At 44.6% G+C, this 72,089-nt stretch overlaps 1 non-coding gene across 1 annotated transcript; it reads right to left on the reverse strand.

Annotated features, from left to right (window-relative positions):
- Nucleotides 1-28,934: 28,934 nt before the first annotated feature.
- On the reverse strand, nucleotides 28,935-29,125 carry LOC116983217. Its single transcript, XR_004414648.1, has one exon. It is a non-coding gene; the product is annotated as a U2 spliceosomal RNA (small nuclear RNA).
- Between the last annotated feature and the right edge of the window lie 42,964 nt (nucleotides 29,126-72,089).

The raw sequence follows: 72,089 nt of genomic DNA on the forward strand, positions 1-72,089 counted from the left end.
ATTTTTTTATAGCAGAAAAAAAATCCAATCGTATGTTATGTGCCCCTTTAAAATTATGCATTACTGATTTATTCAACTCAGCTGAGTTCTGCTTTGCAATATCACTGAAGTGAGATTAGGAGGCAGAGATCAGCTCCGATTCATTCACTCGCTTGTGTGTCAGACGACGTATAGCTCGCTGTTGGCTTCTGTCGTCATCAGATGACGACAGCCATGATTGGATGACGACAGCTATGATTGAATGGTGGAGTAGACTCGATGGGCCGAATGGCCTAATTCTACTCCATGAACTTGTGAAGTCGATAAACAGCATGTGGAAAAAGTGAATTTGGAATAATACACAGCTGCTTATTTACATTCCAAATACATTCACCAGTCAAAATTCTGAAACATTTCAATCACAAGTACTCTGAAGAAATCAATACTAGACAAGCAAGACGAGAGAAAAATCGGTAATTGTTCAATTAGAAGATAATATTCTGGTTCAGCGTGGTCAGGATACCAACTTAGCATGCAGCAACACCTGCTTAGAATAGAAACATAGAAAATAGATGCAGGAGTAGGCCATTTGGCCCTTTGAGCCAGCACTGCCATTCAATATGATCATCACTGATCATCCAAAATCAGTACCCTGTTCCTGCTTTCTCCCAATATCCGTTGATTAATTAGCCCTAAGAGCTATATCTAACTCTCTCTTGAATATATCAAGGCCATGTTTGAAAAACACTGGTGCATATTAGGGAGAGTCAATAGACAGGGCATGTATTTAAGACAAAATAAAATGTCATGTACGTTCTTGCTTTTCCATTCTCGGGCAATACTATGCAAATGGTCAGCAAACTGAATCTCATTTATCTGTAAGAAATTCTTTTAGTCTTAATTTTGAAAGATGTTTAATTTGATGAAAGGTTCTATTTTGTTTCTGGATACCATTAGCTTTGAAAATGAGGATGTTTGTTCTTTTAAAAGAAAGTTCTTAGTTTACGAAGGTAAAATATTGTTCCATAGAATCTGTCAGGAGCACACACTGATCATTTTTGAAATCCGAATCATTAGTGTTAAATACTAATTGGCTCATACTAAGCCCATTTTAAAGGCCTGGGTGAGACAGCTGCTTCTACATTGAATACAGCAGGCAGCATTTAGGGCTTATTCTACATCAGAAATATATTATATACAAGCAGGGACGTGATTATTAATATTGATAGAGCAACATTAATAACCCTTAGTTCCAAGAATCATATGAACAGGTTTGGCCTGAAAACTATGTTTTAGAGCATTCATATTTTATAATATTATCCATTAAAAATGTACAAATGTTTATGGCACTTTCATGACTTGAAGCAACTATTACTATTTTCAAAGTTATTATTTTCAGGTGAACAGTTTTTCAAATAATTGAATTACTTTAGGTCCTTAGTATGAATCTGCATTCAAGGTTTCAAGGTTTCAAGGTTTGAAGGTCAGTTTATTGTCACTGTGTACCATTTAAGGTACAGTGAAATTTGAGTTACCATAATCTTGACGAGTTCCCTCCATAGATGCTGCCAGACCTGCCAAATGTTTTCTGTTTTTTATTCATATTTTGCTTTTAATATTTGCTTTAGATTAGAGGTACAGTATGAAGCTCCTAACTAAACATTTGCAGACTGATGATTTTAAGATGCATTAAACGTTGTTAATGTTATTAAAGCTTTGTCCTTAAGAAACATTGCAAGTGACCTCTGGAGCCTTCATAATTCTTGCTTTAGTAGATAAATATATGCAAGACCTTCCAGCATTTTCAAAACTGACTAGGGAGATTTATTTATATGACTTATTTATTCAGTTCAGCTAACTTATGTTTGCAATATCACTGAAGTCAACAAACAGCAATAACCTATGAAGAGCGTTTGATGGCACTGGGCCTGTTCGCTGGAGTTTAGAAGAATGAGGGGGGGCCTCATTGAAATGCACCAAATAGTGAAAGGCTTGGATTGAGTGGATATGGAGAGGATATTTTCACTAGTGGGAGAGTCTAGGACTAGAGGTTATAGCCTAAGAATGAAAGGATCTTCCTTTAGGAAGGAGATGAGAAGGAATGTCTTTAGTGAGAGGGTGGTGAATCTGTGGAATTCTTTGCCACAGAAGGCTGTGGAGACCAAGTCAATGGATAATTTTAAGGCAGAGAGAGATAGATTCTTAACTAATGCAAGTGGTTATGGGGAGCAGGGAGGAGAAAGGGGTTAGGAGGGAGAGATAGATAGGCCATGATTGAATGGCAGGAGTAGACTTGATGGGCTGAATGGCCTAATTCTGCACCTATTACTTATGCCCTTAAGTCCACTCCGGCATTCAATCATGCCTGATCTATCCTTCTCTCTCAACCCCATTCGCCTGCCTTTTCCCCCATAACTCCTGACGTGTTCTTCCATGGCTACCTTTTGGGTGTGTAAAGTCAGGCAATTCTTGTTTTAATACCAAGATTTATGATTTATGATTGGATAGTGACCTGGTGCGAGGAATTTCTCTTAGACCCTGGCCATACACCCACAGAACAAATTCCACCAATCGGAAAACATATTTGAAAGATTTCTCATGCAGACTTTTTTACCAGAACACTTCATTGCCCATGGCTACAACTGGAAAACCAGCCCAGAATGGAAAAGCACCATTGTTATAAACATTCTGGTTATATTCTACTATGTCTCTGCTCTGGATAGTGTTCCAGTAGTTAGAGACATCAATCAAAACATTGACACAATATAATGTCATACAGTCAGAGAATGGTACAGTGTGGATACAGGCCCTTCGGCCCAACCTTCCCACACCAGCCAACATGTCCCAGCTACACTAGTCCCACCTGCTACACTAGTCCCTCTAAACCTGACCTATCCATGAACCTGTCTAACTGTTTCTTAAATATTGGGATAGTCCCAGCCTCAGCTACCTCCTTTGGCAGCTAGTTCCATACACCCACCACCCTTTGTGTGAAAAAGTTACCCTTCAGATTCCTATTAAATCCTTCCCCTTCACCTTAAACCTATGTCCTCTGGTCCTCGATTCACCTACTCTGGGCAAGAGACTGTGCATCTACCCAATCTATTCCTCTCATGATTTAATACACCTCTATAAGATCGCCCCTCATCCTCCTGCGCTCCTAGGAATAGAGCCCCAGCCTACTCAACCTCTCCCTATAGCTCAGCCACTCAAGTCCTGGCTACATCCTCGTAAATTATCTCTGTACCCTTTCCAGCTTGACAACATCTTTCCTATAGCATGGTGCCTAACTGAACACAACACTCTAAATGTGGCCTCACCAACGTCTTATACAACTGCAACATGACATCCCAACTTCTATAATCATCAAAATAACTACTCATCGATGTGATCATCAAATGTAACATGAAGCTGTAGGCATGCAAATATTATTTTACAAAATCATTCCATACTTATAGAAACACCCAATAAGCAGCATATTTCTGCATATTGCTGAATAAACAGCATGTTTTGTTAAAGAACAATTGAATTGAACCCATCCCTTGTTCTTTCCGTACCTTACCTATTCAAATGTACTATGGATTCTGTTTCCATCATTGTTCCGGGGTATGTGACATCCCAACTTATTTTGAAAAACAATCTCTGAGTTACTCCTTTTGTTCTTTTGCAAACAATTTATTTCCTCGTTGCAAATTGGTAGACCGGGGGAAGATTTTTCCCTATGAACCTTTGCAAATCTTACTGATGCTGCTCTGAACCCTTTTGGTTCCAATGAAAGGACAAGTTCATTCTATAACCAACATAGCTAGGGCTTTTAATGTTTGCTTTCAGTTCAATGTTTTCTACACGGTTGCCTTGGCTCTGGCATCCTCTGCAAGGGAGAAAGCAAAAATGTGCTGGAATATTTTTCTACTCATCCAGGAAATAGTGGATTCTATTCTCGTTCTCTCAACAATGCCATGATGCATTGTTGCAATAACAATAACATTCTCGTTACCCCAACAGAGTTGCTGCCTTGCAGCGCCAGAGACCCACGTTCGATCCTGACTATGGGTGTTGTCTGTATGGAGTTTGAACTTTCACCCTGTGACTATCTAGGTTTTCTCTGAGAGCTCCGGTTTCCTCCCCCGCTCCTAAGACGTACAGTTTTGTAGGCTAATTGGCTTGGTAAAATAGTGTGTGTAGGATAGTGTTAGTGTGCAGGGATCGCTGGTCGGGGCGAACTCAGTGGCCCAAAGGGCCTGTTTCACGATGTACCTCTAAACTAAACTAAACAAACTGAAGGTGTTGTGAGACTGGTTCATCTGAGAAGATAGACACAAACTGCTGGAGTAAAGCCCCATTTTCCCGAGTTACTCACGAATTCCCCCGAGATTTCCCCTTGATTCAAACTCAGAGAATGTCCGTAGCGAGTCTGTAGGAGGCCGTAGGAGCCCGTAGATATTTCGTAGCAGCTCGTAATGCAGCGATAGGCACTCGGGGCATCAGGTAAGTCGGGACGTTTTTTCAGCATGTTGAAAAATGTCCACGAGTAAAATAAATAGCCCCGAGTACCTACGGATGGCTATTACCGTAATTCTCTGAGTTTGAATCAAGGGGAGAACTGGGGAGAATTCGTGAGTAACTCAGGAAAGTGGGACAGGGGCTTTACTCAGAAGGAATGGGGGATGTTTCGGGTTGAGACAGCTTCGTCAGACCCTCATCTGGGAGGATGTCTGATCAGTCTGAAGAAGGGTCTCGACCAAAAAACATCACCCATTCCTTCACTCCGGAGATACTGCCTGTCCCGCTGCGTTACTCCAACATTTTGTGCCTATCTTCAGAGAAAAGATGAACACCTATTGCCCCCACCGATTCTCTCGTTGCAAGGATGGCTGTTTTCTGAGGATTTAGAAACATTTTTCAATGAAAGCTTTAGCAGGGACCAGGCCCTCAGGATATGAACATTTGTATCTTTAAATAGAAAGAATGTTAGTAGAAAGTGAATGCATCCCTCATTGACTGAATATTTGGCTTTTCAATCAGTACTTATTGTTCCCATGTTCAACATTTTTATAACTGAGCAAAGAATATTTAAAATTTATAATCCAGTCCTATTGTCTCTTCAATTCTCTTCTGAGTTGCTACACACTGTATTCTTGAGTTTATTTTCTCATATATCTTGGAAGGATGACAACATTTTTATTTATTCAAAGGAACAGAAAGACCCAACAGTTGTGTTCCCATAAAACACAATTATTTTAATCCCAGAGGTCAAGGAAAACATCCTTTAATTACTTGTCAGATGTTGATCCTTTATCTCATTGCAACACGCATTCTCTTTCACACTGTTCCTTAATTATATCTACCGACCTCCAGGGTAAGATCCTGTCAAACATCTGCATGGTTTACTGGAACGGTGCAGAAAGCTATTAGGAACTTGCTTGAGCTACAGAGAGATCAGCGAAACTTGCTGAAGCATCAAAATTCAAACAAATTTGCTGATTTCATTTTCAAGTCAGATTTACTTCGTCATATGTTTGGTATTTTGGGCCTCTCCCCATAAGCACCTTCTTGCTGCCTAATACCTCTGAGAATGTTATAATCCCTCTGCTGCTCAGATGATTGAGTGTGATGTTCTTGAATTTATGTTGTAAGAATCCATGTAGATGCTGATAATGTATAAAATCCATTTTCCTACATCTTATTGTTCGGCATCCTCTATGGCAGCTATGACATAGCACCATCTCACCACTTCTTTAAGTTTAAAAATAGAGTGTTGATTTTTTTTTGCTGAACTCTTTTTTATTGTCCAATGAAACTGACCTCCTCCAACTTCGGCTTATTTTAATGCCTCATGTGAGTTCCATCCTTTGTGTTAATTTGAAGAATAAAACTGGGTTGTTAGTATATTAATTGATCGTGAACTAAACATTCATTAATCAAAATAACCAGTCTGAAGAAGGGTACCGACCTGAAATGTCGCCTACCCAAGTCCTCCAGAGATGCTTCCATCGGGTGGCGCCACCATAGTGGCAGCCTCACCAACAGCTGTTAGTCCTTTCACCCTTTTTGTTATTTTTAGTGTGTCAAAAAGTATGTTCTAAAGGATTCTTTGTCATTTTATGTGGGGGGTGGTGGAGGGGATTAGGGGGAAACCGTTTTTCAGTCACTTACCTGGACGGAGATAGAAACATAGAAACATAGAAAATAGGTGCAGGAGTAGGCCATTCGGCCCTTCGAGCCTGCACCGCCATTCGATATGATCATGGCTGATCATCCAACTCAGTATCCCATCCCTGCCTTCTCTCCATACCCCCTGATCCCTTTAGCCACAAGGGCCACATCTAACTCCCACTTAAATATAGCCAATGAACTGGCCTCAACTACCTTCTGTGGCAGAGAATTCTGTGGCAGATGCATCTCATCTCTGTGTCGCAATCTTCGCCCCCACCCCCCCCCCCCCTCACGCCCTACCAATTGGATTGGCGCAGCCTTTCCTACTGGAGACTGGCCAGAACTTCAGCAGCGGGCGCAGTGCTGAATTCCATCGTGGAGCGGGTTGATCCCTTGCCGGTGATCGCCAGTTGGAGCTCCGGAGTGTTGGACCTGCTGACTTTTACACCGTGGAGCTGTGGTTTGCAGAGCTTCTAGCCGTGGGCGGCGCTGACTTTAATATTGCGGTGGCCTGGGATCTTTTGCCGGGGGTCGCCAGTGTTGGACCTCCGCCCAGCTCAGCCTGTGGACTTCAGAAGCCGCGGTCTCCGGTAAGAAGCGGCTGATTCTGAAACTTCAAGCCGCTGACTGTGTTCTTCCGTTCAGACGTCAGAGCTCTGATCATCCCAGCGAGAGGGCATGTACATTGGGCCGTCCGGGGCGGCGACTGCGGAGGGCTCAAAGGCCCCGACCACCGGTGAACAAAGAGGAAGATGACTGAGCTTTATTGCCTTCCCTCACAGTGGGAAACGTTGATTCCGCTGTAGGGGATGTTCATGTTAAATTCTATCGTGTATGGTGTTCTTTTTATTCGTATGGCTGTATAGTAACTGAAATCTCACTGTACCAATTGGTGCATGTGACAATAAATGTAACTTGAACATGAACTTGAACTGGACCCGCTGAGTTACTCCAGCTCTTTGTGTCCTGCACAAAATTCAGCATCCGCTGCTCCACCTGCCGTTCCTTGAGTCTACAAACTAGAACTTGATTTTCTTCCACAAATGTATTCATCTAGATAAAATGTCCAGCAAAGTTGTTGCAGCGACTCTGTGAACTTTTCAAGAGGATCAGAGATCAGGAGTATAAGGTGTAAAGAGGCTGTCGCACTGCGGCAAGTTCAATTGGGGAATTTAGAAGAGTTTAGGAGAGTTTGAAAAAATGTCATGTATAAGACCTCCTTCAATTATGTAGAAGACCAGCTTTGACTAGCTACGACTAGCGGCGACTAGCTTCGGGAAAATTGGACACCGAATAGTGGAGAGTGAAGACGACCTCCTTCAATCTCCTTCGACCTCCCTTCGACTATGTTGAAGACTACCTTCGACTACCTTCGATTACACTTGACTACCCTCGATTACCTACGAATAACATTCCAGCCTACTACAACCTACTACAACCTACTACAACCTACTACAACCTACTACAACCTACTTCGACTAAACCTACGAGTAAAAAAAGTATCGATTTTTTCCATGGCGACCTTATTTTCCTCGCGGGCATTTTTCAGCATGTTGAAAAATATGCCGCGACCTAGCTTAGGCCTCGAGTACACGGGGACTACTCTTGAGCATGAAGGAGAATTACAAAGACCTCCAAGGACCTCGTGTCGACCATGCTGCGAGTATGAGTTGAGGCAAACTCGCCAGAACCCGCAGTGGGACAGCCATTTAAGGAAGCAGTTTAAAGAGGATTTTAGGGGAATGATTTTAACACAAAGAGCGTTTGTATCTGAAATGCCCTGCTTGAAAAGCTGGGGTATCAGATTCAGCCACTACTTTTAAATGATGCTTAGACAGACATTTTAATCGGTCGGGCATTGAAGTATATAGACTTAATTCAAGCAAATATGATTAGTCACAGAGTCATACAGCACGGAAACAGGCCATTTGGCCCAACAGGCCTGTAGTGCAGGAGTTAAACAGACAATTTCAGCTAAAATTGCGTTATCAGCCAAATTAGCAGCACTGCATTCCATATCGTTCACAAACAAGATTCAAACGCTCTGTCTCCCAGAGATGACCTTGCAGCTGTGGACGATGCCTGGGAGGGGAGCTTTTCTCACACAAGTCTATGGGAAAGAGTAGCACTGGTGAGCAAAACACAACAGCAATAGTTGGAAGACCACCTGCACTAGCAGTGCAGATATGTTGCAGACAAGGGGGGCTTATGATTGGCTTGGGGAGGGGGAAGTGGCATGGTCTGCACAGATAAGAAATGCCATAAAGGATGGTGTTGTGGGCATCCTTTCAGACGAGAGAGCCCTAGCCTTGGACCATGTCGCGATCGGTGCCAGGTGAGTAAGAACAGAAACATCCTGCGGCATGCTCTGCTGTGTATTCGGGGTTTGCAAGTGCTCAGGGGGAAATACGGGGATACGAGAGTGTATGTCCCTAATTTAGTAATATAATAAAATAAATAGTGAATCAATTGACAATAGACAATAGACAATAGACAATAGGTGCAGGAGTAGGCCATATGACCCTTCAAGCCAGCACCGCCATTCAATGTGATTATGGCTGATCATCCACAATCAGTACCCCGTTTCTGCCTTCTCCCCATATCTCTTGACTCCGCTATATTCAAGAGCCCTATCTAGCTCTCTCTTGAAAGTTTCCAGAGAACCGGCCTCCACCGCCCTCTGAGGCAGAGAATTCCACAGACTCACAACTCTGTGTGAAAAAGTGTTTCCTCATCTCCATTCTAAATGGTTTTCCCCATTATTCTTAAACTGTGGCCCCTGGTTCTGGACTCTCCCAACATCGGGAACATGTATTCTGCCTCTAGTGTGTCCAAACCCTTAATAATCTTATATGTTTCAATAAGATATCCTCTCATCCTTCTAAATTCCAGAGTATACAAGCCCAGCTGCCCCATTCTCTCAACATATGACAGTCCCGCCATCCCGGGAATTAACCTTGTGAACCTAAGCTGCACACAATACTCCTAACATAGAAACATAGAAACAAAGAAAATAGGTGCAGGAGTAGGCCATTCGGCCCTTCGAGCCTGCACCGCCATTCAATATGATCATCCAACTCAGTATCCTGTACCTGCCTTCTCTCCATACCCCCTGATCCCTTTAGCCACAAGGGCCACATCTAACTCCCTCTTAAATATAGCCAATGAACTGGCCTCAACTACCTTCTGTGGCAGAGAATTCAAGAAAATCACCACTCTCTGTGTGAAAAATGTTTTTCTCATCCCGGTCCTAAAAGATTTCCCCCTATCCTTAAACTGTGACCCCTTGTTCTGGACTTCCCCAACATCGGGAACAATCTTCCTGTATCTAGCCTGTCCAACCCCTTAAGAATTTTGTAAATTAACCTAGCAAGAATGTCCTTCCTCAAATTTGGAGACCAAAACTGCACAGAATACTCCACGTGTGGTCTCACTAGAGCCCTGTACAACTGCAGAAGGACCTCTTTACTCCTATACTCAACTCCTCTTGTTATGGCCAACATGCCATTCGCTTTCTGCACTGCCTGCTGTACCTGCATGCTTACTTTCATTGACTGATGAACAAGGACCCCCCAGATCCCTTTCCCAACTTGACACCATTTAGATAATAATCTTCCTTATTTTTGTTACCAAAGTGGATAACCTCACATTTATCCACATTAAACTGCATCTGCCCAGTCACTCAACCTGTGCAAGTCACCCTGCATTCTCATAGTATCCTCCTCATAGTTCACACTGCCACCCAGCTTTGTGTCATCTCCAAATTTGCAAATGTTACTTGTAATCCCTTCATCTAAATCATTAATATATATTGTAAATAGCTGCAGTCCCAGCACATGCCTGTCATTCTGAAAGGGACCCTTTAGTCCCTACTCTTTGCTTCCTGTCTGCCAACCAATTTTCTATCCATGTCAGCACTCTACCGCCAATACCATGTGCCCTTATTTTACACACTAATCTCCTATTTGCGACCTTATCAAATGCTTTCTGAAAGTCAAGGTACACTACGTCCACTGGCTCTCCCTTGTCCATTTTCCTAGTTACATCCCCAAAAAATCCCAGAAGATCAAGCATGATTTCCCCAGCGTAAATCCATGGTGATTCGGACCGATCCTGTTACTGCTATCCAAATGTGCTGCTATTTCATCTTTTATGATTGACTCCAGCATCTTCCCCACCACCGATGTCAGGCCAACTGGTCTATAATTCTCTGTTTTCTCTCTCCTGCCTTTCTTATAAAGTGGGATAACATTAGCCACCCTCCAATCCACAGGAACTGATCCTGAATCTGTAGAACATTGGAAAAGATCACCAATGCGTCCACGATTTCTAGAGCCACCTCCTTAAGTACCATGGGATGCAGACCATCAGGCCTGGGGATTTATCAGCCTTCAGTCCCATCAGTCTACCCATCACCATTTCCTGCCTAATGTTGATTTACTTCAGTTCGTCCGTCACCCCAGATCCTCTGGCTAGTACATCAGGAAGATTGTTTGTGTTCTCCTTAGTGAAGATAGATCCAAGTACCTGTTCAACTCATCTGCCACTTCCTTGTTCCCATAATAAATTCACCCTTTTCAGTCTACAAGGGTCCAACTTTGGTCTTAACTATTTTTTTCCTCTTCACATACCTACAGAAGCTTTTACTATCCTCCTTTATATTTTTGGCTAGCTTACCTTTGCATCTTTTCTCCCCGTATTGTCTTTTTAGTTATCTTCTGATGCTCTTTAAACATTACCCAATCCTCTGGCTTCCCACTCATGTTGTATCTTGCTGTGTTGTACTTCTTCTCTTTTATTTTTATACTGTCCCTGACTTCCCTTGTCAGTCACAGTCATCCCTTACTCCCCTTGGAATATTTTTTCCTCTTTGGAATGAACTGATCCTGCACCTTCTGTATTATACCCAGAAATACCTGCAATTGTTGTTCCACTGTCATCCCTGCTAGGGTATCTTTCCAGTCAACGTTGGCCAGCTCCTCCCTCATGGCTCCATAGTCCCCTTTGTTCAATTGTAACACTGACACCTCTGATTTACCCTGCTCCCCCTCAAATTGTATCATATTATCATATATAATCAAACTCTGTTGTGTTAATCCGGTGATTTATCAAACATAACATGTCGATCGAGATGCTCCGTCTACATTTGGCCCACCTGCCTGTGTTTGGCCGATATCCTTCTAAACCTTTCCTATCCATTACTTGTCCAAATGTCTTTTAAAGTGTAGATGAATCAAAGGTCAGCTTGGATTTGGTGGCTTATAGGGCCTGTTTATGTGCTGTACAATTCCTTGACCGTACTGAATGTTTTCATTTTTTAAGTAAGTATTAGAGTCTGAGAGTCATAGAGTGATACAATGTGGAAATGGGCCCTTCGTGAAAACCATGCAGTCGAATAGGAGAACCTTCTGAGAGCAATAAAAGTACGAAAGGCTGCAAATACTCAGCATGTCAGGCAATTTCCTGGGAAAAAGTTGAACAATAGTTTGTCGGAGGATTGCACGAATTGTACAATTTAAAAAAAATCAAGGGAAATATAGTGACTTTGAAACATAAAATGTGTTAAATAACTTGGAAAGAAAAATGGGTGGCTGGGCAAACTTAGATTTTTTTTTGTCTCGAACACTGTAGGAGAAGTGATACCCGATAGAAGCATCTCAAATTATGATTGGCATAGACATTAGGAACCATTCTCCCAGGGTGCAAATGTCAAAGACTTGAGGGCATTTTTTTTTGATGAGCGGGTCAAAGTTCAACGGAGATGTACAGGGGACGTTTTTTTTTTGCACAGAAGGCTGTGCGTGGCTGGAATGCACTACCAGGAGTGGTGATGAATACAATAGTGGCATGTGAATCTTTTAGATAGGCATGTAGATATGCAGGGAATGGAAAGTTAATGAATCATGTGCAGGTAAATGAGATTAGTTTATATTGGCATTATGTACAGCACATAATGCCAATATAAATGTGGGCCAAAGGGCTTGTTCCTGTGCTTTACTTTGTTATGTTCCGAGTGTTATGATTCCAGGATTAGGTTCACTATGAAGTGGACAACTTAGATCAGGACCATATCTTCAGGGGAATAAATATTGTATGTTGAAGGTAGACAAAAAATGCTGGAGTAACTCAATGGGTCAGATAGCATCTCTGGAGGAAAAGGATGGGTGATGTTTCGGGTCAGACCTTTCTTCAGATATATTGGAGGCTTTTTTTAAAGTAATCTGTTCAGAATTTTTGCACTTTGAGTGATGGACTTATGAATAGCAAGAGTCAAATGTGACTTGGTAATTTTTGGATCAATAAAAGCATTCACTACATCTAGGCAGACAGCTTTATACAAGTATCCATCATCCACATGAACGGTGATAGATAGGCAATGAACAAAGGATCCAAGACCCAGTTGCACCTCAACAGCATTCTCCCGACAAGGTTAAGAAGCTGAAGGTTCAGCATAAGTTTCTGCATTGTTATATTCTGGCTCCAGTAGGAAGGTATGGGTAAAAAAACATGCATGTTTTAGGGAGGACTCTCTTAATCATAACTATTTTGCCGTTTACAAACTGATTTATTGCACTGCGGAGGATGGGTTGGCATGGATTTGTTCATACCAACCCAGTAAATTGTATCAAGATTGAGATATGATAGGCATGGCAGAACCAAAAGCCCAGAGATGAAAGGCAAAAAAAAGGATTAGCTGACTCAAAATGCAATAACAGGAACAATAATAGATCCAACGCCTAATGCCAGTCAGTATGACAGTCAATGTATAAAACACTACGGAAACAGAGGCAAGAAGTTGGGAAAGTACAAAAAGCAATTGATTTAAAGAGCTTTGACTTTATTGTCCACTCAGCACTCTGTAGACAATTGCTACCAAATTAATATCATTGCAGTATATTAAATATGTATCTGCGGAATTCTCTGCCACAGAAGGTAGTTGAGGCCAATTCATTGGCTATATTTAAGAGGGAGTTAGATGCGGCCCTTGTGGCTAAAGGGATCAGGGGGTATGGAGAGAAGGCAGGGATGGGATACTGAGTTGGATGATCGGCCATGATCATATTGAATGGCGGTGCAGGCTCGAAGGGCCGAATGGCCTACTCCTGCACCTATTTTCTATGTTTCTATGTTTCTATGTGAATGTTAGTGTCTGCCGTTCCAGGTGAAAACCTAATAGGCTGTGGGTTTAAAGTTAGTTGTCATTTACAATTGTTGAATCATTACAATTTGAATGTGCTGGGGAACACAGTTGCTTCGTACATTTAAAAAAATATTTTTGGGGATGTTAAAAGTTTTGCGAGGTTAATGCAGGACAGTGATGATGAGGCCGACCACCACTGACATTTTCCAAAGCTGCCAATTGTGAGATTTGTTACCATGCACTTGTGCCAATGACAGCACAGTGGCACTGGTAGAGCTGCTGCCTCATAGCGCCAGAGACCCAGGTTCGATCCTGACCTTGCATGCTGTATGCGTGGAGTTTGAGTGGAGTTTCCCTGAGACCACATGGGTTTATTTCGGCTGCTCTGGTTTCCTTCCACATACCAAAGACTCGTGGGTTTGTAGATTAATTGACCACTGTAAAAATTGTCCCTGGTGTGTCGGGAGTGAATGTGAAAGTGGGATTACATGGTATTGGTGTGAGCGGGTGATCAGTGTGGGCTGACTGGCCTGTTTCCATGCTCTGATTAAACTATAAAGTACCTCTGCCATTCAAAAGTTTTCAATAGCTATGTAGCAAAATAATTAATAATTAGTAAATGAATATATAAAAACTTATTTGAAGGTGATTATAATTAAAATGAATGTTTGCATCCAAAGTCTTTGCTATAAAATTACCATTGAACTCAATGGGATTTCACACTCTGCATAAGGCTCTGGGCGAACTGACAAATTCAGCCCTCAAATCTGGAGTTCTTATAATACATGTGTGAAAGTCTGGGACTTGCTACAGTTTCAATCGCTGAATGTCAGCAGTTCCAATTTAAACCACTGGCAAAGTCGAGTACAATCCTGTCCGCATCTTTGCCTTTGGGGCTGAAAAGTTGAATAGTTGTTTTCCACTATTAGAGAGAGAGAAAGAGATTTTGACAGAGACCGGGTCTCATTATCGTGGTTGCAATGTGGATACGTGTGTCTTCTTGGCTGCTTCACCAGCACTGTTTACACCTTCCTTTATATGGCCATAAAAGGATGCTGTGAATGTTGACTCAAGATGGAGTGAGGAAAGTTGATGTGCTTGCACACAGTGTAAAAGCAGCAGGTGGATGCACAGTTGTGCTGCTATTTTAGGAACATAGGAACAGATGGAGGCCATCTTATAGATATAACCAAAAGGCTCAAGCAGCAAAATAACTGAGTAGAGGCACTTTAAAGAACACATGCAAGGATAAAACCCTTTGATCAGTAGTAGACTGAACTACAAAGCTAATGTAAGCAAAAATCCAATGCTAAATGCTCGCATTTACAGTATTTCAAGAGGGCTATATTACAAAAACAGGGATGTAATGCTGAGGCTGTTTAAGGCGCTGGTCATGCCGCATTTGGAGTATTGTGAGCAATTTTGGGCATCGTATCAGAGGAAGGATGTGTTGGCTTTGGAGAGGGTTCAGAGGTGTTTAAAAGAATGATCACAGGAATGAGTGGGTTAACATACGATGAATGTTTGATTGCACTGAGCCTGTACTCGCTGGAGGGGGACTAAGATGGCCAAAAATCACAGCCGTAAGTGGTAGCGTTTTATCTAAAATCAATATACAGTGCAAACAGGAAGTTGTCCAGTTACCACCATCAGGTGCAGAGGATTCTTCCCATCAATTAAAAATAAAAGTGTTATTAGTGTTTTAAAAAATGTTGAGAATCTCTCTCCTGGCAATCATGCCATGAAGGCCATGCCCCTTCCGTTGGGAAGATGGGAGGGATTATAAAACCCAGAGGTGTGGGTGTGGCTCAGTCTCTGCAAGACAGGGGATGGAGAGGTCACGACTCTGTCTGAGCTGTGAATCAACTGAACACACTGAATGTCTACTGAACTGTGAGTGTGGTTTTATAGTGGTTTCACCCTGCTTGAAATGGTATGAAACTGCATTTGACTATGGTGGCCTTGCACCCTGCTTGAAGTGGTGGGAAACTGCACCTGAATTTGGTGGCCTTGCAGCCTGCTTAAAGTGGTAAGAAAATGCAATTGAATTTGGTGGCCTTGCACCCTGCTTGAAGTGGTAAGAAACTGCACTTGAATTTGTTGGCCTTGCACCCTGCTTGAAATGGAATTTCAAGGAATAGCCGTGAGTCAACTGCTCGTCCACCAGCCGTGAGTGAGCTGCCAGCACATCAGGCTTGAGTGACTGAGCTGTCATCCCAAGAATCCATTTGGCCCACAATGTCCATACTAGCCCTCTGGAAACCAGTCCCTTCAACCCACAATACCCATACTAGCGCTCCAGAAAGCCAGAGATGGAATACTGCGTTGGGGGACCAGCCCTCCCGCGTGAACATGGGACCCAACGGGTCCCACTTAGTCTAGTATTAGTCTAGTATTAATATATAAATATCGATTAATACAGACAGACCCACAAAAGTCTTCCGATGAATTCCCTGAAGGAAAACTCATGTCTCACAATATCCTCTGGCAAATTGTCCTCTGAGTTGCTCCTTTTCCACAACCTGACTAAGGTACACATGTGCAAGATTACTACCATTAGTTAACTTCATCAGTGCTTGCTCCATAAGTTGCATTCTCCGTTGAAAACTAAAAATAAAACAAAAGTAAACCATTCATTAGATAATAAATTTCTTCAAAGGACGGTACTTTAATATAATATAGAGTTTTTAATTTATGAGGATGTTATAGTCATCAATTCATACACTGATACAGAGTGGAAACAGGCCCTTCGACCCAACTTGCCCACAATGGCCACCAATGTCCCAGCTACACTAGTCCCACCTGCCTGCGCTTGGTCCATATCCCTCCAAACTCGTCCTATCCATGTACCCGTCTAACTGTTTTATTTAAACGATGGGATAGCCCCAGCCTCAACTACCTCTTCTGGCAGCTTGTTCCATACACCCACCACCCTTTGTGTGAAAGGTTATCCCTCAGATTCCTGTTAAATCTTTTCCCCTTCACCTTGAACCTACTGCATGTCATGTTTGGTCCTTGATTCCCCTATTGTGGGCAAGACACGTTGCCTATTTCCTCCGCTCCATAGATGCTGCTGCACCCGCTGAGTTTCTCCAGCATTTTTGTGTACTTTCGATTTTCCAGCATCTGCAGTTCTTTCTTAAACACAAAAGACACTGTTCATCTCCCCAATCTATTCCTCCAAGGATTTTGTACACCTCGATAAGATTCCCTCTCATCCTCCTGCACTCCACGGAATAGAGACCCAGCCTACTCAACCTCTCCCTGTAGTTCACACCCTCTGGTCCTGGCAACATCCTCGTAAATCTTTTCTGAGCCCTTTCAAGCTCCATACCAACTTGTAGCCTCTCATGTGCCTCTGTCCTGTACGAGATCCCACCTCCCCGCCAATCTAGTTTAAACCCTCCCGTGTAGCATTAGCAAACCTTCCCGCTAGGATGTTGGTCCCCTCCTGTTAAGGTGCAACCCGTCCCATTTGTACAGGTCACCCTTGCCCCAGAAGAGATCCCAATGATTTAGACATGTAAATCCTTGCCCCTTGCACCAACTCCTCAGCCACACATTCATTTCCCCTACTTTCCGATTCTTATCTTCACTAGCACCAAAGATCTTAGAGCAGAGCAAGATAGGCTACTCCTGCTAAATGCAATGGGCTGACGTGTAGTACGCTACGGAGGGGATCCTGGGCATTTTTCCCTGCCCATTTTAGTAACCGGAGCCTACCTGACCCGACCCGACTCGCAGTGTAATCAAAGTTGCGGGGCAACAGTTTGTGTGTGTGATATAGGGTTAGATTCATAATTCTGTCAGTTCATACTTCTTGTCAAGAATAAAATTTGACTGGTAATTGTCTTTTTTAATGTTATTTTAAATCATTTCTTTTTCAATAGCTCACAAGCAGTGTTTGAGTTGATTTTGTAGTAATCGGAACCGACCCGACTCGCAGGGTAATTGACATTGCGGGGAAAGTTTTTGTGTGTGATATAGGGTTAGATTCATAATTCTGTTAGTTCATAATTCTGTTAATTCTTGTTAAAGAATAAAATGTTTATAAACACACATACATGAATGTGATATAAATGTATATAATCATATAACACACACAATTATATTTCGTCTGATCCAATGATGAACTTTATTTCAGACTAGACAAGGGACATTAAATAAGAAACATTGTAAACCTCCCCGCAACTTCACACACACTAGGCCTTATCCCCCCCCCTCACTCCCTCGCCTGCCCCCTCACTACAATGTCTCCCCCCCTCCTATGCCCCTCTCCCCGGGCCGCACACCCCCTCTCCCACTGCCCCGGGCCGCACACTCCCTCTCCCCTGGCCCCACACTCCCTCTCCCTCTCCCCTGGCCCCACACTCCCTCTCCCCGCTGCCCCGGGCCGCGCACTCCCTCTCCCTCTCCCCGGGCCCCACACTCCCTCTCCCGCTGCCCCGGGCCCCACACTCCTTCTCCCCGCTGCGGAAACAAAGATCCGATCTTTGGCCGGAAGCAAGATGGCGGAGCAAGATGGCGGAACAAGATGGCGGGGGCTGGTTGCTAAAATGGGTCATATAATCGCCCATGAATCCGCCCATGAGCGTACTACACGTTTGCGTGAGAGTAACCCATCTTGCTCCGCTATAAGATCTTTGACTAGCACGAGGTACTGGAAGCAATCCTGAGATCACTACCATGCAGTTCATGCTTTTCATTCTTATTCCCAATTACGCAAATTCTTGTTGCAGAACCTCCATCCTCTTCCGACCTATATCACTTGTGCCACCATGCACAACAACCTCCAGCTGCTCCCCCTCTTGAGGATGCCGTGTAGCCGCTCCGAGACGTCCTGGACCCTGGCACCAGGGAGGCAACACACCATCCTGGAGTCTCGTCTGCTGCCGCAGAATCTCCTGTCCTTACTTCTGACTATCGCACCACCACCACTGCGGTTCTACCCAACGTCACTCTTCCCCATTGAGCCTCAGCTCCAGGGTTGGAGCCACAGCTCTAGCTTCCACTCAAACTTGTTGTGTCATCCACTCCAACAGCTCCCAAGAGGGTGTACAGAGTTGGGAAACAACAACTCTGACAATCCAATTGAAATAAATATTTTTTTTTACCCAAATTAGAAAAAACAAAAACTTAACGTTAATAATTGTTCAAAGATTCAATGGTTTTTGTTTTTTCTAATTTGGGTAAAACATTTTTTTAATTTCAATTGGATTGTCAGAGTTGTTGTTTCCAACAATAGTCATGGTCTTAAATATTTACCAAGTGCTTTTGTCTCTTTAATAACATACCAAATAAACTTACATCAGTGATTGCTTTCAGACATTGTGAAAGATTACTGGGGTGGGGGAGGGATGGAGAGAGAAGGGTAGCAAAGTTACTTGAAGTTAGAGAGATCAATATTCATATCGCTGTGTTATAGGATGCCCAAGCAAGATATGACTATAACCTGTCTACACATACATCCAAGTCGTTTTTCTATATACTTTAAAAACTCTGTGTGTTTGTGTGTTTGTTTGTGGGTGTCAGATTTGGCCTTTGATTCCTTGGTCCGCCAAATCCACACACAAAAACTCCGAGATTTTTTCCATTTCGCTAGCGATTTCACTCCCCCCCCCCCCACTCACTAATTTTTTTCACCTCCTGCTGGCCAGCCACCAAAACAGCTGCTGCGGCCGGGCTCTCCTCCAAAAACGCCGAAATTTTTCACATTTCGCCAGCGATTTTCTCTGCTGATGCCGGCTCTCCTCCACTCCCCCCCCCCCCTCCCACCCCCCCAGCCCGGCTTTGTCATGCTGGCGGAAGGCACAGATCGGCTGCTCCCCCGCTGCTTTTGGCTTGCACTCTCGGAAAACCCCACGCGTCAACGGCCTGTCGGCCCGCAGGCGCATTGAGGACATATGCAGTGTCTTAATGGGCGTACGTAGCGTCTCGACATCCTACGCATAGTCTCGACGTCATACACAGCGTCTCGACATCGTATGCAGCGTCTCGATGTCGTACGCAGCGTCTTGATGGCGTACGCCTAGCGCGTGGCATTGCGCGATGACTTCAGGCAGCCCCCCCTTGCAACCGCGCGTTGCGGGAACAGACCCAACAGGTCTGCACTTGGTCTAGTATACATTAAAAACAATAGAGGTCCCAGTGCAGATCCCTGCGGAACTCCACTGGTCTCCGACTTCCAGCCTGAATATTGTCCTTTCACCACAACCCTCAGTCTTCTATCAGTAAAAGCCAGTTAAAAATCTATATGACAGATTCACTGTGCATCTTAATCTTCTGGATTAGTTTAACATGAACACTTTATCAAATGCCTCACTAAATTACTTGAAGACATCCTTTGTAATGGCAGATTATTATATTGTTCAAGGAATTGTTTCCTCTAGCCACTATGTTGAAGACATTCGTTACGCATAGGAGCTCTCCACGAGACATTCAAAGCCGTCCAAAGATAAATCTTCAAAACACAGTCTTGATTAATAGTTTCTTTATTGTCATAGTAAAAACAGTGAGATATTCATCCAAACTTCTTGTTTAAGTACATTTTAATCTTACTCCTAGTCAACCTCGTGCTTGGTCAAACTCGGGCATGGTCGAAACCTCCGACATGGTCAAAAGCTGTGCTTCCTCCCCATGCTTCTTCGACTAAACTAAAAAACTACTAGCGTCTGCGCAAGAATCCCAGCAGCAAACACACCTCCGACTACGTAATAAATCCCACCCACATAATTACAGACAGCCAAAATTTAAAGGCAAATGGCCATAATTTATGATATACTGAGTTAAGCCAAATGGCTACTCCAACCCTGTTCCTATCGACCAGCTTCGCCACCTCCTCCAAAAACGCGATCAATAATCCTTTTTGCTGCATGATCAGAGATCTCATGATTTCTTTAAGTTCCTATTTATTTTTCTGACTCTGTTTGCTTGACCTATGGTGTGATTAGTAGACAACTCCGTTGTAGCTGTAAGGTCAAATTAACCCTTGCATTACAACCCTCTATTCCTTATTCCTAACCAGAGTGTTCCTCCCAAACCTGCTGCCTCTTTTTCCAGTAGGTTTCCATGCTCTAAAGTTCTTCTCTGTTCTGAGGCTGAAGAAGGTTCTCGAGCGGAAACATCACGCATTCCTTCTCTCCAGAGATGCTGCCTGTCCTGCTGAGTTACTCCAGCATGTTGTGTCTATCTTCCCTGCTCTACGCTATCTTAGTTTAGTCTAGTTAAGAGTTACAGTGCGGAGATAGGCCCTTTGACCCACTGAGTCCACACCAACTAGCGATCCCCACACATTAAAACTACCCAACAAACACTAGGGACAATTTAAAAAAAACATTTATAATGGAAACCTACAAACCTGTACATCTTTGGACTGTGGGAAGAAACTCAGGAAAAAAAAAACCCATGCAGGTCACAGTGAGATAGTACAAACTACATATAAACAAGCACCCATAGTCAGGATCGAACCCAGGTCTCTGGCGCTGTAAGGCAGTTGCTCTACCTCTGAGCTACTGTGTCGCCATGCTTGCTGGAGGCTCAGTGTGGTCTCTAATACACATGTTGACATCAACAAAAGGACATGGTTACAGGAGTGACGGTACATTCTAGATGCTTCACTTGGGTTACACTGGAATTCCACTACAAACGCGTTTCCATGATTCCCCAATAAAACTGGGTGTAAATCAGCACTTGTTTCACTGAGCAATTAGTTGCTAAAAAGAGGCCCAACTTGGCAGGTTCTTGTCCTGGTACTGAGCATTCAAAATAATGATTGCAAAGGGTAATCAAACTGAACCTCCCTCTGCAGAAATAATACGATTTAATTTCATTCCGATGAAACATGCAGTTCTCTGCACAGCATTAAACCTAAGCTCCATCATTACCACCTTCACACATATAACAACAGTGAGCCCATCTGTTTGATGCTTGTTTCCATGGGAGCAATCCCAGAAGTCCCATTCCCCCTTCCCATTTTGTCCCTGCGTCCACAGCTCATTCTTTCATAATTATGCCCATCAACTCTCCTTTGATTCTCACCCAGAGAGTTGTGAATCTGTGGAATTCTCTGCCACAGAAGGCAGTGGAGGCCAATTCACTGGATGTTTTCGAGAGAGAGTTAGATATGGCTCACAGGGCTAACGGAATCAAGGGATATGTGGAGAAAGCAGGAATGGGTACTGAATTTGGATGATCAGCCATGATCGTATAGAATGGCGGTACTGGCTTGAAGGACCGAATGGCCTACTCCTGCACCTATTTTCTATGTTTCTATGTTTGATTCTGTTTGCCATTCACCTACAGGGTAACTTACAATGGACATTTAACCCATCAATTAACCCATCTTTGGGGAGGGGGCCAGATACCATAGGAAACCCAAACCATCACAGATAGAGCAAGCAAACCCCATACAAATACCACCTGGGTCTCTGGAGTGATAAGGCAGTGCACCAGCTGCTATGACATCATGCTGCCCTCATGCCACCAAAGTTGTTTAGGATCTCCAAATAGCACAGGTGGTGGAACTGAGTGCAGTTTCTTCATGTAACGCACTCATGTGATAATTTGATAGAGTTGGCATCCTATCCATGTTCACCATCTGTCTCCGTCACATAGTGAGGCAAATGCATGGCACACTATCCAGTTTAATGAGCGGCACTGGCTATACAGGATTGCACCAGGTATACATGTCCCTAATCTTCAAACAAAATGGAAGCAAATCAATGCCTGTTGCACTGGGAATATTGTTCCTCCACGGGCTAATTTTGTAGTTCTGTTCATGGTACTGTACATTCAAAATGTAATATCTCCTATAAAACAGAAATAAAAACATGCAAAATAAGAAAACAATGGCTCCAAAGGTCCTTGTAGCGGAGACCTTGGCTCAAACCTGACTACAGGTGCTGTCTGTATGGAGTTTGTACAGTGTGTTCTCCCTGTAACTGTGTGGGATTTCTCCGGGTGCTCTGGTTTCCTCCTGCATTCCAAAGACGTGCAGGTTTGTACGTTAATTGGCTTCCGTAAATTGTCCCTAGTGTGTAGGACAGAACAAGTGTACAGGTGAGTGCTGGTCAGCGTGGACTCGGTGGACCGAAGGGCCTGTTTTTACGCTGTATCTCTAAAACTATATTAAAAAAAAACTAAAAATAGCTTCTTCCTATATCCAATAAGCTCAAGTAAATCCATCCAGCTTTGTAACTTCTTATTTCATTCCAAATGCTAGTAAATGGACGCATATGAATGTGAGTCATGGATGCCATCAACCTTGCCTGAATGGCTCATCACAGTCGAATAATTTGATTAACAGGTAGTTGGACTCACATCCACACAAATGGAGACTTCAATAAAGAATCAGGCAGTTGTCACTGAAAATGTTTGGGACTGAATCCATTAATGGTAAATTTCTAGATCTACCTATACATAACTGATCTTGTTGTCTTTTGGTTTGGCGGTCATTCTATTTGTGCAAAAATGGTTCGCGATAGCACTACGATTTTTCACCAGTTCACTCACCGTTCTCCTATGCTGCAATCCACCAAGTTTCATTCCGATCGGTAGAATGTCGTCAAAATTAGCGAGGTTTAAAGAATTTAAAAACCGCGCATGCGCAGATCAATGCCAGTCAGCGCCGCGCGGATTAGTCTCTTCCCCTATCACTCCCCGTGACGGTCCGCCCCTTCCTGCGCCATTGCGTCTTTAATGGAGCTGAGGAAAGCCGGCGGAGGTTTTGAACTGGACTTTCGGAGGAACCCAAAACAGCCCCGCCCCAAGAAGCAACCCAGCAGCGCGGCAATGTCGCCAAACGGAAAGCGGAGTGTCTGATCCCGGCGGAGGAGAGCGTCCTGCACCCGCTATGAGGCCCTGCAGCTCCACCCCTTTCCCCTCTGGTCCCCCTCGCTGGCTCCTGCCCCCTCTCCCATGATACCCCCCTCTCCCCCATCGCTCTTCCCCCATCTTTCCTCTGAGCTCTCCCCCCTCTCCCGCCCATAGCTGCTGGTGCTTCCGGGCCAAACCGAGGCCTGGTTCTGAGGGCGCCGACAGCTGATGCTCCTCCAGGGCACGCAAGAAGGGAGAGGAGCGGCAACATCGAGATCCTGGGGAGGGAGATTGGGGGAGGAGAGGGGATAGAGGGAGAGGAGGGGAGTAGGGAGGGGAGAGGAGTTATGGAGGGAGGGAGGGAGTGACTGAGGATAGGGGAAGGGAGAGGGAGAGGGAGAGAGAGGTGAGGGATGGATTTGGGGAGGGGAGGAGGAGAGGAAAAAGAAGAGGGTGGAGGGAGAATGGAGTAGGAAGGGGAATAGAGGGAGAGGAGTGGGGGAGTAGAGGAGGGTGCAATGTGGGGAGATATGGAGTGGGGGAATAGAGGGAGATGTGGAGGTGAGGAGGGATAGTGGAGGGGTAGGGGGTGAGGAGTGGGGAGATGGGGGTAGGGAGGGGAGAGGGGTTATGGAGGGAGGGAGACAGGGAGTGACTGAGGATAGAGGAAAGGAGAGGAAGAAAGAGGTGAGGGATGGATTGGGGAGGGGAGGAGTAGAGGGGAAATAAGAGGAAAGGTGGAGAAGGGGGAGAGAGTGCTAGGGATGAGGGGAAATGAGCTGCGCCTGCACAGTTGGGGGCTATGGGTGAGTGGTGGAATATTGCGTTGGGGGACCAAGCCTCCTGTGTGACAGGGACCCAACGGGTCCCACTTAGTCTGGTATGTTTTTAAATCTCTAATTTAATGAATCAAATAATATTTGTAAACTACTTGAGAGTGGTTTATGGTTCACACATCCATGTCTTTATCACTTTACGTTCAAGTGTCTGCCGAGGGGTCAGACAACATATGAGCTGTACATCTTATTATTAAAATATTAACTGACCATTTCTCTCCATTTGGTGTTGGTTTTATTCAATTAGGCCATGTCATAATTGATAGGAGCAGAATTAGGCATTTCGGACTGTCAAATCTATTCTGCCATTCAATCATGGCAGATCTATCTCTTCCTCAGAACCCCATTCTCCTGTCTTCTTCCCATAACCCCTGACACCCAAACTAATCAAGAATCTATCTTTCTCTGCCTTAAAAATATCCACTGACTTGGCCTCCACAGCCTTCTGTAGCAAATAATTCCACATTCACCACACTCTGACTAAATAAATTCATCCTTATCACTTTTCTAAAGGAACATCTTTTAATTCTGAGGCTATAGCCTCTAGTCCTAGACTCATCCACTAGTGGAAACATCCTCTCCACATCCACTCTATCCAAGCCTTTCTATTCGATACGATACGATTCAATGAGATTGCCCCTTCTAGTGCAGAGGATACCACCACCAACAACCATTTGCAGTGCAGCATTTCAAAGCAGTTACCACCACCAACAACCATTTGCAGTGCAGCATTTCAAAGCAACCACATTTTCATTTTTAAACCACATTAAGGGCACTCACAGTTGAGTAGACATGTGTTCAGTGTTATTCACAGCTCAGAGAGATGTGACCCTCTTACTTCCTCCATCTTGCAGAGACTGAGTGAGGCACAACACTTCTGGGTTTTATAGTCCCTCCCCCCTCCCACCAGCAGGGGCAGCAGAGAGAATGTCAACATCTTTTAAACATTAATAACTCTTTTATTTTTCATTGATGGGAAAATCCTCGTCCTTCGCAGTGGAGGGGGACTCTGAGCAAGATGGCCAAAAATCACAGCCGTAAGTGGCAGCGTTTTTCAAAAATCATGAAACAGAAAAACAGGAAGTGGTCAAGATCTTACTTTTAGTAATATGGATATTTATAGACTAATAAGTACATATTAGTTTAGGCCACAGCAGTAATATTGTGTGCAATGTCCAGGCTCCAGGAAGGATGTGATTAAGGTGGAGAAGATGCAGGCAGGTTTACTGTAATGTAGAAAGTAAAAACTGCAGGTGCTGGTTTATTTCAAGGATATACACAAAGTGCTGGAGTAACTTAGTGGGTCAGACAGCATCTCTGGAGAAAAACGATGGGTGATGTTTCGGGTCAGGACTGGGTCTGAAGAAGGTTCCAGACCCAAAACGTCACCCATCCTTTCTCTCCAGAGATGCTGCCTGACCCGTTGTGTTACTTCAGCACTTTGTGCTAATCTTAGGTTCACTGCAATGTTGCCTGGACTGGGGTGCTTAAGTTGGGATGTTTCATCTGGAATGAAGGAGTCTGAGGAGTGACATTCTGGAGGTTTATAAAATGATGAGGGACAAAGATAGGGTAGATATTCAATCCCTTTCCCAGAGTAAAGGATTCTAAAACTCGAGAGCATAGGTTTAAGGTAAAAGGGGAAATATTTAAAAGGGATCTGAGGGCCAATTTTCCCCCCACAGAGAGTGAGAGGTTTATGGATCAAGCTGCCAGTGAAGGTGGTAGTGGTGGATGCAATTATAAATGCTTAAAGACATTTTGATAGGTACATGGATAAGAATGATTTAGAGGGATATATAAGGACCTGTTTCAAGTTGTATAACTATGAATCTACAAATGATTAACAAGTTGTTCAAGACATGGCAGTACTGGCAGATACCCTGTGCAAAACAAAAAGATAATATGATCATATGTTTAGTTTAGTTTAGAGATACAATGCAGAAACAGGCCCTTCGACCCACTGAGTCCGCACTGACCAGCGATCTCTGCACACTAACACTATCCTACACACATACACACTAGGGACAATTTACACTTGTACCAAGCCAATTAACCTACAAACCTGTACGTCTTTGGAGTGTGGGTGGAAACCAATGGTCTCAGAGAAATCCCATGCAGTCTCGGGGAGATCGTACAAACTCTGTACAGACAGCACCCGTAGTCGGGATCGAAGCCGAGTCTCCGGCGCTGCAAACGCTGTAAGGCAGCAATTGCGCCACCACCGTGCTGCCTAATGTGTTTCCATGGATCCTGGAACACATGGGTTCCACCATTTCAACACATACAGACAAGGTTGGAAGCCCCCCATCAAATAATGCAACATCTGTGGAAAGAAAAAAGTTATAATTTCAAGTTGAAGAACCTTTCTCAAATCACTCCTCCTATAATGAAGGATCTTCACCTGAAATGTGAACTTGATTTATCTTTCCACGGATACTGTCGAACTTGCTGAGTGTTTCCAGCATTTTCTGTTTTTATTTCCAATTTTCATTCTTTTGATTTTCAGCACTTGCAGACCCTGCCATCGTGGTACCTGGCACCACCCTTTCCGTTACAACGCAAACAGAAGTCAGTCTAAATTTGAAAGATTTAGTAGAAGCATAGACATCTGGCATACAAGCTCAAATAACTACAACTATGGCTCTGGATGTCAATATTCAAACACTCCAACAGATGATAACGACAGTTAAAATAGTATGGGTAATCAAAGTAATTAAAATAGTAAGATTAAACGAGAACTTACCAGTTTGAAGTTTGATCTGTATTTTATGAGGAGTTACGATGAGGGATTACGTGAAGAACCCGCTCAGTGCGCAGGCGCGGCATACTTCCAAGCAGCGGTGTGGAATCACAGATAGACACAGTTATTTGAAGTAAACATAGTAAAGATAAGGAGACATCAATTTATTAGTTTGATCCATATAATGAGGGTGGGAGCGGAGGGCACGTAATCCCTCATCGTAACTCCTCATAAAATACAGATCAAACTTCAAACTGGTAAGTTCTCGTTTAATCTTACTATTTTACTTCGGAGTCACGTGAGTGACTACGTGAAGACTTCAAAGCTCTGTGATTTCAAACCGTGTAACAGTTCATACTTCACTCGCTGCCGAAGTCATTCGAGGGAGGAAGTATGTTATCGTAATCAACCATGAATCTGTTTGTAAAAACAATAATGGTGTTATTAACAACAACAAGACCAATTGCTCCCCCGGGCTTAAATTATATATTTTTTGCAGATTCTTTTTCTGCAAACGATACAGGTTCTGTCAGTGGTTTGTTATAAAAGTTTGGAACGTATACTCCCTAGACCACCCTGCAGTAGCCAGGATGTGGTCCATAGGCTCGTCCATCCTCTTAGTTACTGACGTGGAAGCTGTCCTGGTGGAATAAGATTTTATACACGTTAGTATTTACTCCAGCAACTCCCAGTACCTGCTTGAGCCACTAGAGATAGTTTAGCTCATCACCCGACCATGAGGTTTCCTGTGGCTGACCCATAAGGCTTTTTCCCCTCCCTCGGTATTCCTTATTGTGTCGATCTCTAAGTGGGTCATGACACATAAAACGTGGTTCAGGTGGGTATGCCCGGAATTTCATGACTGGACCTGATGTTCCTGGTCTGTTCTGTTTGGCCAACCCTTGAATGGGCATGTGACACTATCTGGTGTTATAACCATGTTGTCCCATCGCAGTAGATGGGAGAGCTGGCTCTTTGTGTTGATGTAAGGCCACCAGCATGTCCATCTTCAGGGTAGGCTGTTCCAGGGTGAGTGACCTGGCTGGTGATCATCCCCTAAGGTATGTCAGGATTTCACTGACATCCCAATTTGGGTGTACCTATTTCTGGGGAATGGATTGATATACCTCTCCTGTATCTGATCACCAGTGAGCGGTACCCAAGTTGAGTAGGCTAACAGAACATGTCCTTCATTGTGGTGAAGACCTGCCAGGAGCTCCAGTACAGTTTTTTGTTATAGTTGAATGTGTAATTCCTGTTTTGGAAAACAGTGTACCATTTCTTGATGCTCCTCAGGTATGTTCCCTAGGATATGCGACGGAATACTGTCATCAGGTTGATAGTGCTGCTGATCCAAGCACAGCAATGGTCTTCCCAATTCTGCAATTCTTTTAATGACCATGTCGAGGATCACTGGGAACCATGCTTGTGGATTTGGTCCACTGTAATTTGCGTAGTACCCGACTGATGAAGCCGTAGTACCTATTGAAGAGGTAGAAGGAAAGGAAAACATAGAGATTAGGTTCCCCCCACCCCTCAATACGCGGGAATGTCTCCATTGCCGCTGCCTTGAGATTGGTTTCATGTGACGTAAGTTAGTACGTGGTGATTTAATTGGATATAAGGAATCGATATCTGGTGTCCATATTGCTTAGTGATTTCAGCAAATATTTTTGGTTTAAATGTATGTTTACAGTATTTAGCTCACCTGATAGGTGAGTTACTGATGGTCAAACATGTTTGACGACATACGGTTTCCAATTGTTAATAAATTGTCACCTAATATCGATGTTCTCCGCCCAAGTGGTTTGGTATATGCCACCACTGATGTTGTTATCTTATAAACGAACATGCAAATTTGGTGAATTACTGAGCAAATGCTTCACTAGAATTAAGTAAGTTAATATATAACATGTTTAAGTCAATTCATATTGGCATTAAGTATTACAAGCTCAGTAACACATCAGGACACATAAGATGTTACTCAAAACAGGTGGAAGTGTACAACCATAATCCTTCCTGCCGATAAATTCCATGATAACACTGCAGATTAATCCATTTGCCCCCATATTACAGGTATGGAGATAGTTTTGAACACTAGTATCTCAGCTCATAGGAAAGGTACAAAGTTCAGTAGCTGGTAATGCTGCTATATCCCAATTACTTTGCCACGTAGTTGATTGGTGGTTAATGCACCATGACTGATAGTCTTAATGAATACCAGATAACAACGTTGTGGATGGTCAACGTAAATATCTGGATATATATTTTGTGCACCGTTCCCAGAGGCACTGCAATACTGGGTCGATGCGTGGAGTGGACGGAGCAAGCCCCTATTCCATCTCCCTTCCCAAAATTCAATTTAATATATGGTCCCTAGATAAGGGACATATCAGATTATTAAACTGATAAGAACAGATACTACACTTGATCTTAGCCAAAAGGCCGAGAAGCGATGCAACTAAAGCTGTATCCAAGGATAGTTTGTCGTTAATATATAGACATGCCATGATGGAATGTTTCTAAGTGTCAGGGCTAGTTGATTCTGGATAACTTTGACTTAAATGCCGCAACGCTCATCATGGTTACTCCATCCAGGTAATTGCGGTATATCCGAAACTTATATGAGAAGGTACTGAATAGTGTGCATCTTCAAGGTCGATGTCTACCATAAAGTATCCTTGGATCCATGGTAGTAGTTACAAATCCCATGAATGGGTATACCTGGTGAAATACTCAAGTGGTTTATCAACGATGGTGCGACATTCACCATCGTGGGAGGGTAGACCACTTGGGGTGCTTGCTGAATTGGTGGCAAGATATTAATTCTATTCCCCTTGTATTTATTTTTTGGTATATAACTACCAAGAGTGATAGCTTCCTAACCAGGCGTGATTCATCCACCCCTTGTTAGTACAACCCTTAACCTTTATGTGATGGTAGGAACCATACTTATCTGTCTTCATTGTTGTTTTCTTCGGTTTCTGGTTCCTTGTTCTTGTAGGGACGATGTTTGTTGGGGGGTGGCGCATTTTCCCCTGGGGCCTGCTCTGGGCCGTGGCCTAAAATGCTACGGGTTTGGCATGCAGGCCCCGAGCTTTCACCAGTACCATGAGGGAGACGCCCCTGGTGGACACGTAGAGGTACTGCTGTCTGGTTTAGTGTGGTGCTCATTCCAGACTCTGCCCTCTTGTGCCGAATAGTTTGAACACTTCGTCCAGTTTTTTAGGACTGGTTTGGTAAGTGCCAGGTAGCAGGATCTGTGCTTGTGAGGTCGGCGTTCTCATAGTCCTGTTAATTTCATAGATTGAGGGCAGGTTTGTGAGTTCATTTCAGAAGTTATGAGGTATGCCGTTGAACAGTAGGGTCAGGTGTTTTGCCATTCTACCCTGCCCTTCTGGAATGAGCAGGTGGACATGATAGCCGACGTCAGGGTACCAAATGCATTTTTTAAATATTTAGGTTAAATGTGCTGCTCAATGTATCCCCCAATAATGGCGGGCACTTTGAGTAAATGCAATTTAGGGGAGGCGTGATAAAACCAACGCCTCATGGCTACCTGTCTTGGAGAGGTTTTTTGGAAAAGACAGGTAGTAAGCTGGCCATCAGTTGAGACTGAAAAGCCATCTCGCTAGTGGTGGAGCCACATAGCGGCCACACCCAGCAGCTCTTCCTGATCCTGTACCTCAAGCATACTCCCGATATTGTTCAGCCAGTGACCCCTCTTCATGACCAGCCCAGCCACTGGTCACCCCAAAGCTAACCACACTAAGGAGGAAGCGATGGGCAGTGCCTAGGCACTGTGGAGGGTATGCCTGAACCCTCCAGCGAGACTGCCCCTCACGTAGCGTGTCTCGCAGGAGCTCCTGCTCCAGGAGCCGCTCCAGCGGCTCAGGCGGCTGTCTCTCTCCCATGCGGGTGGAGAGACGTCCCCTCCGACAAGTCGGAAGCCACCGGCCGGATGCCTCTTCGGATGGCTGAACATCCAGCCCGCAGCTCAGGCACTAGCGGGACTGGCTTCGGCGCGGTGTGGGGATAGTGGAGCGCCCGGTAAATGTTCCTACCGCCTTCTTCTGGAGCTTTTGTGCCTTGTAGTAGCGAGAGCGCCCCTCAAGCAGCGCGTCTCGCAGGCACCTGCTCCGAGAGCCGCTCCAGCGGCTCAGGCGGCTCTCTCTCCCCCCGTGCGGGTGGAGAGACGTCCCGTCCCAAATCGGGAACACCTGCCGGATGCCTCTTCGGGTGGCTATACATCCAGCCCGCTGCTCAGGTACTATCGGGCTGGGCTCGGCACGGTGTCGGGGAATTGCGGAACACCGGGTAAACGCTCCTACCGCCTGTTGCTGCCCCCCTTCCCCCCCGACGGGAAACGTTCCTCCTTGAACGGGGGACAGTTTTGTTCCAGAGCCTTTTTCTCTGCCTGTAAAACACAAGCAGAAAAAGGGGCTCCCCTGTAAAAGAAACCCGACCTCAGGATACTCACCTGACGGTCCGTTTCTCTGTTGCGGGAGAGCTTAGGCTCTCCCGCTGCCGCTGTTGCACTGCTGGCGTAATGCCGCGCCTGCGCACTGAGCGGGTTCTTCACGTAGTCACTTACGTGACTCCGAAGTAAAATCAAAGAATTTGAGCTGTAAAGGGCAATGTAATGGTATGAAATGCTGAAATGTGCCATCTCATTAGTCATCTTGGTTGAAGAGAGATTCCAACATTTGTAATAATCTTGAGAACATTCTCACTCCAGCAAAGTTTGTAACAGAATGGAGTGTTTGAAACAGACTGGAGCAACCACTCAGGAAGGCAAAATGTCATTCCTCCGAGTTAATGTAATGGGGCATGTTGAATGAGTGATTAACTACAGAATGCATCAGTGAATTAAATGATTTCATATCAAAGTAAATGGCAACTTGTGCATCAGGAAACGTTTGTCCTTCTGTTAATTGGAACAAATTATCATTTATTAGAATGTTGTTTCTTCATTTAATGTTACATTTTCCACAAACCAAAATAATTTGATGTTCACATTGCAATAATTCAGTACTGGATTTTTGCTCTAAGGTTTTCAGCATAATGCTTAAATACATTTTATTTGGAATTGTGGATTGTCAGAGCATTTATCATAATCATATCATACATAATATTTGCGGTTATTTGTTTAGTGTCACAGCTGGTATTCAGTGTGTCCTCTAGTTCACTTTGTTTAGATTAACTACTTAAAAAAACCAGAATAGCAGCATATTTATGCCATATATTGGTGGGGTCTGTGGAGCAGAAATTGTTAAATAGAGGCCCTAGCTGTTGAATTCCCCCAAGAAACAGTCTTGCATCTCAGCCTCTCCTCCTTATAGAAACACCAAAACTTAATTTTTTTGACCAAAGTTATTTGGCCTCATGACTTTCTTTGATAGTCAATTTTACCCTGATGTAGCTGGAATTAAGCATTGTACAAAATATAACGATACTGGTGGAAATGCACACATAAATTGCTAATGTCGATTAAATAACACACATTTTATTCTGCAACCCAAATCAAAAATTACACCATAATGTTTCATAATATAAGGTGCCCTTATTATATTAAATTATATTAAAGCAACATAGGGCCTGAAGCAATGCCACGATACTGAAATAGTGAGAAAATATTTTAGATATTAAAATGCTTTCAAAGCAATTTTTGAGAACCTCAAAAATTATTGTAATTTGCAGATTTGTAAAAATATGATTATTATTTTGAGTTTTTATTTCTGCTATCAGTACTTTTATTGAAATTTGAAGGATATCTAAGAACATGTTTTACTTTGGCAGTTAATGCCAGTCAGCATTATCTCTATATTACTAGAACTCTCATCTTTGTTTGTTTGTATTCGTGTGTGTGCGTGAGACCCCAAAACCCTGCCAAAACGGGACATGATAACGCTACAATATTTGGCCCACCTTACTCACCATTGTCCTGGGATGTAAATTAAACAAGTTTCATTCGGATTGATGTTATATTTTACAAGTTATTGACATTTTAACCTTTATAAAATTCACTTTTCAAACCAGTTTTCCACTTGCCCTGCCCGTCAGCCGCATTCGACGTCACAATGATGCCACAATGGGATCCCGAATCTCATTTATATTAAAAATTCGCGATTTTCAAAAAAACTCAGTTTTAATCAAATTCTTCCATTTTCATTAACAGCTAACATTGTGTTCAGGTTATTTTAAAGAGAAAAAAAGCAATTTTCATTAAGAATTTCATTTTTTTTAAAAAACATCGAGATTTTCATTGTGGGGGGGGGGGGGGGGGGGTTGTGCGATAGGGGGAGGTGAGAAGTGGGGGAGTAGGGTGATAGAGGGAGAGGGGGGGTGGGATAGGGGGAGGTGAGAAGTGGGGGAGTAGGGGGATAGAGGGAGGGGGGGGTGCAGGATTGGGGGGAGGTGAGGAGTGGATGAGCAGAGGGATAGAGGGAGAGGAGGGTGGTAGGGAGAGGGATGGGAAAGTGGGGGAGGTGAGGAGGGAGAGTGGGGGAGGTGAGGAGGGAGAGTGGGGGAGGGAGTACTGGGGATGAGGGGGAATGGATGAAGGAGGATAGTGGTAGGAAGAGGGATGGTGAGGCACAGTTGGGGGAGGGTTGCCGTGACTCGCGTCACATTGGGGATCTCTGGCGTCACAACGGGAACCCCTCAGCCGCGCCTGCACATTTGGGGGCTATGGGTCAATGGTGGAATATTGCCTTGGGGGAACAGGGAGGGAACTACTGGAGGAAAATAAGACAGATCAACGTGTGTGTAGAAATATGGAGCAAGAAGGAAGTCAGCAGATTTTGGGGCACTGGATCCAGTTAGAGTCAGAGTGTTACAGTCATACAGCACAGAAACTGGCCTTCCAGCTCAACTTGATTAGTACAGGATTCAGAGGTTATGGGGAGAAGGCAGGACAATGGGGTTAGAAGGGAGAGATAGATCAGCCATGATTGAATGGTGGAGTAGACTTGATGGACCGAATGGCTTAATTCTACTCCTACACCTTATGACCTCATGACCAATGCCCATACCAATCAAGATGCCCCATTTATGCTAGTTCCACCTGCTCATGCTTGGCCCAAATTCCTTTAAACCTTTCCTATCCGTGTACCTGTCCTAATATTTTTTTAATGTCCTTTCTCCAGTCATTTTCACATATTGCTATGCTTATCCACAGGTCGGCAACTGTATTTACCACACATTGTATGTGTATACACTTGCATTTTAAACATACCTTTGTTTACTACTTAATTTATTTTTGTTTTCTCATCTTTTACTGTGCTACTTCCATATCTCGAGAGTCAAGAGTCAAGTCAAGAGTCAAGAGTCGTCAAGAGTGTTTTATTGTCATAATTGCCGAAACGAAACAATGAAATTCTTACTTGCAGCAGCACAACAGATATGTAACCATAATACTCTGTAAAACCCATAATAATAAAAAGTACTATCTTTTGCTCCCATTCCTTTGTGACTTTTATTCAGATCAAAAAGGAAAGAGGAAATAGGTGCAAAAGTTGTACTGATCAGGAAAGGTACCAATACTTTAGAGAGAAGATGTCATTCATTCCGGGATCCATATAATTGGAGTTAAGAAGTAAGAATGGAATGGAATACCATTGGGATAATCTGTAAGCCTCAAATAGGGAGTGGGAGATGGAGGAGCACATCTACAGAGAAACTGCAATTGGGTGGGAATGTTTGAGAAATTCAACACCTCCCTAATATTGTTTGGAACATAGTCAGTAACAAACCAAAGATGTAGATAATTTTGTAAAATGCCTGGTATGGGACCGTAACATGAACAACAACCATAATGTTAACAACAACTCCTGATGTATGAGTAATGACTGAAACAGCCAGTCCATGCAGTTGCACTGCATTAATGGGTGCAAGAACAAGGACAGTGTGCATTAGAATCTTCCAACGTGATCTCGGAGGAATATTTTGGTCTCTCACTCTCATAAATATGTAAACATGAAAGAACGAATGCCTATTTCAGTGATCAGAAACATCAGGCTCTATTAAATTTGGTTCCATAGCTGAAGTAGAAAATAATTGTCAATGCACAACGCACTGAAGCAAAACAAAAGAGATCCTTTATTTCAAGAAATATGGAAAATATGATCAAGGTGAAATCAGTAGTAAATCACGATATAATTTTCTTCCAATTAAGTAAAACATTACAGGTGTGTGAGCCTAGTTTGTACAATAGATGCTGAAATCTTAGGTTAATACACTTTCATTCATATTTATGCACCTATAATTCATATTGACACATATCAATTCAAATATAAATATCATTCAATTAAGGAGAGTGTTTAATTTGTATACATTAATGCACAGATTAAATGTAAGCTTATCTTATTTTCAGTATCAATTACTTATAGTTATATTTTTAGTGAACTTTATATTTAACAACAGAAGAGATTTTATAAATAGCGTTAGTCATTATGCATTCCACATCAGGGCCAGGAAGACATTGATCTTGCCAGAAGCAGATAAACATTATTGTACCTCAGTTATCTCAACATTGAATCTGTCAGACAGCAATGGAATATCATGGATAATGCAAAATAGGAACAGAAATAAAATAAAATTAATCCTTCAATGCAGTTTTACAACGGAGAGATCAAATGATGTTCTTATTAAATATATATTAGTTTGTTCTTTCAAATTATTCTTAATCAGTTTGGAAGACGAACATATGAAACACTCAAACCTAAATTTTAACTTGTTTCACATTTGAAGGATTTTAAGAATGTGTGTTTTGACACATCGATAAAGTCTGTTACACGTGGGATTCATAATCATACTGATTATCGAATATAATTTAGGGCTCTGCAGGAATATCACATTATGTAGGGAAGGCACAAGGTATAACCTTCAGTACAAAGTCAGCAAACAGTGGGGTTGGACAATCCAGCTGGGAGAAGCTGCAATGAACTTTTATAAACCCTGGAGACACAAGGAACCGCAGATGCTGGAATCTTGAGTAAAACACAAACTGCTGGATGAACTCAGCAGGTCAGACAGCTTCTGTGAAGGCATGATAAGGCAATGTTTGGTGCTGGGCCCCTTCTGTAAATTTTATTGATTCTATAAAACACTGGTCGCCCAAAACTGGACTACTGCTTCTCCTTCTGGTCACCACACTTAAAGAAGGATGTGAAGGATTCAGAGTATATTGACTTGAATAACAATGAATAACAAATGAAGGGTTTCAGTTGCAAGCTTAGCCTGGTGAAACAAGTGTCATCTGCTCAGAACAGAGAATTTAAAAAAGGCCTGCATGTAAAAGCCTGGGAATTATAGACCAGTGAGCCTAACATCTGTGGTAGGCAAGGTATTGGAGAGCATTCTGAGGGGTAGGATTGCATTTCAATATTGGGACTGATTAGGGATAGTCAGCATGGTTTTGTACAAGCGAGTCTCACAAATCTGATAGATTTTTGAAGAATTAACCAAAAAGAATGATGAAGGCAAAGCCATAGGCATTGTCTATACATTTCAGCAAGGCATTTGATAAGGTTCTGCATGGCAGGCTGCTCCAGAAGGTTAGATTGCATGGGGACCTTGGAGAGCAAGCAAGCGAGCTAACTAGATACAAGCTTCATGGAAGGAAGCAGAGGGTGCGCAGACTCCTTTATCTAGAGTAGGGAAATCTAGAACCAGAGGGCAAAGACTGCAACAACCAGGTTCAGGAATAGCTACATCCCCACAGCCATCAGGCTATTAAACCTGGCTCGGACAAAACGGATTATTAATAACCAATTATCTGCTATTTGCACTTTATCAGTTTATTTATTCATGTGTGTATATATTTATATTACGGTATATGGACACACTGATCTGTTTTGTAGTAAATGCCTACTATGTTCTGTGTGCTGAAGCAAAGCAAGAATTTCATTGTCCTATCAGGGACACATGACAATAAACTCACTTGAACTTGAACTAGGTTTAAGGTAAAAGAGAAAAGATTTTGAAGGAACCTAAAGGGCAACTTTTTCCACACAGACGGTGGGGGGTATATGGAACAACCTGCCAGAGGAGGTAGGTGCCATAGCAACATTTAAAAGACATATGGACAGGTACATGGCTAGGAGAGGTTATGAAGGATATGGGCCAAAGGGCGGCAGTTGGGACTAATTTTGACAGGGCACCTTGGTTAAGAAGAACTCCAATATTGAGTGGAGAATTACTGCAGCCGTACAAAATCACAATGGGTGTAGAGAGCGTAAAAGGAGGGAATTTGAACCTATTTAAATGTAGTTGAAGGACTGGGGCACAATGTGTAAATTATGCAGGGGTAATGTGAGAAAAGCAGTTATTAAGCGACGCAGTTAGAATTTGGATGTCACTGCCTGTATCGAGATACCTTCACAGTCGGGAGAGGAGTGGCAGGTGACGCAGCGAGTGCAGAGATTGGCTGAAGAAACTAAATTAGTAAATTGGTAAATTAGCTAATTAGTAAATTAGTTAATTTATCAGCAAATAAAAGTAGGCTTGCTCTAGGGGAGCAGCCTTGTTGAAGTGAAGTGCCTTGGGAGGTAAGTGCCTTGGAAGGTAAAGTGTGAGTCTTTGGCTCAAGAGGCTTTGGTAAGGAGGCGACACTTGATTAGAAATTAGTGATTTTTTGTCCATTGAAGAAATGGCAGGCAAGTTGGTACAGTGTCTCTCCTGCAGGATGTGGGAAGTCATGGACACCGTCTGACAACTACACCTGCAGAAATTGTGTCCAGGTGCAGCTCCTGAATGAATGTGTTGGGGAACTGGATCTGCAGCTGGATGACCTCAGGGCCATCTGGGGAAACGAGAGTTTCCTGGACAAGACCGACAGTGAGGTTGTCACACCGAGGATACAGGAAGAGCAAAGGTGGGTGACTATGAGGAACAGGAGTAAACGTGGAGTGCAGGAGATCCCAGTGGCCGCACCCACCGAAAACAGATACACCCTCTTGGGGGCGGATAACACGACAAGATTGAGTGGTAGCCAGGGCTGTGACTCCAGTCCTGGTGCTGAGGCTCAACGGGGAAGAGTGACGTCAGGCAGAGCCATTGAGGTGAGGGACTCGATAGTCAGAGGTGCGGACAGGAGATCCTGCGGCAGCAGGCGAGACTCCAGGATGTTGTGTTGTGTTGCCTCCCTGGTGTCAGGGTCCAGGACATCTCGGAGCGGCTGCACGACATCCTCAAGAGTGAGGGGGAGCAGCTGGATGTTGTTGTGCATGTTGGCACAAATGATATAGGTCGGAAGAGGACGGAGCTTCTACTGCACGAGTTTATGGAATTGTGTAGAAGACTGAAAAGCAGGACTTGCAGGATAGTGATCTCAGGATTGCTTCCAGTACCTCGTGCTGGTGAAGGTAAGAATAGGAAGATTGGGGAAATGAATGCGTGGCTGAGGAGTTGGTGCAGGGGGCAGGGGTTCAGATTTCTGGATCATTGGGATCTCTTCTGGGGCAGGGGGGACCTGTATAAAAGGGACGGGTTGCACCTAAACTGGAGGGAGACCAACATTCTAGCGGGCAGGTTTGCTAATGCTACTTGGGCGGGATTAAACTAGATTGGTGGTGGAGAGGGGTGGGATCTCGTGCAGGACAGAAGTACGAGAGGCTAGGTTGGTATGCAGGGTGGTGTGGGAAAGGTTAGTGGACAGAATAGGCGGGTGAAAGGCGGAGAGCGAGGAAGGAGGGTTGGTTTAACCTGCACGTATTTTAATGCAAGGGGCCTGACGGGTAAGGCGGATGAGCTAAGGGCACGGATAGGTACGAGCGACTGGGACGTTGTAGCCATGACTGAAACCTGGTTAAGGGAGGGGCTGGACTGGCAGCTAAATGATCTGAGGTACAGGTGCTTCAGGAGAGACAGGGGAGAGGGTAAAAGAGGAGGGGGGTTGCATTGTTGGTTAAGGAGGATGTCACGGCTGTGTTCGGAGGTGACATCACGGACGGTTCGTCAAGCGAGTTTATATGGGTGGGGCTGAGGACCAAGAAATGGATGATCACCTTGTTGGGGGTGTATTACAGACCCCAGGATAGTCAACAGGAATTAGAAGAACAAATGTGCCGGGAGATTGCAGACTGCTGCAGGTCAAATAAGGTTGTTGTAGTAGTGGATTTTAACTTTCCCAATATGGACTGGGTAAATCATAGCATGAAGGGTATAAATAGGGTGCAATTCCTCAAAAGTGTTCAGGAGAGTTTTCTTATACAGTATTTGGAGGTCCCCACATGAGGGAGGGCAACGCTATTCTAGTATCGGGAAATTGGGAAAGGCGAATTAATGAAGTGTTTGTGGAGCAGCCTTTTGGGACCAGTGACCACAGTTCGATTAGGTTTAAGTTAGTTATGGATAGGGATGGAGAGGGCCCAGGTGTTAAAATGCTCAACTGGGGTAAGGCCAACTTTGATGGTATGAGGAAAGGTCTCGCTCAAATTGACTGGATCAGGTTATTTGAGCGGAAAGGAACATCAGCCAAGTGGGATGTTTTTAAAAGTAGACTGAAGAAAGCTCAGGATGTGTACGTCCCTGAGAGAGAGAAGGGCTAAGCAGGCAAACGTAAGGAAGCTTGGCTGACGAGGGAAATTGAAGCGTTATTCATGAAGGATCCATGGGACAGGTATAGGCAGCTGTGATCAAGTGCATTCCTGGAGAAGTTTTGGGAACTAAGGCATGGCCGTCCGAAGGGGGGGGGTGCGCTGGTTGCGACCGCACCCCCCTTTTTTTCCCTTAAGAAAAAAGTCACCAATAAAAAAAAAAAACGAAAATAAAAATCGAGAAAAAATTAAAATCAATATTTCCACTTTGGAAACGGCCAGTTCTCTGTTCTCTCGTCCCCGTGCGGGAGTGGCTGAATCTGAACCCAACGGCTGTAACCCCAACACCAGTCGCCGCTGCGGCGGAGCCCGCTCCCCTCGCCTCCCCCTGCCGCCGGGGCCCAAGCCATATTCCCCCCACACCACCCGCGCTGACCCCCGCTGGGCCCACACCACCCATGCTGGGCCCACGTCACCCCCGCTGGGCTCATGCCACCCCCCCTGAGCCCACGCCACCCTCGCTGGGTCCACGCCACCCCCGCTGACCCCCGCTGGGTCTACGCCATCCCCGCTGGGCTCACGCCACCCCTGCTGGGCCCACGGCACCCCCGCTGGGTCCACACCACCCTCGCTGACCCCCGCTGGGCACACGCCACCCCCGCTGGGCCCACGCCACCTTCATTCCCCCCGCCACCCCCACGGGGCTCACGCCACCTTCTTTTCCCGCGCCATCTTCATCTTCGCCTTGTGAGAGGGGGAGGGGGGAGGGGGAGAGAGAGGGGGGAAGGGAGAGGAGAGAGAGATGGGGAGGGGAGAGGGAAAGGGGAATTATCTTGAGTGAGATTGCAAAATTAAGGTAGGTTTTAGAGCTATTATATTTTCTCCTCCATATGAATAATATTAAACAATATCAAATAATATCAAACAATTGGAACTTCTTTCTTTTCCTTGATAACAATACTGAAAAATATGAATTCCATAGTTTGTGACATAAATACACATTTTAATGGGATCATTATATACAGATGTAACATTTCCATTTTGAGATTGGGGGGAGTGCTGGGGGCAAATATGCGTCAAGCCGATAGCCTAATCGTTAAAGAGTTAAAAGATAGCCTAATCGATAAAGCGCTGAGAAGAGGTATCAGAGCTGCCAAGGAAAGATACTCTGAGAAGTTGAGGAGCAATACAATACAATATTTATTGTCATTTGAGCCTCAAACGAAATTCCGTTTCCACAGCCATACAAACAAAGACAATTTCCTACAGACATACACACAATTTAATTCACACAAACATCCATCACAATGGACCCACTGTGATGGAAAGCAAAGTCTTTTCTCTCCCCTGTTCTCCATTTCTCTTCCGATGTCCAAGCCCCAGGCGGGCAATGATAAGTCCCACGGCCATTTTAGGCCGTGCCGTGCGATTTACGGCCCCGCTCCCGGTCTAAAAGTCACAATGTTGGAGCCCCCGGCGGGCGCTGGAATGTCCCACGGCCATGAAGCCGCGCCGGGCGATGTACGGCCCCGCTCCGGGTTGTTCCAACCCCGCGACACGGGCTGGAAAATGTCGTGTTGCGGGAGCTCCGGTAAGCGGTCTCTCCACCTGGACCCGCGAGCTCCCGATGTCCCAGTCCACCGAACCTGCGGCTGCGTTGCTGGAGCCTCCGAGCCCCAGGAGTCGAGTCGCAGCAGCGAGTCACCACCGCTCCCCACGCACCGAGGCCGGCCAGCCCCACGATGGTGAGTTGTCCGCAGCTCCGCAGTCTCCCGAGCCCCCGGGTCGGTCAGGTTGGAAGCCGCTCCACGGTGCTAGGCCCCAACGACAACGGAGACTCGACAGGGAAAAGGTCGGGTCTCCCGGACAGGGAAGAGATTTTAAACTTTCCCCCTCCCCCCCCACATATACACATTTAAAACCAAGTTCTCAGCAAGTTCTCAGCTAGTGATTCTTCAGTTTGGAAGGGCATGCAAGAAATCACCAGCTATAAGAGGAAAGCCCCCCGATCTTTGGAAAATCGTCAGCTGACGAACAACCTGAATGAGTTTTACTGCAGGCTTGAAAATCAGAAACGTAACCCTGAAAACCCCTCCCCAACAAACACAGCCGGACCCCAGTCTGCAAAGAATGGACCCGGTACCCCCTCCTTCCCATTCACCACTTCACACCTACTTAAGGCAAGACTCCAGTATGAAAAGAGTGGAACCTTTCCCACCCCACCCAACCACTTCACACCCACTCACAGCCTGACCTCAGTCTGCAAAGACTGGGCCCTTCTACACCCACCCCACTCCAATCACCCACCCCACTCCAATCACCACTTCACACCCAATGACTGCACCTCCACAGACACCTCTGTCAAGCTTCTCAAGTTTGTGGATGACAAAACCCTGATTGGACGGATCCAGGATGGGGATCTCTGTACTCTTTTCAGTTTGACATCTTTCCTATAACATGGTGCCCAGAACTGAACACAATATTCTAAATGTGGTCTCACCAACGTCTTATACAACTGCAACATGACCTCCCAACTTCTATACTCAATACTCTGACTGATGAGGGCCAAAGTGCCAAAATGCTTTTTGACCACCTGATATACCTGCGACACGACCTTCAAGGAACCATGCAACCATCAACCATTCCTCTGCCCACCTGCTTAATTGATCCAGATCCTGCTGCAATCTTTCACAACCATCTTCACTATCTGCAAAACCACTCTCTTCTGTATCATCAGCAAACTTGCTAATCTTGCCCTGTTCTGTGACGTTTCAGAGTGCTGGAGTAAATCAGCGGGTCGGGTGAGTATAGAAGTTGGGAGGTCATGTTGCAGTTGCATAAGAAGTTGGTGAGGCCGCATTCAGAGTATTGTGTTCAGTTCTGGGCACCATGTTATAGGAAATATGTCATCAAACTGGAAAGGGTACAGTGAAGATTTATGAGGATGTTGCCAGGACTAGAGGGCCAGAGCTATAGGGAGAGGTTGAGTAGGCTGGGACTCTATTTCATGGAGCACAGGAGGCTGAGGGATGATCTAATAGAGGTGTATAAAATCATGATTTGAATAGATATGGTTGAGTCTTTTGCCCAGAGTAAATGAATCGAGGAGCAGAGGACATAAGTTTAAGGTGAAGGGCAAAAGATATAATAGGAATCTGAGGCATATGTTTTCCACACAAAGGGTGGTAGGTGTATGGAACAAGCTGCCAGAGGAGGTAGTTGTGGCAGGGACTATCGCAACATTTAAGAAACAGTTAGACAGGTACATGGATAGGACAGGTTCGGAGGGATATGGATCAAACATGGGCAGGTGGGACTAGTGCAGATGGGACATGCTGGGCCGAAGGGCCTGTTTCCACACTGTATCACCCTATGACTCTATCTTTCCCTCTCAAACCCATTCTCCTGCCTTCTCCCCATTACCTCTGACACCCCTATCAATCAAGAATCTATCAATCTCCTCCTGAAAAATGTCCATTGACTTGACCTCCACAGCTGTCTGTGGCAATGAATTCCACAGTTCACCACCCTCTGACTTAAGAAATTCCTGCTCATCTCCTTCCTAAAGGAATGTCTTTTAATTCTGAGCCTGTGGCCACTGGTCCTAGACTCTCCCACTAATGGAACCGTCCTCTCCAAATCCACTCCATCCAGGTTTTTACCAGGCTGGGACAGACTGCAACAGCTTCACGCCATTTCCCAATTGAATCCTTTATTTGTCATTCAGACCTTTCGGTCTGAACGAAATGCTGTTGCCTGCAGCCATACATGTAATAATAACAACACACAATAAACACAAATTAACATCCACCACAGTGAGTTCACCAAACACCTCCTCACTGTGATGGAGGCAAAAGTCTTAGAGTTACTGTCTCTTCCCTCCTCTTCTCCCTCTGTGCCGAGGCGATACCCCACCGGGCGATGGCATCAGTCCCGCGGTTCAAGGTCCGCGGCCCGGGGGTGGTCGAAGCTGCCCGCAGCTGTTGCAACGGGTGCTCCGGAAAACAGGCACCAGCCTGTGACCTGCGAGCTCCCGACATTGTCCTCCACTGGCCCACGGCCGAGCCCCGGATCCAGGTCGCCGCCGCCAGAACGCCGCCTCAGCCGCCGTAGCACCGTCTCCGCCCCGCACCGGGCCGCCCACAAGGCAGCGTCTCAGCCCCGCACCGGGCTGCCCCCACGAGAGCAACTTCCAGCCGGGAGCCGGTCCGCCCACACGGCAGCGTCTCAGCCCCGCACCGGGCTGCTCACATGGGAGCGCCTTCCAGCCAGTAGCCGTGCCGCTCACACAGGAGTGTCTCAGCCCCACGCCGTCCGCCCTCACCGGAGCGCCGAGTCGTGCCGCTACCCGGACGTCGCCACAGCTCGAAGACGGCCAGCCTCGCGTTGGTGAGTCCTGGCTGGCTCTACCTCCGGACCCTCGAGGTCGGTCGCAGGTTGGAGGCCGCCAGCTCCGCCATTAGGCCCCAGCGCAGACGGGGGAAGAGAAGGGGGATACGACAAAAAGTCGCATTCCCCCGAAGGGAGAGACAGAAAGCTCTGTTTCACCCTCCCCCCACACACATAACACCACCTAATAACCAAAAAAATTACTAAACTAGACAAAAAAAACAACACAAAAAGTAAAAACAGACAGACTGCAGGCGAGCCGCAGCTGTATCACAGCGCCGCCACTTCCGGAAGCTTGTGTCCTGTCCTGCATCACCCAAGGCAGCAGAGACATTATAGGGGAGGGCAAGCATTGTAACAAAGTAGCTCACGATGGTTTGGGGTAACATTCAGGAATGTCTATGCATGGCACATCATGAATATTACTGAAGAACGGTCTTGACCCGATCTATAATCTATACCTTTTCTCCAGAGATGCTGCCTGACCCACTGTGTTACTCCAGCACTCTGTGACATGTCACCTATCCATGTTCTCCACAGATGCTGCCTGACTCACTGTGTTACTCCAGCATTCTGTGAAACGTCGCCTATTCATATTCTCCGCAGATGCTGCCTGACCCGCTGAGTTACTCCAGCACTTTGTGACTATTTTCCCTTCACCGATCTGCCCAAGCCCACTCTCCCCCTCCTTTCCTATGTTCCTTTCCACCCATAAACCTCTCTCTGCCTTTACATTTCACTCCTCTTTCAAATCTGCTCTACTTATCTGCATGCATTTTTCTTCTTCACTTTTTAGTCATAGAATGATGCAGTGTGGAAACAGGCCCTTCAGCCCAACTTGCCCACACGGACCGACATGTCCCATTTACACTAGTCCCACTCACACGCGTTTGGCCCATATCCATCTAAATCTGTCCTATCCGTGTACGTGTCCAAATGTCTCTTAAACATTAGGATAATCCCAGTCTTAACTACCTCCTCTGGCAGCTCGTTACATACACCCAGCACCCTATGCGTGAAAAAACGACCTCAGATTCCTGTTAATTTCTGAAATATTGGTCATAAATTTGGTGCAAAAATGCTCCAAAACAAGGCTCAGAATGCATCAGAGAGCAACTAAAACCCCTGAGCTTCCAGGGCCCGCTTAAGGGCCCTGGACCCCAGCATCGAGGGACTTCACGCTTCGCGCTCGTGATGTGTGCAGTGCACACATTATTTCACATTAGGTTTTTTGTAATCCTGTCATGCCACCCCCCCTTTTTGAAAAGCTTTGTACGAGCCTGTAAGGAATAAACTAAAAATGAAAAATCAGAAGGGCAAAAAGGGGCCAGGAGATAGCTTTGGCAGGTAGCATTAAGGACAATCCCAAAAGATTTTATAAATACATAAGGTGGAAAAGGGTAACTAGAGAGTGAGTGGGACTTCTCAGGAATCAAAGCGGTCAACTCTGTTTGGAGCCACAGGAGATGGGCAAGGTCCTATATGAGAATTTGTACTTACCGAGGCGAAAGACAGTGGGATGGAGGAAATTGGAGCAGGCACTTGAAGTGTCTTGACAGCAGTCAGAGATACCATTGAAGAAGTACTGAAGGTACTGTCGTGTTTGAAGGTAGACAAATCTCCAGGGCCTGATCAGATAAATCCGAGGACATTGCGGGAAACTAGAGAGGAAATTGCAGGAGCCCTGGTTGAAATTTACGAGTCGTCCTTAAATACAGGAGAGGTGCCGGAAGACTGGAGGGTGGTAAATATTGTGCCTCTTTTCAAGAAGCGCTGCAGGGAAAATGCTGGGTACTATAGGCCGGTGAGCTTAACATCTGTAGTTGGTAAGTTACTAGAGAGTATTCTGAGGGATAGGTTATACAGGCATTTTGAAGGGCAAGGGCTGATTAGGGATAGTCAGCATGGTTTTGTATGTGGGAGGTCGTGTCTCACAAATCTGTTTGATTTTATTGAAGACGTGACCAAAAAAGTTGATGAGGGCAGAGCTGTAGATGTTGTGTACATGCATTTCAGTTTATCATCCGCAAACTTGCTAATCTTGCCCTGTATGTTCTCATCCAAATCATTAATGTAGATGACAAACAGTAATGGGTCCAGCACCGAACACTGAAGCACACCATTACTCACAGGTCTCCAGTCCGAGAAGCAACCTTCCACCATCACCCTCTGCTTCCTTCCATGGAGCCAATTTGCTATCCATTCAGCTATCTCTCCTTGGATCCCATGCGATTTAGCCTTCCATAGCAGCCTACCATGCGGAACCTTGCATGTACACAACATCTACAGCTCTGCCCTCATCAACCTTTTTGGTCACGTCTTCAAAAAAATCAAACAGATTTGTGAGACACGACCTTTGCGGATGATAAAAATGTGAGTGGTTTTGTGGATAGTGAAGATGGTTGTGAAAGAGTACAGCAGGATCTGGATCGATTGGCTAGGTGGGCGCTGGAATGTTTAATGGAATTTAGTACAGAGCAGTGTGAGATGTTGTATTTTGGGACGTCTAACAAGGGCAGGACCTACACAGTAAATGGTAGGCCTTGGGTAGTGTTGTGGAGCAGAGGGATATAGGAGTGCAGGTGCATGATTCCTTGAAGGTCGAGTTGCAGTTATAAAAGGCTTTTGGCATTTCGGCCTTCGTCAGTCAGAATATTGAGTATAGAAATTGGGAGGTCATGTTGCAGTTGGTATGCCGACATTGAGAATAGTGTATTCAGTTCTGGGCACCATGTTATAAGACAGATATTGTCAAGCTTGAGAGGGTTCAGATAAGATTTACAAGGATGTTGCCAGGACTAGAGGGTGTGAGCTATAGGGAGAGGCGAATAGGCTGGATGACTATTCCATGGAGCGAAGGAGGATGAGGGAAGATCTTATAAAGGCATGCAAAATCATGAGAGGAATAGGTCGGGTAGATGCACAGTGTCTTTTGCCCAGAGTACGGGAATCGAGGACCAGAGGACATAGGTTCAAGGTGAAGGGGAAAAGATTTAATAGGAATCCGAGGGGTAACTTTTTCACACAAAGGGTGGTGGGTACTTGGAACAAGCCGCCAGAGGAGGTAGTTGAGGCTGGGACTACTCCATTGTTTAAGAAACAGTTAGTCAGGTACATGGATAGGACAGGTTTGGAGGGATATGGACCAAGCGCAGGCAAGAGGGAGTGTGGGACCAGTGTAGCTGGGACATTGTTGGCCGGTGTGGGCGAGTTGGGCCGAAGGGCCTGTTTCCACACTGTATCACTCTATGACTCTATGGTGGAAAAATAATCAACCACAACGTTCAGAAATAATTTGAATTGAATAGGCATTTGAGAGAAACAAATCTACAAGAATATTTTTAGGGTTGGGATGGTGGCACAGTGGTATAGTTGCTGCCTTACAGCGACAGAGACCCGGGTTTGATCCTGACCATGGGTGTTGTCTGTACATAGTTTGTATGTTCTCCCCGTGACCGTGTGGGTTTTCTCTGGGTGCTCCGGTTTCCTCCCACACTCCAAAGCCATACAGGTTTGTAGGTTAATTGGCTTCAGTGAAAATCGTAAATTCTCCCTTGTGTGTAGGGTAGTGGTAGTGTTGTGTTTGTGTGTAGGGTAGTGATCGCTGGTTGGCGTGGACTTGATGGGCCGAAGGGCCTGTTTCCATGCTGTATCTCTAAACTAAATTGAAAATATAGGGACAAAATGGAGGAATGGGATTGCTCAGCATGTTTTACAAAGAAGTTGCATAAGTCCCGTTGACCATATCCCTTGCTTGGCAGCCAAACTAAAGTTTGCAATGATGTATCTTACAGTTTGCTGGCTGTTTCACTGCTGCACTCCTTCAGCATGTAGCAGCAGGCATGAGCAGCAAACATACCAGTTAGAATTTACTAAGCCCCAGCCTAGCCTGGCTCAACTTCTGCGTGTGTTGTCAGCGGATCTATATTTTGTTTCCCAATTTCACCTTGATCACTAAGTTGGCAACCGAGAACTACTGTTATGTCTCCACTCCCTTGCCACCCAAAATCTCATTCTCACTTCCCAATTGATCAGCACTTGCTGCTAGATTTCAGCAGGAACATGCTGTAGAGCCTGTGCAGAACAGGACTGGAAGTTAAATTGCCTTGGCGACTCCAGATTGTCAAAGCTGCCACAGCCAGACATAAAAACAGTTTTTATCCACGAGTAGTTGCTCTACTCAACAGCCATAAATCTGTAGCCTCCCTTTGATCTGATATTTTGTTGGTTCACATGCTTGATCAATGGTGTTTTATCATTAATGTTTTATTTTTATTAATGTTTAGTGTTTTCTGAGTCATTCGTATCTGTCACTGTATGTCATGTTGTTACTTGTGGGCGGAACACCAAGGCAAATTCCTTGTATGTGAATACTTGGCCAATAAACTTACTTACTTATTTACTTACTTACTTCATCGTGTCCTGTACCCAATGTTTTATCATCAGCTTCAGATCCTGCACGCCCACACTCCCAGTAAAAGTTAAAATCCAGGCTATTGCCCTGGTAGCTGCTCCCATAATAAACCCAGGAATAGATTCTTCACTGACAATGAAATCTGCAAATCTGCAAGATAGGCAGCATCATTAATGTCTGTAGACTTGGTTATACAAGACTTAGTTGTATCCTATTCTTATTGTATACATAACTATGAAAAGTGTCAATTTTGTGATGAATAGTGGCATCTTGCTCATCCAGCAGATGCTTGGTATAATTGTACCATGTATCACAACCAGAGTAGTTAAAGTGTCCAAGTTTGACATGTGGCAAGTCATTCTGAGACAGGCGAATCCTTAAGCACTTGTTGAAAATCAATGCATCATTCAAAAAGTTCAGCTCAAAAATATTAGTGTTTTTACTGATTTTGCAATCTTCACCCCCTTTATTTTTAGTTTTACTCAACCTGAGAAGTAAAGATCACCTTTTTTTTTTAACATCTATGGTATTATCACAAACTCGTGTGTGATCAAAAGCAATGGAGGTTATATAATGACCCAGATTTTGCTGTCATTGTCATTCAAACCTATTAAAAATATGTTCAAACTTTAAATCTTTAATTCTGTGAAAAAAAAAACTGTGGTAATTAAAGAAATAGAAATATTTAATACTCTTAAAATGATCTAAATATGTAAATGTACCAGGACAATTAAACAATATATTAATTAATTAAAACTTGCATTGCTCCCTTAAATGTTACCCTTCCAATTCAAGAGAAGAAATGTTGTGCTTGTCAGCTTCAACCTGTTACTGGTCGCTCAGGCAGATTCTCCGTGAATATTCCAGCCTTTATGTTTGAAAAGACTGACAAAAACCTCCCCACAAATATGAGACCTTCTGGATTTACATAGAAACATAGAAACATAGAAAATAGATGCAGGTGTCGGCCATTCGGCCCTTCGAGCCTGCACCGCCATTCAATATGATCATGGCTGATCATCCAACTCAGTATCCTGTACCTGCCTTCTCTCCATACCCCCTGATCCCTTTAGCCACAAGGGCCACATCTAACTCCCTCTTAAATATAGCCAATGAACTGGCCTTAACTACCTTCTGTGGCAGAGAGTTCCAGAGATTCACCACTCTCTGTGTGAAAAATGTGTTTCTCATCTTGGTCCTAAAGGATTTCCCCTTTATCCTTAAACTGTGACCCTTTGTCCTGGACTTCCCCAACATCGGGAACAATCTTCCTGCATTTAGCCTGTCCAACCCCTTAAGAATTTTGTAAGTTTCTATGAGATCCCCCCTCAATCTTCTAAATTCTAGCGAGTACAAGCCGAGTCTATCCAGTCTTTCTTCATATGAAAGTCCTGACATCCCAGAAATCAGTCTGGTGAACCTTCTCTGTACTCACTCTATGGCAAGAATGTCTTTCTGAGGAGACTGAAGAAGGTCCATCTGTCTCCTCAGATCCTGGTGAACTTCTACCGCTGCACCATCGAAGCATCCTTACCAACTGTATCACAGTATGGTATGGCAACTGCTCTGTCTCCGACCGGAAAGCACTGCCGAAGGTGGTAAAAATTGCCCAATGCATCACTGGTTCCTCGCTCCCCTCCATTGAGTCTGTCCAAAGCAAGCGTTGTCTGTGAAGGGTGCTCAGCATCGCCAAGGACTGCTCTCACCCCAACCATGGACTGTTTACCCTCCTGCCATCCGGGAGGCGCTACAGGTTTCTCCGTTGCCGGACCAGCAGGTCCAGGAACAGCTTCTTCCCTGCGGCTGTCGCACTACTCAACAATGTACCTCGGTGACTGCCAATCACCCCCCCCCCCCCCCCGCCCCCCCCCGGACACTCCTCCCACAGGAAAAACACTATGACTGTATGCATGTAAATAGATTTATTTATTGAAATCATATTCTATGCTCTTCCAGGGAGATGCTAACTGCATTTCGTTGTCTCTGTACTGTACGCTGACAATGACTATTAAAGTTGAATCTGAGTCTGAATCTGAATTTCCTCAGATTAGGAAACCAAAACTGTACGCAATACTCCAGGTGTGTTCTCACCAAGACCCTATACAACTGCAGCAGAACCTCCCTGCTCCTATACTCAAATCCTTTTGCTATGAATGCTAACATACCATTCGCTTTCTTCACTGCCTGCTGCACCTGCATGCCTACTTTTAATGACTGGTGTACCATGACACCCAGGTCTCGTTGCATCTCCCCTTTTCCTAATCGGCCACCATTCAGATAATAGTCTACTTTCCTGTTTTTGCCACCAAAGTGGATAACCTCACATTTATCCACATTATACTGCATCTGCCATGCATTTGCCCACTCACCCAGCCTATCCAAGTCACCTTGCAGCCTCCTAGCATCCTCCTCACAGCTAACACTGCCCCCCAGCTTCGTGTCATCCGTAAACTTGGAGATGTTGCATTCAATTCCCTCATCCAAATCATTAATATATATTGTAAATGGCTGGGGTCCCAGCACTGAACCTTGCGGTACCCCACTAGTCACTGCCTGCCATTGTGAAAAGGACCCATTTACTCCTACTCTTTGCTCATATATGGAATCTCAAATTTGGGGAGGTGGGAGGGGTCACTAGCTAAAATTATATAATGAATTGCCAATAATCATCCACAAAATAAAAGTAAATTAAGCAAACTAGAAATTAAATGAAAATTATAAACTCCTCACTGCTCCATTTATCCTAATAATGCTTCTAGCTCTGAAATATACTTTTGCTCCAGTCAATTTATATCATTACTTCTATATTCCACCCCTCAACCTGAAATGTTAGGAAGGAACTGCAGATGCTGCTTTACATGGAATATACCACTAGGGGGCACCGCACGATAGCAGCCTCACCAACAGTCTGTCTGGCTTTTCGTCTTTGTTTTGTTATTTTTAGTGTGTTTTAAAATTTTGTGTTAGTGTTTAGTTTAGTTTAGAGATACAGTGCGGAAACAGGCCCTTTCGGCCCACTGGGTCCGCGCCGACCAGCGATCCCCGCACATTAATACTATCCTATACCCACTAGGGGGATTTTTTTTTTACAATTACCAAGCAAATTAACCTACAAACCTCTACGTCTTTGGAGTGTGGGAGGACACCGAGAATCTTGGCGAAAACCCACGCAGGTCACGGGGAGACCGTAGAAAATCCGTACAGACAGCACCCGTAGTTGGGATCGAACCTGGGTCTCCGGCGTAGCATTCGCTGTAAGGCAGCAACTCTACCGCTGCGCCACGGTGCTGCCAGTTCCTTTAAGGTTTACCATCAAAGCTACAAACGTTAAGATGGATGCTTGACTGATGTTTGGTGCCTGCACTTGTTCCACTCAGCACCAAAACATTCTTCGGATGCCCCTTAAACAGAGACTGAAGCTGCCTCCATTACATGGTATTATGCTGACTGTCATCTTCCTACATGTAACTCTGCTTTTTGAGAGCAGAATTTTGAACCTCAAACCTGATATTACTCTCCTTCATTTTCTGTACATAGTATTAACTTATGGACCAATTTAGCACATTGTGCTGATGGGAAACTTTTACTCCATGTCATTGAAAAGAAGAAAAATGGTGAAGAAAGAACTCCTGGTGATAAATAACTTGAGGAGAAGTAGAAACGTTTTTAGATAGGCTGGAGAAAGAGACTAACATATCTAAGATTGGTTTACAGAGCATGTGCATAAATGCAAAATCGTACAAAAGAAGACTAGCTGCATACATGTGAGAGATTTTCCCAATTCTGATGAGTTCTGGATCTGAAATGTTAACTATCCTTCTTTCCACATATGCTGTCTGCCCTGCTGAGGATTTCAAGCACTTTGTTTTCTTTGCGTATTTCCAGCACATGGAGTTTAATTTTTTTTTTAAATTCCAGCAGCATACCAAACTTGAATGGTCAACTATGATCATATTGAAGGGCAGAGCAGGCTTGAAGATCCGACATAATTTCAGCAAGCCCTCCCTGTTTCTACACTCAATTCCTTTTGCAATGAAAGCCAACATCCCATTTACCTTCTCGACTACCTGCAACACAACATGCTAACCTTCAGTGACTAGGCCTCCAGAGCACCTCGGGCCTTGTAGCATTTTTCATTTTCACAATCTATCACCATTCAGATAAATTTACATTCACATTCACATTCAGTTTACACCCCAGCGGTATGAACATTGACCTCTAATTTCAGAAAGCCCTTGCTCTCTCTCTCCATCCTCTTCCCCATCCCAGTTCTCCCCCTAGTCTTACTGTCTACATTCTATCTTTGTCCCGCCCCTTCCCCTGACATCAGACTGAAGAAGGGTCTCGACCCTCAACGCGGCCCATTCCTTCTCTCCAGAGATGCTGCTCACCTGCTGAGTTACTGCAGTATTTTGTGTCTACCTTCGATTTAAACCAATAGACAATAGGTGCAGGAGTAGGCCATTCGGCCCTTCGAGCCAGCACCGCCATTCAATATGATCATGGCTGATCATCCCTAATCAGTACCCTGTTCCTGCCTTCTCCCCATATCCCCTGACATGGAAGGCAGGAACGGGGTACTGATTGGGGATGATCAGCCATGATCACATTGAATGGCGGTGCTGGCATTAAGGGCCGAATGGCCTACTCCTGCACCTATTGTCTATTGTCTATTCAAGCAAGTCACTTCTAAACTCCAATAGGTGCAAACCGAATATGTCCAACATTTCCACGAATATGTCCAACATTTTCTCATTAATCAACCTGTCCATTCATGTATTAGTCAAGTAAACCTTTGAATTGCTTCCAATGTACTGTATATATATATTTACATAAACAGAGCAAATGAGTACTCCAAATGAGATATTACTATTGACCCAAATAACTGAAGCATAAATTTCCTACTTTCCCAATCATAATAATACTTTATTAGCCAAGTATGTTTTGCAACATACGAGGAATTTTATTTGCCACGTCAGTCATACCAATGAAAAGCAACGGAACACACAAAACACATTTTAACATAAACATCCACCACAGTGCCTCCTCCACATTCCTGTGATGCCTGTGATGGTAGGCGAAAAAATGTTCAAATCTCTTCCCTCAGCTCTCCCGCAGTCGGGGACCTTGAGCCCTCCGTTGGTGGGATGATCTTGACTCCCGTAGCCTGCGGCATTTGGGCCCTCCGCATCGATGCGATCAGCTCCTACATCGGGGGGATGTCAGCTCCCCTGCGCCAGACTATCGGACCCCGCGTTGGGGTTGGTCGTGTCTCTGTGTCATTGGAGCTTCCTGACTAGCCTCTCCCTAGACACTGCGAGCTCTTGATGGTAAGTCCGCAGGCCGCGGTTGGAGCGGATCCAGGGATCGGCTCCGATGTAAGTCCACACCCCGCAGTGTGGCCCAAAGTCAGTCCGAGGAGGCCTCCAACTCCATCGATGGTAAGTCACAGAACGCCCGGAGATGCAATTTGAAAATTAATTACATCTCCGGCAAGGTAAGAAACTGAAAACAATCCCCATCCCCCTCCCCCTCCTTCTTCCCCTTGTGCGGTGCCCCTGGTGGTATTCTGTCTACCTTTGTATTCAATTATCATTGCAATAAACAATAACATTCCACTAATTATTCTAATCACGTCATACCTGCACACTGACCTTTTGTGAATAAAGTACCCTCTGCTTTTTTCTCTCCATGTTTCCTATCAAAATGGACAAATTCACATTTTGCAGCACCATATTTCATTTGCTAGAATGTAGTCCAGTCACTTAACCTACTGCTATCCCCTTGTAGACTCCTGTTGTCCTCTTCACACCTATATTTGTGTCCAACTGACGGTGCCACTGTTCCAATTTATATCCTAACAACAAGCAGTTCATAATGATTCCATGTTTATATTTCTTTGCACCAATTGATCCCTGATATCAATACATTATTTAGCATTTTCTTTGTATCTCGATCAGATAGCATATTAGGTCTGCCATAATGTTACCACTATTTTTCTCTTACATTGGTTTGTAACTTTCAGAAGGCCTCACCTGGTTTTTGACAACAGGGGGGAAATGTATCTTTGGGTCAGTACTAAATGCATGTGAGAATATTAATGGCAGGTTAAACTCAGCTCACAATTTGGCTTCAATGAGGAGATAGGTTGTGCAGATGTCCAGCAAAATTCCCTAATTTATCTCTAAAACTCTCCAATTTATAGTCATACTGCACAAAAACAGGCCCTTTGGCCCAACTTGGTCATGCTGACCAAGATGCACAATCTGAACTAATCCCAGCTCTCCACCTTTGGCCCATATCTCTCTAAATTGTTCATATCCTTGTACATGTCCAAGTGTCTTTTAAATGCTACTGTTATACTGTCTGTCTCAGCTACCAGTGCAGAAAGGAACTACAGATGCTGGTATGCCAAAGATAGGCACATAATACCTAACTCAGCGGGTCAGGTAGCATCTCTGGAGAAAAGGCATGGGTGAAGTTTTGGGTCAGGTCCCAAATATACATCCCACCTAAGGAATTATTCTCAATCAATTAATTTACAGGATTTTGAATATCTGTCTGATCAGCATTATCTTAGAAATTATATGACAATTTCTGCCATAAACTCTGACCCAGCCACACTTAAAGGATTTTGACATTTTAAATTGTCGTACTGTTCCAAAAACATTCATTGTTATTCTAACAATATTAATTAAAAGTACATACATCGCAAAAGCACACACCCTGCGAAAATAGAGGTCAAATGACTTTGGGCTATGCACTGTTAATATAAAATGCCACCATTATTTTATTCCTCTTCCAGTACATATCTTAATTTTTTTTAAAGTTGCAGTTTATGATGGATCGGATCAGCTCATTTAGTCAGATATTCCGACTGGCTGACAGATACCGTATATATATGTACTGAGTCTGGCAGCTGAATCAAGGGCATAAGACCAGTCAATCTGTGAAGGGCTAATTCTTTAGTTTTGTTGTGGATGTGACTGCACCATCCACAAGCCAGAGAAAAACACTGATACACAAAGGCTATATTTATCCATGATATGGTGAGTTACAACCATTTTGTAAAGCCTGGCTATAAATATGGAATATTAATAAAAGAAAAGGCGCTGGCAATGTTAGACAAATAAAACTGCAGACGCTGCAGATGCTGGAATCTGAAACAAAAATAGAAATGCTGGGAGAATTCAAATAATGAGGCACCATCTGTGGAAATAGAAACCAGCTAGCATTTTAAAGGGCCTGTCCCACTTTCCTGAGTGCTCTGCCGTGTTGAAAGGACTTTAAAAAAAAAATCAAGATTTTTGTGATTTACGAACTCCTACTCCCGACTATCTTTTTACTCGTGGACTTTTTTGTCATGCTGGAAAAAACGTCCCGACTTACCTGATGCTCTGAGTACCTACGGCTGACATAATGAGCTGCTATGATATATCTACGGACATTCTCCCAGTTTGAATCAAGGGGAAAATGCGGGAGAATTTGTGAGTAACTCGGGAAAGTGGGACAGGCCCTTTTGTCTCAGACCCTCGATCGTAAACCGAGAAAAAGAGAAGAGAGACACAAAATGCTGGAGTAACTCAGCGGGACAGGCAGTATCCCTGACTAGAAAGAATGGGTGATATTTTTGGTTGAGACCCTCCTTCAGACGTTAATCTTCTTTAAATCTGTAGTTCCTTCCTACACGCTGAGAAAAAGAGAAAGCAGCATAGACTAAGTAGCAGACGGTGGAGGAGGGCAATGGGCGAACAAAGGGGGTGTCAGTAATAGGATGGTATAATGGCCAACCATTGAATGGACAGTTAAGGGCGTGTCCCACTTGGCAATTTTTTTGCCGACTGTCGGCATCATTGATTGACGTATCAGATCAATGAAAAGTCGCGGCGTGATGCGGCATGATGCGCGGTGTTTCCTCATGTGTCACAACATTTTTTTGTCGCCACTGGATATTGAAATGTTCGAAATCTTTTGGCGACCCTGATACATCAGTCAATGACACTCTTTAAGCTTCATTACAACTTTATTTTAAATATCTTCAGATTTGCGATTTCGTGAAAAAATATATACAAGGATATCAAAAAGTAACTCCTGACTTATTGGAAGAAGCAATGAATATTGAAGCTGACTCACAAAAATTAATATCATACTCATATAATAGCATTCTAAATATAGACCTACCATCGACAGAGGTACTTAGAGAAGAGTGGGAACGGGAACTAATGATAAAAATTACGAAGGTTAAATGGGAAAAATACCTGATATTTTTCTGGGCTACCTGGTGGCGGCGCGACTCGTTGCAGCGGCTCCTACAGCCTGTCTGTCTTTTTTTATTTTTTGTCTAGTTAAATGTAGTGTTTGGTGTTTTTTAAATACTGGTTTTTAAATGTGTATATGTGGGGGGGGGGGGGGGGGGGGGAGGGGGAAACCGTTTAAAATCTCTTCCCTGTCCGGGAGACCCGACTTTTTCCCTGTCGGGTCTCCGTTGTCGTTGGGGCCTAGCACCGTGGAGCGGCCTCCAACCTGAACGACCCGGGGGCTCGGGAGACTGCGCTGCGGACTACTCACCATCGTGGGGCTGGCCGGCCTCGGTGCGTGGGGAGCGGTGGTGACTCGCTGCTGCGACTCGACTCCTGGGGCTCGGAGGCTCCAGCAACGCAGCCGCAGGTCCGGTGGACTGGGACATCGGGAGCTCGCGGGTCCGGGGGGAGAGAGAGACCGCTTCCCAGAGCTCCCGCAACGCGACTTCTCCAGCCCGTGTCGCGGGGTTTGGAACGACCCGGAGCGGGGTCATACATCACCCGGCACGGCTTCATGGCCGTGGGACATTACAGCGCCCGCCGGGGGCTCCAACTTTGTGACTTTTAGACCGGGAGCGGGGCCGTAAATCGCCCGGCACGGCCTAAAATGGCCGTGGGACTTATCATCGCCCGCCTGGGGCTTGGACATCGGGAGAGCAGGGGAGAGAAAAGACTTTTGCCTTCCATCACAGTGGGTTCACTGTGATGGATGTTTGTGTGAACTTAATTGTGTGTATGTCTGTAGGACATTGTTTTTGTTTGTATGGCTGTGGAAACAAAATTTCGTTTGAGTCTCACTGGGGCTCAAATGACAATAAATGTGTATTGTATTGTATTGTATTGTATATATTCACAAATGTTCAATTAATGTAAGACATAATCTAATTCAATTTAAAATTGTACATAGATTATATTATTCAAAAACAAGATTGAACAAATTTTATCCAAATATATCCGCCACTTGTGATAAATGTCTAGCCCAAAAGGCAACTATAACACACTCCTTAGTTTCCTGCATAAAACTTTATAGATTATGGAATGATATTTTTGAAATATTTACAAAATGATTCAAGACAAGAATGGAACCTAATACTGAAACGATTATATTTGGTGTAATGGAAGATGGGAATAAATTGAACACATCTCAAAATCTATTCCTTAACTATGGTTTAATAATAGCAAAAAAATTAATACTTAAATTTTGGAAGGGTACATCAATACCAACGCTTAAAATGTGGATTGCAAGTATGTTGGACACCGCTCATCTTGAGGAAATGCGATTCCTCCTAATGGATAAATCAGACCAATTCATAACGAGTTGGTCTCCATTCGTCGTTTTTTTTGGAATCATATGGTGCAACACAATTGTAAAAAATAACTGTTTCAGGACTGGACGAGGGTTGGTCAAGATTATAAATAATGATCTCCTTACCTTTTTTATTTTATTTTCTTTTCTCTATTTTCTCTCTCAACTTTCTTCATTTACTCGTTTTCTTTTTTCACACACTATATATTTCACATCTTTCTATCCTTTACTATCTAACTTCTTTTTCTTATTCTAATCTTTTTTCAATGTAACAAAAAAAAAAAAAAGAAGTTGTACATAAAATAGTAAGATTAAACGAGAACTTACCAGTTTGAAGTTTGATCTGTATTTTATGAGGAGTTACGATGAGGGATTACGTGAAGAACCCGCTCAGTGCGCAGGCGCGGCATACTTCCAAGCAGCGGAATGGAATCACAGATAGACACAGTTATTTGAAGTAAAGATAGTAAAGACAAGGAGACATCAATTTATTAGTTTGATCCATATAATGAGGGTGGGAGCGGAGGGCACGTAATCCCTCATCGTAACTCCTCATAAAATACAGATCAAACTTCAAACTGGTAAGTTCTCGTTTAATCTTACTATTTTACTTCGGAGTCACGTGAGTGACTACGTGAAGATTTCAAAGCTCTGTGATTTCAAACCGTGTAACAGTTTCATTTCACTCACTGCCGAAGTTCTTGAGGGAGGAAGTGTTATCGTAATCAACCAATGAGTCTATTTGTAGAAAAACACAATGGTACTTTTTTAAACAATAACAACAAAGAATTAAGTTGCTCCCCTGGGCTTAAATTAAATATTTGCAGTTCGTAAATCTTTACTGCAAATAAACCAGGTTTTGCCAATGGCTTATTATAAAATTTCTGAACGGTCTTTTCCCCCCCACCATCCTGCTGTAGCCAGGATGTGGTCTATAGGCATGTCCATTCTTTAGCCGTCGACATGGATGCTGTCCTGGTGGAATAAAATTTGTACATGTTAGTGTTTATCCCAGCAGTTTCTAGCACCTGCTTGAGCCATCTCGCAATGGTTTGGCTCGTCACCCGACCATAAGGTTTTTGTGACTGACCCACAAGGCTTTTCATCTCCCTCGTATATTTTGGTTGTGTCTATGTAGGATAGTAGGCGAGTCATGGCACATAACCGTGGTTCTGGTGGGTAAGCTACGACTGGATTAGGTGTTCCTGGTCTGCTCTGTTTGATCAGTCGCTGAATAACGACAGATCTGGTCTGGAGCTGTGATCATGTTGTCCAGTCGCAATAGGTGTAGTGACTGGACCCTCTGAGCGGATACAAGTGCCATCAACATGAGCGTCTTTAGTGTAGCTTGCTCGAGGCCGGGGGATCTGGCTGGTGGCCATTCCCTGAGATATGTCAGGACCACACTGATATCCCAAATATGGGTATACCTGGGCTTAGGGCTTGATATTGTAAATGCCCTTCATCAGTTTTACCACCAGTGGATGGGATCCCATCGCCTGTTGTCCTGGCGCTGGTTGTTGATGGCACTGTAGCTGATCCCTACATCGTGGTATAGGTAGGCCAGGAACTCCAGTATGTTGGTGGCTGTAGCTGTTGCGTATGTCGTCCCTGTTTCCTGGCAGTACTTCTCCCTTTTTTGATGCTGGTTAAGTACTGCCTCTGGTGGATGTTCGAAGGGATGCCGACATGGTGATGGTTTGTTTGGACAATCCCAGTTCCAGGTAAGGTCTGTTCAAACTTGCAACCCAGGTGTTTAATTTTCTCATGGCATGGGTGTTTAGCTTACCTGGTAGGTAAGTAGCTGATAGCCAAATATGTCTTTCGACACACCATTGCCAAATCATGTTGACCAATTTGTCGCATGACAATGATTTTATGCCACCCATATGGTTAATATAAGCCATCACCGTAGTATTTATCAATTTGTAACCGAACATGCAAGTGCTGCATATTAGATACATATGCTTTTAAACCATAAAAGGCGCCCAACATCTCTAGATAGTTAATGCCTAGTGTAAGTAGTAATGATGACTCTAGGTTAGTCCATCTAACACCTGTGCTGGATATGGAGTTAGTCGCTCCCCAGCCTTGAGCACTGGCATCTGTTTTAGTAACTAAAGTAGGGTTAGTGATAAAGATAGGGCTGAAACTATGCCAAACGTTTTCTGCCCACCACTGTAGCTCTGATATTGCTTCAGTGGGTAAGTTCATGACACGATCATAGTGACCTGTATGTCGTTTTATTGCCTGTACCTTTGCTCTCTGTAAATTTTTTGATAGTGCAAAGGTCCGAATTGAGTAGCCGGAAATGCTGCTACCATTTTCCCAATTACTCTTGCTACTTGTCGAATATCCTTTGGAATTCAGTTGTTTGGCAGTAACATATGTCTCCATTTTGAAATGTATATACTTAACAAATTTGTTTAGTGATGTTAAGTCAATGATGATGCGATAGCCACCATTTTTTTTTTTTTTGTTTTGTTTTTTTTGTTTTTGTTTTAGTGAATATATTCGATACAAATTCCAAAGGTTCATGTTTGGTCTTTTCGATGACCCCCTTTGTGATAAGTCTCACCAGTTCAGCTTGTCCCTCACGTTTCTCTTTGACGGAGGGAGAAAATACCCTTTGGGGCCATTGTTGAACTGGCGGCGTTTTTTCCGACATGAATTGTATTTTATATCCACTATGCTTCAAACCGGTGCAATCTACCTCCTGTTAGTATTAAGCCTTCACCTCCCAAAAGGTGATAGGAACCAGACCCACCTACCTCCATGGTTACGGGTATTTCCTCTGATTCCCTTTGGTCGGCTTGCGAGGTGTCTGATGTGGAGTGTTTGTTGGGGGTTGGCGCATTTTCCATGGGGTCCGCTCTGGGCCCTGGTCTAAAAAGACTTACGGTGAAAGTAAGCGGACCCCGAGCTTTCACCAGTGTTGAATGGTGGATGTTTACTGGTGGATGCGGCGGGGTGCTGCCACTTGGTGGTGTATGTTTTCAGTTTGCTCGTTTTATACCCTGCCTTCCCGAAGAGCAGCCTGTCTGGCTTATCGAGGACTGATGGCAGGTTTGATGATTTATTTCCGCAGATTATTAATTTCAAACTGCGTGTTACACAACAACGCGAGTGTATCCTGTTGATTGGTGGTCATCTTGGTGTTGTTTATAGAACGAGCAAACGAAGTGATGCCTGCTGTCAATAGTCGGAGTATCCGCTGCAGCTTTAGCTCGTGGTGCCGGATGGTTGCCCCAATGTGTCCCCAGATTTGGCTGTTCACCGCTGGTACTTTTTAGAGGTTCACAGTTCTCCGGCGCCGTATAGTATCTAAAGCTTCATTAATCACCTGCCCCTGCAGAGCTCTGTTGGAAAGGTGATTGATACTTGCCGCTAGTTTGGCCTCTAGCGGTTCCCCTGCACGGGGTTTTGACACGTAGCGGCCCACTGCACCAAGCAGCTGTTCCTGCTCCTGCACCCCCTGCATACTCCCGAAATCTTCAGCCATAACCCCTTGTTCTGGACCAGCCCAGTCCTGGTCCCCAAAGCTATCCTCTGGAAAGGAGGATGCAATGGACAGTGCAGGAGGCACTGTAGAGGGAGTGCCTGACCTCCCTCTGCAAGAGCTCCCCTCCCGGGGTGCACCTTGCTGGAGCACCTGCTCCAAGAGCCGCTCCATGCGGCTCAGGCGGCTGTCCCTCTCCCTCCTGGGTGGAGAGACGTCCCCGTCCGACGAGTCGGATGCCACCGGCCGGTTGCTCTTCCGTTTGGCTTTGCCTCCAGCCCGCTGTTCAGACATTAGCGGAGCTGGACTCGGCTCGGTGTCGGGGTTAGCGGAACGCCTGGATAGCGCTCCTACCGCCTGTTGCTGCCCCCCCTTCTCCTCTTGCGGAGTTGGACGGGGGCAGATTTCGAAAATCTTGTTTTTTCTTTTCGCGAGAGCGCTCTTTCTGCGCATCTCGCTGGAGCTGCTCCAATTGCTGTTGGATGCAGCTCAGGCGGCTGTGTCTCCTCCATTTAGGTGGAGACATGTCCCCGTCCGACGAATCGGACGCCACCGGCCGGATGCCTGTTCGGATGGCTAGATATCCAGCCCGCAGTTCAGGCACTAGCGGGACTGGGCTCGGCGCGGTGATGGGAATAGCGGAGCGCCCGGTTCCTACCGCCTTCTTCTGGAGCTTTTGCCTTGTAGATGCGAGAGCGCCCCTCAAGCAGCGCGTCTCGCAGGCTCCTGCTCCGTGAACCGCTCCAGCGGCTCAGGCGGCTCTCTCTCCCCCCGTGCGGGTGGAGAGACGTCCCGTCCCAATCGGGAACACCTGCCGGATGCCTCTCGAGTGGCTATGCATCCAGCCCGCTGCTCAGGTACTAGCGGGCTGGCCTCGGCACGGTGTCGGGGAATTACGGGACACCGGGTCGCTCCTACCGCCTGTTGCTGCCCCCCTTCCCCCCGACGGGAAACCGTTCCTCCTTGAACGGGGGACAGTTTTGTTCCAGAGCCTTTTTCTCTGCCTGTAAAAAACACAAGCAGAAAAAAGGCTCACCTGTAAAAGAAAACCCGACCTCAGGATACTCACCTGACGGTCCATTTCATCCTGTAACGGGACAGCCTAGCTCCCGTTGCGGCCGCTGTTGCACTGCTGGCGTAATGCCGCGCCTGCGCACTGAGCGGGTTCTTCACGTAGTCACTCACGTGACTCCGAAGTAAAATGTATTATGAAAATATATATTAGGCACTTTGGTGCCATATGACTGTACTTACTTCTAATAAAATAAAATATTAATTAAAAAAAAAACAACTTTATGGACATTTTCTGTAAAATGTCGGTAACGTTGTGAGCTCTGGATGATTTTGGACTCCTGGGTCAGGCTAAGTGGTCCAGAATATCCAAATGGAAAACAGAATGGAAGGAACAGCATTTGCCAATGGTCAGCCTTAATTATTTTTTATAGAAGTAATTAAGATATCTATCCTGTCGTCTGTACTTTCTCCATGTCTTCCAAGCATGGAGTAAGGTAGGTATGATAAGAGGACAATAATCCTATGTTTTCATTCCTGCACTTTAATCCACAGTCTTCCAAAAGCTGAGCTGGCTTTTCCTATCCAGCTGCTCACTTCATCATCAGTGTTGACTGATCTTGGGAGTATGATGCCAATGTACATGAACCTGTCCACGACGGAAAGCCTCTGAACATTTTCACTGATGTTTGATTCTGCTTGTGCTACTTTTGAGGACAAAGTTGATACTGGCACAAGCAAAATCGTCAAAGTTTTACCTGTACATCAACTTCTCAGCCTGCAGTGAGTGCACAGTCATTAACAAACAAGATGTCCCTGAAGCTGGTTTCTCTTACTTTGGTTTTGGCAGAGAATTTCCTGAGGGTAAATAGAGCACCATCAATCGTGAGCCTAAATTTGATTCCATCTTCAACATGAAAGTAGACAACAGGCAGCATTGCAGAGAACATCACACTAACCAGTGTGAAGTCTATCACATAGCCTGGTTACATACCCCTGGTACCCAGGAATGGGTCTGAAGACTTGAACTTGAAAGGTAAGATGCACCGGAAATGTGAAGTCTATAAAAATATGAGGGGCATAGATAAGGCAGGCAGTTAGAATCTTTTTCTCAGGGTGGAAGTGTCACATACTAGAGGGCACAGTTTTAAGGTGAGTGGGGCAAAGTTGAAATGAATGCACAGGACAGGTTTTTTTACACGGAATGGTGGGTGGCTGGAATGTGCTGCCAGATGTGATGGTGGAAGCAGATATAATAGTTGCATGAAAGGGACTTTTTGATAGGCACATGGACAAACAAGGAATGGAGTGATATTGATCATGTGCTGGCAGTTATGATTAGTTTATCTTGGCATCAAGTTCAGTGTGGGCATTGTAGGCTGAAGTACCTATTGGAAGTAGACACAAAATGCTGGAGCAACTCAGCGGGTCAGGCAGCATCTCTGGAGAGAAGGAATGGGTGACATTTCGGGTCGAGACCCTTCTTCAGACTGATGTCAGGGGAGGGGGTGGGACATAGATAGAATGCAGTCGGAGACAGTAAGATCAGTGGGAGAACTGGGTAGGGGGATAGAGAGAGAAAGCAAGGGCTATTTGAAGTTAGAGAAGTCAATGTTCATACTGCTGGGGTGTAAACTTAACAAAAGAAACACTGTAAGAGGTGCTGTTCCTCCATTTTGTGCTGGGCCTCACTCTGACAATGGAGGAGACCCAGGACAGAAAGGTCAGATTGGGAATGGGAGGGGGAGTTGAAATGCTGAGCCACCGGATGATCAGATAGGTTAATGCGGACTTAGCCGAGGTGTTCAGCGAAACGATCGCCGAGCCTCACCTGGAAAGACTGTTTGGGTCCTTGGATGGAGTCGAGGGGTAATAATAATAATAATGGATGGGATTTATATAGCGCCTTTCTAATACTCAAGGCGCTTTACATCGCATTATTCATTCACTCCTCAGTCACACTCGGTGGTGGTAAGCTACTTCTGTAGCCACAGCTGCCCTGGGGCGGACTGACGGAAGCGTGGCTGCCAATCTGCGCCTACGGCCCCTCCGACCACCACCAATCACTCACACACATTCACACACATTCGCACACAGGCAAAGGTGGGTGAAGTGTCTTGCCCAAGGACACAACGACAGTATGCACTCCAAGCAGGATTCGAACCGGCTACCTTCCGGTCGCCAGCCGAACACTTAGCCCATTGTGCCATCTGTCGTCCCGATGGGTGAGGTAAAGGGACAAGTGTTGCATCTCCTACTGTTGCAGGCGAAGGTACCTGGGGATGGGGTGGTTTGGGTGGGAAGTGCCATCCTATTCCTGTGTTGTACTGTTCTATGTTCTATAAGATAACCCATGGGATAGTGGAGGATTACGGTCGGGGTTTATTTCCTCAGCCTGATTCTCTTCCAAGGCACCAGGATTATTTAACGTAGCAGGGGATAGAGGTAAGTAGACAGCAATGGGCCATCCCTGCCTGGTGACAGTTCAGTCCAGAGGTTAGTAGATGTTAATTTGTCGCGGCACCTCTGGTCAAAGTACTAAGACAGATAATAAATGTACAGGTGGATAGATGCCATAATGTAAACTATAGCTGGACTAGCTGGGTCGGGCAGACGAGACATCCTAATGGCTGGTGGTGGACCAGGACTCGAGTGAAAGCAACGCACCCTCTGTCTGAGCTCAGCTTTCCCCATGGTCTCTCCCGTTCTTTGTGAACCAGTCCAGGTTTCTACCACGTCAGTCCCTGTTCCTAGTGTCTCTTGCCCCTTGGGGGAGGGGGTCTCTCCTGTTCTTTGGAATCCAGTCCTAGTCTCTTTCATTCCTCGGTCCCCAATCCCGGTCTCTCCTGCTGCTAGGCAGTGACGCACGGTGAGGTCAATGGCTGGGGAGGCACTGGCTGGTATCAGTGGCCCGGCCCTCCCTGTATTGATCACCGCATCTCCCGAGGGAGAGAGAGGGGTGGAGCCGGGGCTGGGTGCGTTCAGCACGGCGACTGGAGAGGGAACGACCCACCTCCCCCCTCTCTCCCTTCTCCATTCCCCCTCGCACCCCCCTCCCCATCCACCCTTTGCTTCCCCCTCCACCCCTCTACTCTCTCTCCACCCCTCTCTCCCCCTCCACCCGGGGTAGATCTACCCGAGCCAAGAGTACATTACTCCAGCGCGGGGCCCCCTTAGGCGCGGGGCCCAATTGGGAGCTCTCAGCCACCCAGAGCCTCCGAATTGGCCGCTACTACCCAACGAATCAACCTACCAGTCAGCGCCGCCCGCAGCTGGAAAGTCAGCGTCGCCAGCGGTGGAATCCAATGATGCGCCGCCGCTGCTGAAGCTAGCTGACGTGGAGGGAGAGTGAGGTAGCTTCAATTACGTGGGCTGAGCCGATGTAATTGATGCTCGTTCTCCCTCCACTGGTCTCAAGATGCGCCCTCTCAGTGAGGCAGATGTGATCGCTGCCTCACCTGGTGCTTTTTCATTGCAGTTTTATGACGAGACCAGCGAGCCTAAATTCAATATATTTATACGTGAAATGAGCTACCTGGACCATGGAAGGCGAGGACATGTATTGAAGGCGTTTACAAACATTACATTGGTGACATACAGAGAGATAGTAACAGGCACACGCTTATTGCCCGCACTCTATCCAGTTTCTAAGGGGTTGCGCAATCAGAGGGGAGGCTCAGCTCATCGCTGCCTCTCATCTCTCCCTGTATTTGCAGCGGAGCTATGCAAATTTGGCGATTTTGACTATAAAAAATGATTAGATTCATATAGAAATGACATTTATAACACAATCAGTGGAAAAATCTTTATTTATATTTTATTTTATTATTATTTTTCATTACTTTTCTTAACAGCTATTTTCATTGGGAGTATGAAAACACTCCCCTGCCTCCCCTGACCGCATGCCCCTGCTGCTAGGGCCTTGGTCCCAATCTTTTCCGATCCTCATTTGGACTGAAGCCTGAGGAGCGAACGAGGAAAGTTCTGATACAAACAGAAAGAAAGAGCAAGTTCCTATAGGATAGTTTCTATCTCCTGCAGGCTGCACCGTTCCAGCAAAAAATGTGGTGTGTCTCAAAGAGAGATTACCAATGTATTCCTTTCCCACAATTATGCTACTTTATGCCGTAATTAGACATAGAAATCTAATTGATGGAGGTTTGGATACATACAATCGTAGGAATGCAGATAATGTCATAAATGTGATGTAGATTGATCACATTGAACTTTGATTCTGCACCAGGTTATGGTATTCTGGACCACAAATATATTTACATTGGTATCAGGAGAATGTCCAGCGCAATTCTCCAGTTGTCCTTGATATTTTCTGAAATAAAACTGCACAGAGTTCAGAACAACACAATTGAAACAAATTGTTCGATGACTGGTGCAAAAGCCGTAAAGCTTATGAAAAATAACAGAGTCAAGAGCAGAGATGAGTAATTACAGTATATCACTGTACCAGGGGTACAGCTCCCATTTCAGTCAATGTAGCAATGTGTCTGCTATTTTTTTTATTCCTTACACCACCACAGATGGCCTAATTTTTGGATGCTTTTAGCACACCATCTCAGAACTGTAAAAGGCAATTTAATAAGTTTAGCAGCACTCCTACTACATTTTATTTCAATCCTCTCGCCAGTTGAAAATGTTATAACTTGAAAAAAATGAGCTGCCATTTAGTTTGGTTTAGACACAGTATGGAAACAGATCCATCCGCCCACCAAGTGCATGCCAATCATCGATTACCCATTTACACCAGTTCTATGTTATCACACGTTCGCATCCACTTCCTACACATGAATTTAGTTTGATTTAGTTCAGAGATACAACATGGAAAAATACCCTTCGGCCCACGGAGTCTGCACCGACCAGCAATGACCATTACACTAGTTCTATCCTACACACTAGGGACAATTTACAGAAGCCCATTGGGGTGTGAGATTGCAACCTTCATGTGATCCGCCCTGTTTCGACAAATGCAATCAACCTGATGTGCGCAATCAAGTAAGATCAAATAGAACAAGTTGTCCTACAACTTTAGGCTGTGCACGTCATAGGCAAGAAAAGAAGATGCCCATTAAGCTACAAACATGCAAGTCTTTGGAATGTCTAAGGTAATTATAGCATCTGAGAAAACCCACACGGACAATGTACAAACTCCATAGAGACAGCCCCCGTAGCCAGGGTCGAACCTCGGTCTATGGTGCTGTCAGGCTGCAAATCTACTGCTGCACCACTATGCCGCTGAGCTGAACTAGTCTGTCTGCGTTTGGCCAATATCCTTCTAAACTTTTAGTATTTCTATATTACTCCAAAAGTCCAATTGTATCCACATCTGTAGCTTCCTTTGGCACCTCATTCCAGAGATACAGATTACCCTCCGAGTGAAAAAGTTGCTGCTGGGATCTCTTTTAAATCTCCTCTCTCTTACCTTAAGCATATGCCCTCTAGTTTTAGAATCCTCCACCCTGGAAAATGACAGCAAGCTTTCATTTTATCTATGGACCTCATGATTTTGTATATTGCAATAATGAATAACATTTACCACCTCTCGGGTCCATGCAGTTTAAATGTTATGTTATTTGTCTAATCAAAGCTACAGTAGTTACCGAGGTCAGTTTGGTTTATTGTCATGTGGTCTGAGGTAGAGTGAAAGGCTTTTGTTGCCATCGTAACCGTGGTGACAATATCAATTATCAATGAGTTAATTTAAGAATCAATTGATAATTAAATTAATGCTCAGAAGGGTAAAAGTGGATTTGAATTAATTAATGTGAATAGATAATTTGATATTAACAAATATTCCAAATATGATACATTTGTAAATGCTTGAATGGCAGCAGGGAGATTTTGGGCAGCCAATGTGGAAAGGTGATTCTGATTTAAGAAGATCAGCTCCATTTATCCCTAACGCCAGACTGACTCCAGTAAATCCTTTTAACTTCATCTTGAAAAGCTTTCTGCAGCAGTTTATTTATTGATGAGAACCACACTAATCTTTGCCCCTTTTGGTGAGATTCTCCTTTACTATTCATTCTCTAAGAGGCGGCTAGGAGTTTGAAATGCTCCTTTGGAGGCACGAGACAAGGAACACGGGGAAAACATCGCACAAGTTATGTCAAAGGTTCGGAGATTGTAAGGCTTGGTTTTGTAATAGGCCGCACAGGGACAATCTGATCTACAGTCTGGAGACACTTTAAACATTGCACTATTGACACTTCATATGGCAAAATGATTCACTATGCCCCATCAGCATTTGAGTACACTAAAGATGGATCAATTTATCGGGACTGGTGTCTACTTGAATTCTCTTCTTTAGATCTCACTAAATGTTGATGAATTTGCTCTACATTTCCAAGCAGTTTTTTTGTTGTTAAGCCTAATCAGAGAGTGTTTGGCATTTGTGCGTGCTGGAAATATTAACTTCTTGGAAGTGTGCAGGAAAGGAATATTAATAGCCAAGATAATTGGACTTAAATTATTGTTTGGCTGGCATGCAGTGTTTCTGCTCTATTGAATCAGTAAAGTTACTGCAATGATTGTGAGGAAAATAAATATATTCAGATGTAAAAATGAAGGGGACTTGATAATGGGATTGCCTGAAGCATGTGGAGCCAATTTACCGTAATAGGATTCATCAGTATGAGGTCTCCCATCGCACATAATCGATTTCACCATTTCAGAGACACCCAGAGAACTAATTCATTTGTTAAAAGAAAAGAATGGGAAAGTCTGGATTTAACAGAATAAAATAAAATAGTAAGATTAAACGAGAACTTACCAGTTTGAAGTTTGATCTGTATTTTATGAGGAGTTACGATGAGGGATTACGTGAAAAACCCGCTCAGTGCGCAGGCGCGGTATACTTCCAAGCAGCGGTGTGGAATCACAGATAGACACAGTTATTTTGAAGTAAACATAGTAAAGATAAGGAGACATTAATTTATTAGTTTGATCCATATAATGAGGGTGGGAGCGGAGGGCACGTAATCCCTCAACGTAACTGCTCATAAAATACAGATCAAACTTCAAACTGGTAAGTTCACGTTTAATCTTACTATTTTACTTCGGAGTCACGTGAGTGACTACGTGAAGATTTCAAAGCTCTGTGATTTCAAACCGTGTAACAGTTTCATTTCACTCACTGCCGAAGTTCTTGAGGGAGGAAGTGTTATCGTAATGAACCAATGAGTCTATTTGTAGAAAAACACAATGGTATTTTTTAAACAATAACAACAAAGAATTAAGTTGCTCCCCTGGGCTTAAATTAAATATTTGCAGTTCGTAAATCTTTACTGCAAATAAACCAGGTTTTGCCAACGGCTTATTATAACATTTCTGAACGGTCTTTTCCCTTCCCACCATCCTGCTGTAGCCAGGATGTGGTCTATAGGCATGTCCATACTTTAGCCGTCGACATGGATGCTGCCCTGGTGGAATAAAATTTGTACATGTTAGTGTTTATCCCAGCAGTTTCTAGCACCTGCTTGAGCCATCTCGCAATGGTTTGGCTCGTACCCCACCATAAGGTTTTTGTGACTGACCCACAAGGCTTTTCATCTCCCTCGAATATTCTGGTTGTGTCTATGTAGGATAGTAGGTGGGTCATGGCACATAACCGTGGTTCTGGTGGGTAAGCCACGACTGGATTAGGTGTTCCTGGTCTGCTCTGTTTGACCAGTCACTGGATAACGACAGATCTGGTCTGGAGCTGTGATCATGTTGTCCAGTCGCAATAGGTGTAGTGACTGGACCCTCTGAGCGGATACAAGTGCCATCAACATGAGCGTCTTTAGTGTAGCTTGCTCGAGGCCGGGGGATCTGGCTGGTGGCCATTCCCTGAGATATGTCAGGACCACACTGATATCCCAAATATGGGTATACCTGGGCTTAGGGCTTGATATTGTAAATGCCCTTCATCAGTTTTACCACCAGTGGATGGGATCCCATCGCCTGTTGTCCTGCCGCTGGTTTGAGATAAGCAGAAAGAGCACTCTGCGCTGTGTTGATGGCACTGTTGCTGATCCCTACATCGTGGTGTAGATGGCCAGGAACTCCAGTATGTTGGTGGCTGTAGCTGTTGCGTATGTTGTCCATGTTTCCTGGCAGTACTTCTCCCTTTTTTGATGCTGGTTAAGTACTGCCTCTTGGTGGATGTTCGAAGGGATGCCGACATGGTGGTGATGGTTTGTTTGGACAATCCCAGTTCCAGGTAAGGTCTGTTCAAACTTGCAACCCAGGCGTTTAATTTTCTCATGGCATGGGTGTTTAGCTTACCTGGTAGGTAAGTAGCTGATAGCCAAATATGTCTTTCAACATACCATTGCCAAATCATGTTGACCAATTTGTCGCATGATAATGATTTTATGCCACCCATATGGTTAATATAAGCCATCACCGTAGTATTTATCAATTTGTAACCGAACATGCAAGTGCTGCATATTAGATACATATGCTTTTAAACCATAAAAGGCGCCCAACATCTCTAGATAGTTAATGCCCAGTGTAAGTAGTAATGATGACTCTAGTTTAGTCCATCTACCACTTGTGCTGGATATGGAGTTAGTCGCTCCCCAGCCTTGAGCACTGGCATCTGTTTGAATAACTAAAGTAGGGTTAGTGATAAAGATAGGGCTGAAACTATGCCAAACGTTTTCTGCCCACCACTGTAGCTCTGATATTGCTTCAGTGGGTAAGTTCATGACACGATCATAGTGACCTGTATGTCGTTTTATTGCCCGTACCTTTGCTCTCTGTAAATTTTTTGATAGTGTAAAGGTCCGAATTGTGTAGCCGGAAATGCTGCTACCATTTCCCCAATTACTCTTGCTACTTGTCGAATAGTTGGTCGCTCGTTGACCATTAATTTGTTGCATGATTGTGCTAATTCAACCATTTTTGCCTTTGGCAAGGTAACAGTCATATGGACTGAGTTAATTGTGAAGCCCAGGTAGTCCATGATAGTGGATGGCTTCAACTTAGATTTATCTGGATGTAGGACGAACCCCAGAGTTTCGAGGAGCTGTTTTGTAGCTGATACTGCTGCCACAGCCAATTCCATCGTTTTCCCTACTATGAGAATATCCTCCAGATATGCCATGACAATATGTTTTTGTTTTCTTATTATTGCCATGGCTGGGTTCAATATTTTGGTGAATAATCTTGGGCTGAAGTTCGCCCATAGGGCAATGCTTTGTACCATCCAGATAAATTTTAGGTATCTGCGATGATCCTTGTATATGGGTACTAGATAGTAAGCATCTTTAAGATAAATGCTTGCCATGAAGTGTCCTTTGGAATTCAGTTGTTTGGCAGTAACATATGTCTAGATTTTGAAATGTATATACTTAACAAATTTGTTTAGTGATGTTAAGTTAATGATGATGCGACAGACACCATCTTTTTTGGTTTTAGTGAATATATTCGATACAATTTCCAAAGGTTCATGTTTGGTCTTTTCGATGACCCCCTTTGTGATAAGTCTCACCAGTTCAGCTTGTCCCTCACGTTTCTCTTTGACGGAGGGAGAAATACCCTTTGGGGCCATTGTTGAACTGGCGGCGTTTTTTCTGACATGAATTGTATTTTATATCCTGTAATGTTGTTGAGTATATACTTGTCACTCGTGACCATACCCCATGCTTCTTTAAACAAGTGTAATCTCCCCCCTGTTAATAAAGCACCCTTATTCTCTATATGCTGGTAGGGACCAGACCCACCTACCTCCATGGTTATTGGCGATTCTGTTTCTTCATTTTCCTGAAGATTTTGTTCTGACGTGCTGGCGATGTTGGGGGAGGTGCATTTTCCAGAGGGTCCGCTGCGGGCCCTGATCTGAAAGATCTTTGGGGATAATGTGCGGACCCCAAGCGTTCACCAGTCCCATATTGCGGACGTCGACTGGTGGATGCCGTGAGGTGCTGCCACTTGGGTATCGGAGGTCTTGGTTTGCTCGTCTCG

Source organism: Amblyraja radiata, chromosome 1, assembly GCF_010909765.2.
Source record: "Amblyraja radiata isolate CabotCenter1 chromosome 1, sAmbRad1.1.pri, whole genome shotgun sequence".
NCBI lineage: Eukaryota > Metazoa > Chordata > Chondrichthyes > Rajiformes > Rajidae > Amblyraja > Amblyraja radiata.